The sequence below is a fragment of the Mustelus asterias genome, chromosome 28 (assembly GCF_964213995.1).
Source record: "Mustelus asterias chromosome 28, sMusAst1.hap1.1, whole genome shotgun sequence".
In the NCBI taxonomy this organism is placed as follows: Eukaryota; Metazoa; Chordata; class Chondrichthyes; order Carcharhiniformes; family Triakidae; genus Mustelus; species Mustelus asterias.
In genome coordinates this window covers 17,233,365-17,305,453 of record NC_135828.1, presented here as the reverse complement: position 1 = coordinate 17,305,453, position 72,089 = coordinate 17,233,365, and the positions used below count along the sequence as shown (strand labels likewise).

The 72,089-nt window shown below is 46.8% G+C and overlaps 1 protein-coding gene across 1 annotated transcript; it reads left to right on the top strand.

Moving 5' to 3' along the window:
• The first annotated feature begins 35,494 nt into the window (after positions 1–35,494).
• caly (calcyon neuron-specific vesicular protein) lies at positions 35,495–62,172 on the top strand. The gene is made up of 4 exons (XM_078199628.1): positions 35,495–35,623; positions 46,868–46,987; positions 47,140–47,253; positions 61,969–62,172. Exons 1-4 carry the CDS (start codon positions 35,495–35,497, stop codon positions 62,170–62,172), a joined length of 567 nt encoding a protein of 188 aa, XP_078055754.1.
• Positions 62,173–72,089: the final 9,917 nt, after the last annotated feature.

Here is a 72,089-nt window from a genome sequence, read left to right as displayed (position 1 = left end):
GCGTGCATTTGGATAGAATATCTTTAACCTTGCCTTTTTAACATCACTCTCTCTGCACTATGATCCTATTTGATGCCTGCCTTTGCTTCGCCTGCCTTCTAATTTTGCTTACTACTTCCTATCATCAGTTTTGCTTCCCTCCAATCTAAGCTCCCCCTCAGGTTCCCACCACCCGCTGCCAATCTAGTGTAAACCCTCCCAAACAGCACTAGCAAATCTGCCCGCAAGGATGGTAGTCCTGGTCCAACCAAGGTGCAACCTGTCCATTTATGCAGATGCCTCCTACCCCAGGAATGGTCCCATTGCCTCAGAAATCTGATGCCATCGCTCCAACACCAAGTCTCAATCCACGTGCTCAATCACTCGACCATCCTATTCCTCTGCTCACTAGCATGTGGCACCACAAGTAATCCTGAGATTAGTGCTTTTAAGTTCATGCTTCTTAATCTCTTTCCTACCTCCCTAAACTCTGTTTTCACCGGGGCGGCACGGTGGCACAGTGGTTAGCACTGCTGCCTCACAGCGCCAGGGACCCGGGTTCAATTCCGGCCTCGGGTCACTGTCTGTGTGGAGTTTGCACATTCTCCCCGTGACTGTGGGGGTTTCCTCCGGGTGCTCCAGTTTTCTCCCACAGTCCAAAGATGTGTGGGTTAGGTTGACTGGCTATGCTGAATTGCCCCCTAATGTCAGGGGGATTAGTAAGGTAAGTATGAGGAGTTACAGGGATTGGGATTGTGGTCAGTTTGACTTGATGGGCTGTACGGCCTCCTTCTGCACTGTAGGGATTCTATGATTCTCATCCCTCTGACTATCAATGTTGTTGGTACCAATGTGGGCCACGTCCTTTGCCTTCCCCCAGCAGAACAACCTGCAGTTCCTCCATGACATTGTTGACCCTGGCACCAGGGAGGCAACATACCGTCCTGTCGTCGTGTCTATGACTGCAGAAACTTGTCTGTTCCCCTAACTAATGACCGCCCTATCGCTATTGCTCTTCCACTTTTGTTTCTCCCCTCCTGTGCACCTGAGCCACATGTGATGCCATGGAAATGGCTTTTGCCGCACTCCTCCGAGGAGCCATCACCCTCACCGGGATCAAAAATGGGAAGCTAGTGAGTGAGCGACATGGCCTCAGGGGTCTCCTGCACTACCTTATTGGGTCCCTTAGATTGCCTGGCAATTACACATTCCCTCTGTGCCTTCTTGTTCCTAATTTTTAGTGCGACCACCTCCCTAACCATGCTATCCGTGTAGTTCTCTGCCTCATGGATGCAATACAGTGACTCCTGCCACCGTTTGAGTTCCGAAACCCGGAGCCGGTGACACTTCCTACAGTTGTTTCAAACATTGTGGGTGGAATTCTACGGCCTTGCTCGAGCGAGACTGGAAATTCCTGCCCGAGGTCAACGTACATTTCTATTGTCCGCCTCTCGCCCGCTCTGAATCCGTGGCGGGCAAGGCGGTAGAATTCTGGCGGGTGTGTCCATGATTTCCCACATGCCACAGGATACGCATTCCACTGCTGCCCTGCCATACCCTAACTTTACAAACTATTTATTATAATTCGAGCAAGTAGAATAATTTACCAGTAAATCAGGTTGTTCCTCTGTACTGAAGTAAGGGCAAAGCATCCCATTTCATTGCTACGTCTTCCACCAACATTCAATCCCTCCACCACCCACGCAGAGTGGAGCCACGTCTACCATCTACAAGATGTACTGCAGGAACTCACCAAGGCTCCTTAGACAGCACATTCCAAACCCATGACCACTTCCATCTAGAAGGACAAGGGCAGCAGCTACATGGGAACACCACCACCTACAAGTTCCCTTTGAAGCCACTCACTGTCCTGACTTGGAAGTATATCGCTGTTCCTTCACTGTGGTGGTAAAATCCTGGAACTCCCTCAATAACAGCACTGTGGTGTACCTACACCACATTGACCGCAGCAGTTCAAGAATATAATTCACCACCACTTTCTCAGGATTAACTAGGGTTGGGCAATAAATTCTGGCCTCGCCAGCGATGCCCACATCCTGTAAATGAATTTAAAAAAACAACCTCAGGCAGTGCATTCCAGATCCTAATCCCTCGCTATGCGAAAAGTTTCTCCTCCTGTCGCCATTGCTTCTTTGGCGAATTACCTTAAATCTGTGTCCTCTCATTCCTCATGGGCGACACGGTGGCACAGTGGTTAGCACCGCTGCCTCACAGCTCCAGGGACCCGGCTTCAATTCCCGGCTTGGATCACTGTCTGTGCGGAGTCTGCACGTTCTCCCCGTGTCTGCATGGAACTGAATGGAATATTCCAGTTGAGGCCAACATGAGCTCCTTGCCCTTGTATACTAAGCGGCTATTTAACAAGCCTGGAATACTGTATGCTTTATAAACCATGTTCTCAACCTGCCCTGCCACCTCCAATGACTTATGTACACATATAGCCAGGTCCCCTCTGCCCCTGTACCCGTTTTAGAATTGTACCCCTTATTTTGCATTGGAGCAGCACGGTGGCACAGCGGTTAGTACTGCTGCCTCACAGCGCCAGGGACCCGGGTTCGATTCCCGGCTTGGGTCACTGCCTGTGTGGAGTGTGCATGTTCTCCCCATGTTGGCGTGGGTTTCCTCCGGGTGCTCTGATTTCCTCTCACAGTCCAAAGATGTGAGGGTTAGGTGGATTGGCCATGCTAAAATGCCACTGAGGGTCGGGGGGACTAGCTAGGGTAAATGTATGGGGATAGGGCCTGGGTGGGACTGTGGTCAGTGCAGACTCGATGGGCCGAATGGCCTCCTTCTGCACTGTAGGGATTCTATGATTCTCCATGTACGTCCTACCAAAATCAACCATGCACATTTCTCTGCATCGAAGTTCATCTTAAGTTCTTCCTTAAACATGTTGAACTGTCATTTCTTTTGTCTCAAGTTACGTTTGATCAATTCTGGATTTGGTCAAATTGAATTAATTGACAGGCTGCATCTGTTTTCTCTTGGGTTGAAGGGTGAGATTTTTAAAATTATGCAAGGCTTTGTTGGAGGGATTACAGACAGTGCATTTCCTGTTGTGGGGGGAAGACCTTATCTAGAGGCCGTTAATATAAGACAGTCACCAAGGGATCCAATTGGGAATTCCGAAGAAACTTTTTTACATTGAGAATGTGAGGATGTGGCATTCCTAACACAAGGGGTGGTTGAAGCAAATAATGCAGATCATAGAATCATGGAATCCCACCATGCTGAAGAAAGCCATTCGGCCCATTGAGTCTGCACCAACAGCAATCCCACCCAGGCCCTTCCCCCGTAACCCCATGCATTTACCCTAGCTAATCCCCCCGACACTAAGTGGCAATTTAGCATGGCCAATGCACCTAACCCGCACATCTTTGGACTGTGGGAGAAAACTGGAGCACCCGGAGGAAACCCACGCAGACACGGGGAGAATGTGCAAACTGGAGGGAGTTATACAATAAATGGCATCAAGAGTATAGAAACACAGAGGGACCTAGGGGTGCAAGTCCACAAATCCTTGAAGGTGGCAGCACAGATGGAGAAGGTGGTGAAGAAGGCATATGGTATGCTTGCCTTTATAGGACGGGGTATAGAGTATAAAAGCTGGAGTCTGATGTTGCAGCTGTATAGAACACTGGTTAGGCCACATTTGGAGTACTGCGTCCAGTTCTGGTCGCCGCACTACCAGAAGGACGTGGAGGCTTTAGAGAGAGTGCAGAGAAGGTTTACCAGGATGTTGCCTGGTATTGAGGGTCTTAGCTATGAGGAGAGATTGGGTAAACTGGGCTTGTTCTCCCTGGAAAGACGGAGAATGAGGGGAGTCCTAATAGAGGTGTACAAAATTATGAAGGGTATAGATAGGGTGAACAGTGGGAAGCTTTTTCCCAGGTCGGAGGTGACGATCACGAGGGGTCACGGGCTCAAGGTAAGAGGGGCGAGGTATAACTCAGAAATCAGAGGGACGTTTTTTACACAGAGAGTGGTGGGGGCCTGGAATGCGCTACCAAGTAGGGTGGTGGAGGCAGACACGCTGGCATTGTTTAAGACTTACCTGGATAGTCACATGAGCAGTCTGGGAATGGAGGGATACAAACGAATGGTCTAGTTGGACCAATGAGCAGCACAGGCTTGGAGGGCCGAAGGGCTTGTTTCCTGTGCTGTACTGTTCTTTGTTCTTTTGTTCTTTGTTCCACACAGACATTGACCCGAGGCTGGAATTGAACCCGGGTCCCTGATGCTGTGAGGCAGCAGTGCTAACCACTGTGCCACCGTGCCACCCCGCCTTTAAGAAGAAGCTAGACAACCATCTGAGGGAGAAGAGAATGGGGGTTAGGATGATAAAAGAAGATGAGGAAATATTTGAAGAGGCTCAAGTGAAGCATGGACTTGTTGGGCTGAATGGCCTGTTATTGAGCCATATACCCATTATTGTCCCTTTTAAAATTCAGTTACAGGATGTCGGTGTCGCTAGCATTTATTGCTCTTCCCTAGTTGCCCTTGAGAAGGTGGTGGCAAGCTGTCTTCTTGAATCGCTGCAATCCATGTGATACAGGTAACCCCACAGTGCTGTTAGGGACCAGTTCCAGAATATTCTCCCAGCAACAGTGAAGGAATGGTGATATATTTCCAAGACAGGATGGTGAGTGGCTCGGAGAGGAACTTGAAGGTGGTGGTGTTACCAGGCATCTGCTGCCCTTGTCCTTCTTGATGGTAATGGTGATAGGTTTGGTAGGTGCTGCCGAAGGAACCTTGGTGAATTCCTGCACTGCATCTTAAATGATACACACTGCTGCCACTCTATGTCAGTGGTGGAGGGATTGAATGTTTCTGGAAGGGGTGCCTATCAAGGAGGCTGCTTTGCCTGGATGGTATCAAGCTTCTTTAGTGCTGTTGGAACTGCACTCATCCTGACTTGTGCCTTCCAGATGCTGGACAGGTTTTGGGGAGTCAGGGGGTGAGTTACTCGCTGCAGGATTCCTAGCCTCTGGCCTGCTCTTGTAGCCACAGTAACCACTGGTTAGCACTGCTGCCTCACAGCGCCAGGGACCCAGGTTCGATTCCCAGCTTGGGCCACTGTCTGTGTGGAGTTTGCACATTCTCCACGTGTCTGTGTGGGTTTCCTCCAGGTGCTCCGGTTTCCTCCTACAGCCCAAAGATGTGTGGGTTAGGTGGATTGGCTAAATTGCCCCTTAGTATCAGGAGGACTAGCCAGGGTAAATGCATGGGGTTATGGGGATAGGGCCTAGGTGGGATTGTGGTCAGTGCAGACTCGATGGGCAAAATGGCCTCCTTCTGCACTGTAGGATTCTATGACTCTATGATATGGCTAGCCCTGTTCAGTTCCTGGTCAATGGAAACTCCCAGGATGTTGATAGTGGGGGAATTCCACAATGGTAATGCTATTGAATATCAAGGGGCAGTAGTTGGATCGCCTCTTGTTGGAGATGGTCATTGCCTGGTGTGAATGTTCCTTGCCACTTGTCAGTCAAGATATTGTCCAGATCTTGCTGTATTTGGACGTGGACCGCTTCGATAGTTGAGAAATTGCGAATGGTGCTAAACATTATACAATCATCATTGAACTTCTGACCTTATGTAAACCAAGGGTGCACATTTGTTTTTGAGATGTATTTGCTTGTGAAATATATCTAGTTCAGCTTCGGATTGGAGGTCATAAGGCAATGTGAAATCACGGATGATGAAATTAACTTTGTAATCCCACATTTCCCAATCCATCTGGGATTTTTGGAATGTCATCAATAGAATTTAATTGAACCTGGTTGAATAACGCTAATGTCCTGCAGCATTTGTTCTAGCCTTTGGGGGAGTCAGAGAGATATTTCACAGGCGTGGTATCTGGCTACTGCGTCTGAAGAAGTTAAATAAATTGCAATAAAAATGCTGGAAAGACTTAGCAGATCAGGCAGCATCTGTGGAGAGAGAAACAGGGTTAATCTCAATGACCTTTCATCAGAAGAATGTTAAGAGGTGTGAGAGATGTTGACCAAGCATGAATAGTGTAGAAGGTTAGAAAGTCTGTGATAGGTTAGGAGATAAGAGTTTACATTGCAAACAGGAAAACGGTGTAAGATAAATGGAGATGATAATATAGCAAGCGAAGAAACAAAGGAAGGCTATGGAAAATACCTGCTCCTTTTATGCTGCAGGAAGGGATGTCCCGAGGCATGGTTCATCGGCGAGACCATGCAGATGCTACGACAATGGATGAGTGGACACCGCTCGACAATCACCAGGCAGGAGTGTTCTCTTCCTGTCGGGGAGCACTTCAGCAGTCAAGGTCATTCAGCCTCCGATCTTCGGGTAAGCGTTCTCCAAGGCGGCCTTCACGACACACGACAACGCAGAATCGCCCAACAGAAACTGAGAGCCAAGTTCCGCACACATGAGGATGGCCTCAACCGGGATCTTAGATTCATGTCACCCCCATCATTTGGCCTGGGCTTACAAAGTCCTATTAACTGTCCTGGCTTGAGACAATGCACACCTCTCTAACCTGTGATTATCCCTCACTCCACTCACACTGTCTGTATCTGTAAAGACTTGATTACCTGCAAAGACTCACATTTCAACTATTATCTTAAGTCTGTGTCTATATATGCCCTGCTTGTGAACCCAACTCTCCACTCACCTGATGAAGGAGCAGCGCTCCAAAAGCTCGTGCTACCAAATAAACCTGTTGGACTTTAACCTGGTGTTGTGAGACTTCTAACTTTTATGACTATTACAGTATATTTTGAAGTCTCAATGTATGAATTTACACACAGCAAAAGCCCGCACACTGCCACATGATAATGACCAGATAATCAGTTTATTTATAATGTTGACTGAGGGTTTGAAATATCGACCAGGACACCAGGGTACCGCCTTCCCACTTCTCCAAAAGAGTGCTGTGTAAAATGGAACAGGGTTGGATATATAGGTAATGCCCTCCAGGTATCTGCGTGACTCTCCAGGAACCAAGGCTATTCTACCGGGCACTGTTACAAGTAACCCATCAGACAAAAGACATGGCATGCTTTGACAAAGGGTCATCAGAGCTCGGAACGTCAGCTCTTTTCTCTCCTTACAGATGCTGCCAGACCTGCTGAGATTTTCCAGCGTTTTCTCTTTTGGTTTCAGATTCCAGCATCTGCAGTAATTTGATTTTATAAAAGAAATGGGGTGCTTTTTCTCATCTTCTTTGAGCAGTTTTGTTAATTGTAAACACTGGGAAAAGAGGTGGATGGAGGTGGGGCATCAAGGGGTGAATACCCACGTTCAACCAGAGCTTACGACCTTCATTGGAGTACATGGGGTAAAACATCCAAAGACAGTGTTAGTTGTAATTGATCAGAGTCTGTTCTTGGTCATTGATATTGTTTCTCTCTCTAGTTCTGTAGACCTTAAAGCAGAGAGTCATGGAATGGCATGCTGTTTTATTGAGGCCAAACTAATCCTGGACATGATTTTTCATTATTCATTCATGGGACATGGGCATCGCTGACTGGCCAGCATTTATTGCCCATCCCTAATTGCCCTCGTTCAGGGAGCAGTTGAGAGTCCACCACATTGCTGTGACTCTGGAGTCACATGTAGGCCAGACCAGGTAACGACAGCAGATTTCCTTCCCAAAAGGACATTGGTAAACCAGATGGGTTTTACCGACAATGCTTTCATGGTCATTGGTAGATTCTTAATTCCAGATATTTTTTATTGAATTCAAATTCCACCATCTGCCGTGGCGGGATTCGAACCCGGGTCCCCAGAACATTAGCTGAGTTTCTGGATTAATAATCTAGCGATAATACCACTGGACCATCGCCTCCCCACTTTCAACAATGGTAGCTCCTGTCTCAAAATCCTACAGTGGGGAATGGTGGAAACTGGGATTTGCCATTTGAGACCCATGTAACAGGTGAGCGGACTTGTTGATGTACTGGCAATGCTTCACAATGGCAATACCATGTCTTGCTGAACTTTGGCAACTATCATTGATGTATGGCAGGATTATTTTCTGTTGGTGCTGACCCTCAGTGGTTGGCCGGAATTCTCCCATCCTGCCTGCCATGGGAATTGTAGCAGGCGAGGCGGGGTGGGGGGGGGGGGGGGGGGGGGGGGAGGTGGTCCATTGACCTTGGGCAGGATGCTCCGGTTTTGAGACAAGCATGGTTAGCGAATCCCGCCCATTATCTGTAAACATGTATTGTTATTAACACCCAGCAACCTCCCAAGGAAATTAAGGTTTGACCTGGTTAACAAAACCTCTGCATCTTTAACCTCTGCAGGGTCCATGGTCACTATTCTGGTTGTTGCGGCACGGTGGCACAGTGGTTAGCACTGCTGCCTCACAGCGCCAGGGACCCGGGTTCAATTCCGGCCTCAGGTCACTATCTGTGTGGAGTTTGCACGTTCTCCCCGTGTTGACGTGGGTTTCCTCCGGGTGCTCTGGTTTCCTCCCACAGTCCAAAGATGTGTGAGTTATGTGGATTGGCCACGCTAAATTGCTCCTTAGGGTGCGGATTTTATGGCCTCGCTTGAGTGTGACCGGAAAATCCTACTCAATGTCAATGGATATATTTACGTTGTGCGCCCCTAGCCCGCTATGATTCCGTGGTGAGCATGGCAGCAGATACATGGGAACACCACCACCTGCAAGTTCCCCTCCAAGCCACTCACCGTCCTGACTTGGGAATATATCGCCGTTCCTTCACAGTCGCTGGGTCAAAATCCTGGAATTCCCTCCCTAACGGCATTGTGGGTCAACCCACAGCACGTGGACTGCAGCGATTCAAGAAGGTAGCTCACCACCACCTTCTCAAGGGCAACTAGGGATGGACAATAAAAGCTGGCCCAGCCAGCGACACCCATGAATGAATAAAAAAAATTCTGGCATTAGTGTCAGGGGGATTAGCTGGGTAAATACGTGGGGTTGCAGGGATAGGTGGCATTGTTGTCAGTGCAGACTCGATGGGCCAAATGGCCTCCTTCTGCATTGTAGGGATTCTGTGCTGGTTCTGTGATGCTTATAAAACGAATGCATCCCATGTACCCCATGATTCTTTGAAACAGAAAGAGAAAGGCGAAATGCATTATCATTCTAATACAAAGCTCTCACCTTTACGTTACCTGAATACTGAGTGGGCTTCAATTAGGGTGGCATTTGGACCTTCTGAAAGCCTTTGTGTTCTCGCTGACAGGGCATGCAGGTCAGATCCGAGTGGCCGACCTTTCATCTCAGAGACGTCAGTGGTTTTCTGAAGCTACCAGGTACCTGAAATCTAGGGGAGAAAATAACGCTGACAACATCTCCTAGGCAACTAGCTCTCTCTCTCTCTCCCGTCTCTCGTCCTATTTCACACTCTCTCACTCTCTCACACAGTCTTGTTTCCTCTCGTTGACTCTCTCCTTTCCAGACCTAAGGAAGTCAAACAGCCAACCCTCCCCATCAAAGCCACAACAAGCAGCACACACCGCTCCTGGTAAGTACCCAGACCAGTGATGCTAAATGTAAAAGATAAAATGAATGGGAACCAGTTCCTATTGTACTGAATTGTTACTTTGTCAATTTCCTATACAGTGATGCCATTCCGAAGACAATGGGGGAAGAGGGGAAAAAAATATTGCAATTGATTTCTAAGTGCTATTTGAAGAGAAAAGGGGGGATCTGTCCGGATGTTAACGCAGGGGTGGACTGTGCTAAAGCTGTATTTGATTTTTAAATAGCAGAATTGATGAAGTGGTTTTATTTATTTGTTTGTTTTTTTGGGTGTGGGTGGGAGGAGACGTTTTATTGTTCACGAGGGGTTCCCTTCCCCGCTTTCGATTACAGCAATATCTGGAAAGAGAAAAGGTGCTTAATCTGTGCCCAGGTCTCATTCAGGCGGGTGGGAAAATCTCAGGACAAGATTTAGCCCGAGAGCTGCCTTTGCCAGTAGCATCCGCCCATGCGGCTGTTGTGGGTAACAAAGAAGGATGTTAAACCCTCAACAGGCGCGTCCTTCTTTTTTTTCACTTTGACACAAAAGAGTGGGGCTGCAGAACACACTGGTGTCCTTCTGGGAGGAGGCGGGTGGATCTCACCTATTTTGTTTTAAGAAAGAGAGTTCCTTCCCCCCCCCTCCCCCCTTCCCTTTTCTTTTCAGGGGTGGTATGTCATTCTAACCTAGGAAATGCAGCATTCAGAATCCCCCCTCCCCAGCAGAGAGGAGAATAATGCAGATCTGCATGTGAAAATTATTGTTAAGGCAAAATAAGTAAATCTCTGTCCCATATGGAATAAGGCTCCTCCCTCCCTCCAGTAAAGATCCCCCCACCATTTCCACACTTGCAGACTTGAAACATAGAAACTAGAAGCAGGATAGGCCATTCAGCCCTTGGAGCCTGCTCTGCCATTCATTGTAAAGTTTATTTTTATTAGTGTCACAAGTAGGCTGACGTCAACACTGCAATGAAGTCACTGTGAAAATCCCCTATTCGCCACACTCTGGCACCTGTTCGGGTAACACTGAGGGAGAATTTAGCATGGCCAATGCATCTAACCGGCACATCTTTCGGACTGTGGGAGGAAACCGGAGCACCCGGAGGAAACCCACGCAGACACGGGGAGAACGTGCAGATTCCACACAGACAGTGACCCAAGCCGGGAATCGAACCCGGGTCCCTGGCGCTGTGAGGCAGCAGTGCTAACCACTGTGCCACCGGCATTTTGATCATGGCTGATCATCAAATTCAATATCCCGATTCCCCTTCCCCCTCCCCCCCCCCCCCCCCTGATCTCTTTAGCCTCAAGAGCTATATCTATAGAGTGTGAGTGAGATAATTTGATGGTTCTTTCTGAATTCCACACAAATAAAGAATAAAAACCTTTCTGTGTAATTCAGGAAGACTCTCAGATTGTGAGAAACAGGATATTATCAAATGTGGGATGAATATATCTCATGGACTGGGTGAAATATATAGAAAGTGGGCTGTTTTTTAAACTCAATTAAACATTCAGCCTTTTGCAATGACTTTTAAACTGCTTCTTCTTTCGAAGGAAAATAGATCTGCTTTACTTATTTAATTTTCCACTTTAAATCTGTCTTTTACTGGTGTCTTCAGGAGCAGCATTAGTGGCAGCCCACACTTCACAACACCGGCTGCACTCATCATCATCTGTTACTTCCCCGAGCGAGGTGTGGGGGAACTTTTGGCACATATGTGTTTACATGAATTGCCCGAGTGATTAAGCCTCGAGGATTGTGGGCTCCCTGCTTATCTTAAACTTCACAAAGTTCCCAAGATGTCCAAACATCGCAAAGTGGCTTTGCCCCAAAGCCGGAATCACACTGCAGTGTTCCCAAGGCCGGGAATCGAACCCAAGTCCCTGGCGCTGTGAGGCAGTAATGCTAACCACCGTGCCACCGTGCCACTGTGCCACGTGCCACCGTGCCGCATGCCACCGTGCCGCCCATTTAAAGGCTGGATTCAAAACAATCCAACCTTTGACGGTGCATTTTCTTGCCAATAGCCAAGCTAGCACACAATTTTCTATTTAATCGAATAACTGGGTGAATTTTATGTTTGCTCTTGGTCTGTAGCTGATGATGTCTACTGGTCTTGGGAACCTACTGGTGACTATTATTTATACACGCGCATTTTTCATAATTAGACATAATGGATTTTGGCAGTTTATTCAGTCAAAGGGGCAGTGTGGGACTGACTGACTTCCTGTTGCAGGTAATCCCTTATTTGATTTGGTCAACTTTCTCTTGAATCTTCAAATGACATTAGCGCACACACACACACACACAGCCACACAGCCACTGTCCAAACTGTTGTGCAGTCTTACTGATTAGGAATTCGGCCAGTCTGGAACATGTCCATCAGATATTTCATTAATTTGCTTCCTGGGAGCAAGGTGCACTATTCAGGATGGATTCTGGTATGTGAGATTGTTAGTGCTGGCTGGGCCCTTTTATACAGGGAAAATGGACATCAATTTGGAACAGATTCTAATCGAGTGGATCTCCCTGCCCCCACTTCCACCTCCTCCACGTTTAAAACAGTGTCATAATGAGATCCCATGATTGGATTTTATAGAATCGTCAAATCCCTGTAGTGCAGAAGGAGGCTATTCGGCCCATCGAGTTTGCACTCTGACAGAGTATCGTACCCAAGCCCACCCACCATTGGCCATGCTAAATTCTCCCTCAGTGTACCCAAACAGGTGCCGGAGTGTGGCGACCAGGGGATTTTCACAGTAACTTCATTGCAGTGTTAATATAAGCGTACTTGTGACACTAATAAACTTTTAAACCACTCTAAGTCCACGCATTTACCCCACAAAATCCCCCTAATCTATACATCTTTGGACACAAGGGGCAATTTAACATGGCCAATCCACCTAACCCACAATCTTTGGATAGTAAGGGGTAATTTAGCATGGCCTATCCACCCAACCTGCACATCTTTGGACTGTGGGAAGAAACCGGAACACCCGGAGGAAACCCACACAGACACGGGGAGAACGTGCAAACTCCACATCGATAGTGACCCAAGCCCGGAATCGAACCCAGGTCCTTGGCACTATGAGGTAGTAATGCTAACCTCTGTGCCACCGTGCCGCCCGTTTAAACGCTGGATTCAGAACAATCCAACCTTTGATGGTGCATTTTGGTGCATATAATGCAATAGCCAACCTCGTATGGTACGATAGCCAACCTCGACACACTTTTCTGCTTAACTGGATGAGTATCTATTTTATGTTTGCTTTTGGTCTGTAGCTGATGATGTCTGCTGGGCTTGGGAACCTACTGGTAACTCTCTGTTATTTATTCATGTGCATACTTCATAATTAGACATAGATGGTAAATTTTGGCAGCTTATTCAGTCAAACAGACAGTCATCAACTGAGATCACGCTGCCCTCATTTGACGTTCACACTTTCCAGCAGGGGTCACTAGATGGTGATTGATTATTTTTTACTGGCTAGCCCAAGCGTGGCAAAGTCAATTATTCTGTACTGAACTTCAGATCTTGATGACGTTAAGTCAGCACGGAAGAGGAACAAATTGTACCTGTAACCTTTCCATCATAAAGACTGCTTGTTTCCACTTCTGTAACATCCTTCATCTCCTGGCCCTGCCGCAGCTGAAACCCTTGCCAATGCCCTTGCTATCTCCAGATATGACGATTCCAATGCTCCCTGGGTTAGCCTCACATATTCCATCCAACATCGTTACAAGCCCATCCAGAGCTCTGCTATCTGCATCCTAATGTGTGGCAAGTTTTGCTCACCCATTATTCTTTTACTCCCTAAAGTAGATTGGCTTCTAGTTCACCAATGCCTCGATTATCAAATTCTTACTCTTCAAATCCCACAATTGGCCTTGCCCCTCACTATTCCTGTAAGCTCTCACAACTTCCCAACCCACCAAGAATCATAGAATCATAGAATCCCTTAAGTGTAGGAGGCCATTCAGCCCATTGAGTCGGCACCCACAACAATCCCACCTAGGCCCCACCCCCACAACCCCACATATTTACCCCGCTAATCCGTCTACGCATCCCCGGATATTAAGAGGCAATTTAGCATGGCCAATCCACTTAACCTACACATATTTGGACCCCAATTCCAACTCTCATGCATCTCCCCCCGATCCCTTCAGCCCACCATTGGTGGCCAATGATCTGTATGTCATCTGAGGGGCGGTGATAGCCTAGTGGTACTATCACTAGACTATTGATTCAGAAACTCAGCTAATGTTCTGGGGACCCGGGTTCGAATCCTGCCACGGCAGATGGTGGAACTTGAATTCAATAAAAAATATCTGGAATTAAGAATCTACTGATGACCATGAAACCATTGCCGGAAAAACCCATCTGGTTCACTAATGTCCTTTAGGGAAGGAAATCTGCCCCCCTTACCTGGTCTGGCCTACATGTGACTCCAGAGCCACAGCAATGTGGTTACGTTTGCACCTTCTCCCCGTGACTGCGTGGGTTTCCTCTGGGTGCTCTGGTTTCGTCCCACAGTCCAAAGATGGGTGGATTAGGTCGATTGGCCATGCTAAATTGACCCTAATGTCAGGGGGATTAGCAGGGTAAATGTGTGGGTTGATGGGAATAGAGCTTTGATGGGATTGCAGTCGGTACAGACTCGATGGGCTGAATGGCTTCCTGCTGTATGGTAGGAATTCTCAACTGCCCTCTGAAATGGCCAGTCAAGGGCAACTAGGGATGGGCAATGAATGAAGGATTTTTAAAAAATGCCTTCAGCTATCTAGGTGTTAAACTCTGGAATTCCCCCCCCCCCCCTTTCAAATTCTTCACGTCTCCTCCTTTCAGACTCTCCCTACCTGTTTAACTAAGGTTTTGCACATCTGGGATAATACCTCCTCTTTGATACAGTCTTTGTCAGATAACAGTCCAATGGAAGTGCCTTGGGATGTCCTCCCACATCAAAGATGCTATATGAATACAGATCATTGTTGCTGCTGCTCTTGATGCATGACTCATTATCACGCTGGGCAATGCATTACCAAACCTACCAAAAAGGAGGCTAATGTGGGCTTACGTTTCAGAGCTCCTGATTTTCCAATACATGCCTTCCGGCTGCAACTCAGGGAAAGCCACGAGTTCGCATTATTTCCAAATCTCTGAACTCAAGTGTCTCCACTGAGCTATAGATTTTAAAAAGCGGGAGAGGTCTCCTCGGAAGGAGACGGGAATCTCAAAGAAAACAGCTGATGGAGCAGCCAAGGAATCACGCTGAGTTCTTCAATGATTTCAATTGAACCAGTACAATGATATCGGGATTAAGCCTGTCTTATTAACGCTGGCTGCCTTGTCCTGCTGAAATTATACGTTATAAGAATGGGCAGGGGAATAACATCCCCTATGAGGGAACACCAGTCATTCCATCATATCTTACCCTCCCAGTGGGATTCCTATACATGGCACATGTGGTCAAAACATGTTGAACATAACATTCCAACATGTAAAGGCAGGCTAGAATCCTACATTCTAATATTCGCAATTATAATATTGGCGAATTAGAACATATTGCTATACACTAGAACGTAACAGAAAACTAGAATGTAACATTCTATCATTGTATGTAGTACAACAGCAGGCTAGAATGCCACGTTATAATACTTCACAATTTCAGGCAGGCAATGGCATACTGGTATTGTCACTGGACTAGTAATCCAAAGACCTAAGGGGACCAGGGTTCGAATCCCACCACAGCGGATGGTGAAATTTGAATTCAATAAAAATCTGGACTTAAAAGCCTACTAATGAGCATAAAACCATTGTCGATTGTGGTAAAAGCCCATCTGGTTCACTAGCGTCCCTTTAGGGAAGGAAATCTACCGTCCTTCCCTGATCTGGCCTTCATGTGACCCCAGACCCACAGCATTGGGTTTGAGTATAGGGATAGGGATGTTTTGCTGCAATTGTACTGGGTGTTGGTGAGCCCACATCTGGAGTATTGTGTGCAGTTTTGATGAGCTTATCTGAGGAAGGATGTCCTTGCGATAGAGGGAGTACAGCGAAGGTTTACCAGGCTGGTTCCTGGGATGGCAGGTCTGTCATATGAGGAGAGACTAAGTCAGTTAGGATTATATTCATTGATGTTTAGAAGAGTGAGAGGGAATCTCGTAGAAACTTATACAATTCTAACAGGGTTAGGAGGGTAGATTCAGAAAGAATGCTCCTGGTGGTGGAGGAGTCCAGAACTAGGGGTCTTAGTTTGAGGATAAGGGACAAACCTTTTAGAACTGAGGTGAGCAGAAATTTCTCCACCCGATGAGTGGTGAATGTGTGGAATTCACTACCGCAGAAAGTTGCTGAGCTGTGTGATTTCAAGAAGAAATTAGATATAGCTCTTGGGGCTAAAGGGATCAAGGGATATGGGGGGAAGGGAGAATCAGGTTATTGAATTTAATGATCAGCCATGATCAAAATGAATGACGGAGCAGGCTCGAAGGGCCGAATGGCCTACTCCTGCTTCTAGTTTCTATGTTTCAATAATTCTTAACTGCCCCTCTGAAGTGGCCAAGCAAGCCATTCAATTCAAGGGCAATTAGGGATGAACAATAAATGCCAGTGGGCAATTAATCCAGCCAGTGATACCCAGATCCCATGAATGAATTAAAAAAGACAATCTGCATTAATTTAGCACCATTAACATAGCAAAGTGCCCCGAGATGCTGCACTAGCGTGTTGTCAGACATAATTCGACACAGAGTCAAATAAAGAGAGATGAGAATAGGTGACCAATAGTTTGCTGGAAGAGATGGGAGTTAAGAAGGTCAAGAGACAGGAGGGGTGGCATCTAGTAGACAGCTGAAGGAAGTGGGATGTGCAAGAGAACCCAACTGGAGGGCACAGAAATTCCCGAGAGATGTAGGTTTGGAGGAGACGATAGAGGCAGGGGGAAAGATCTGAACACGAGGAGGGTGTGTTTTGTTTTATAATCAAAGCATTGGCTTTAACTGCCAATGTATGTCAGCGATCACGGGTTGATCTGTAAATGGGCCACAGCGCGGCACCAGCAATAAATCCCAATATTCTGGGACATAACGGAAGGATGTGCAAAATAAAATGATATTCCAATTCACAGCTGCTGACTCACGTAAGGAGAAAAGATTTACTGCAGTCGTCAGAGGATTCAAGAGGGAGAGCTGACAGGATCACAAGGGCAGATAGGAAATTTATGATAATGAGTTTAAGAGCATGCAATGTGTGGACAGTTATTAGGGCAACGTCGACTCGGTGCAGGATAGCAATGGGAGTGGGTATCAGATAGAATACCCTGTTGAGAAGGTCAGCCACTCTCTCCAGCACACCCGGGGAACTTGTTTCTCATTAGTGTCTCTGGCCTGCATAATTTGGTGAGACAATATTCACCCCTTTGTGGCCTGGGGCCATAGCTTCATAGCCATAAACCTCTGTTGTCAGATCAAACAGAAAACTAATTAGAAGAACGTACAAAGCAATGGAATTTTAAGAATCTCATGGTGCGGGGATTGGTCATGGTTCTGCTGTGAGTGACTTCAGGCATTGCGTAATAAACGCTTTGCATTCAGGGTCTCCATCCTATTGCTTCCTTCTCAAGGCTCCCCCCTCCCTCCCCGTAGTGCAAATCCTGTGTCATCTGTGCATTGAACAAATAAGACAACAGGTTCCAAGCCCGGTATAAAAACGTCAATATTGCATATTTTCTTGCAGCATCTCATTTTCAAGGGCAGTATATCTTGCCTTCAATTCCACCAGCTTAATTACCATACTTCCCTGGTTTCGATCGTTGAATGATGTTGTTCTCTAACTGGATCAGGGATCATCCTGGCGAAACAATAGAATCTTACTGCAGTCACGGTCATACCTGTACTCTACTGCAGTGATATTATTGTGAGCTAAAGAATCATTACTTTTTCACGCAGTGCATATAAAGTGATAGGTAGTGTGAGCCAATTCTCGCACTGTTCCTGTCATCCTGTGGTGACCATCTTCAGGCTAAATGACTAACGGTAAAATATAACCTCCCCCCCGCCCAACCCGACCCCCTCCACCTCTGCATTTATTCCTGTTTAACAACACAAAGCAGTTTTTTTCCCCCAAGTAATGTATTTTCATCTCATGCTTCGAATTTAAAAATGGGGAGAGGTGTTGGGCTGCTGGGTTCGGAATACAAATGGGGCTTGAAAAATAAAACAGAAGCCTCGTTCCTTGCAACCATTAGCATCTGATTTGAATTGAGTGCATCCAATCTCAAACCAATCTCAGAGTGGAGTTAGGTCTGATGACTAGAAATACTCAGAAATTGGTCTTACATTGAGGTACTGGGAATGGTTGTCGGTGGCGCAGTGGTTAGCACTGCTGCCTCACAGTGCCGGGGACCCGGGTTCGATTCCCGGCATGGGTCACTGCCCGTGTGGAGTCTGCACGTTCTCCCCGTGTCTGCGTGGGTTTCCTCCGGGCGCTCCGGTTTCCTCCCTCAGTCCGAAAGACGTGCTGGTTAGGTGCATTGGCCGTGCTAAATTCTCCCTCAGTGTCCCCGAACAGGCGCCGGAGTGTGGCGACTGGGGAATTTTCACAGTAACTTCATTGCGGTGTTGATGTAAGCCTACTTGTGACACTTTAAACTGTTGGGGGTGGAGTTTTAAAGATTCTGTCTGATACCCAACCCGGGACTGCCTAATGCTGACACTGGGTGGAAAGGCAGAGAGATAGAGAGAGATGGAACTTGCATTCATCTATCATCTTTCACAAGCCCAGGATATCCCAGCATGCTGTACTGCCATCTAAGGCTGAAATTCTCTGGCCGTTCATGCCCCGTTGCCACTGCCAGTGAGGGTGGTGAATTTGGCGCTCATCTGAATCCCATTCACTGCAGTGGATGGGAGAATCCCAGCTGCGGGTGAGGTCGGAGAATCCGGCCCTATGTGTTTATTTGAAGTGTAGTCACTGTTGAAAAGTAGGCAAATAGTACATCGTTCGTCAATTTTGATTTGATTTGGTTTATTATTGTCACGTGTATTAACATACGGTGAAAAGTATCGTTTCTTGTGCGCTACACAAAGCATACCGTTCATAGAGAAGGAAACGAGAGAGTGCAGAATGTAGTGTTACAGTCATAGCTAGGGTGTAGGGAAAGGTCAACTTAATGTGAGGTAGGTCCATTCAAAAGTCTGATGTCAGCAGGGAAGAAGCTGTTCTTGAGTCGGTTGGTACGTGACCACAGACGTTTGCATCTTTTTCCCGATGGAAGAAGGTGGAAGAGAGAATGTCTGGGGTGCGTAGGGTCCTTAATTATGCTGGCTGCTTTTCTGAGGCAGCTGGAAGGATACACGTACAAAACTACATTGTAAAATGCATCAAAACAAAAGTAAATTAAAGCACCTGCCATAGCATGTTGGAGCCCCATTGCTATGTGTGCCGTGGTGCGTAACAATGTAGTTTTATACACAGCGGGTTGCTGATCTCAGTTAGGTCATAGTGAGTGTACAATCAGCAAATCACTCACAGAAACTAGAAGCAAAAGTCCAGGATGAGTCACCCCACACTGTTTCGATGTAGCTCAGTGTCCCACTCTCTTTTGCATTGCTCCTATGAAGCACCTCGGGACATTGCATTACATTCAAGGTGCTATCCAAATGTAGCTTGTTGTTGTTCGCACTGGCCAGTATCGGGATGCTCAGGAGCAATTAGTTTGCTCAGCCTCCTTATCGCGGATTATCTAGGAATAAGGCAAAAGAAGCAAAAATAGCAAGTGGCTGCCCGTGCTAAGCCAGGCCATTCTGTCCATGGGGTAGAATTCCCGCCAGGATTCTGTAAACCCCCCACTTCCTCCTCAATGAAAGATCAGCTAAGAACCCAAAGTAATGGTGCGAAAAAGTTCTTTGCGGCATTTCTCCCGTGTTGCTGCAAATCTGTCTCCGCAGTTACAGCGGGAGAGTTGCTGCTGCAATTCTTCCCTCTAGTTTTGTGTAATATTTTGAGGGCGGCACAGTGGTTAACACTGCTACCTCACAGCGCCATGGCCTCGGGTTCAATTCCGGCCTCAGGTCACTGTCTGTGCGGAATTTGCATGTTCCCCCCCGTGTCTGTGTGGGTTTCCTCCGGGTGCTCCGGTTTCCTCCCACAGTCCAAAGATGTACGGGTTAGGTGGATTGGCCAGGGTGTCAGGGGGATTAGCAGGGTAAATGTGTGGGGTTAAAGGAATAGGGCCTGGTTAGGATTGTGAATTGGCCATGCTAAATTGCCCCTTAGTGTCCAAAGATGTGCAGGTTAGGTGGATTGGCCGTGCTAAATTGCCCCTTAGTGTCCAAAGATGTGCAGGTAAGGTGGATTGACCATGCTAAATTGCCCCTTAGTGTCCAAAGATGTTCAGGTTAGGTGGATTGGCCGTGCTAAATTGCCCCTTAGTGTCCAAAGATGTACAGGTTAGGTGGATTGGCCGTACTAAATTGCCCCTTAGTGTCCAAAGGTGTGCAGGTTAGGTGGATTGACCATGCTAAATTGCCCCTTAGTGTCCAAAGATGTGCAGGTTAGGTGGATTGGCCATGCTAAATTGCTCTTTAGTGTCAGGGGGATTGGCAGGATGAATATGCGGGGTTATGGGGATATGGCCTGGGTGGGATTCTTGTCAGTGCAGGCTCGATGGGCTGAATGGCCTCCTTCTGCACTGTAGGGATTCTATGAATGTTCTATGAACATTTTCACGTAATATTGTTAATAGTCAGTTGGAAAATGGAGGAGTGGGATTGATTGGGGGATAGGAGTTTCCCTGCAACCTTGACCAAAAGGTCAGGAGACCCAAAGCAGAGGCACGAGAGAGCAACCACTGGTAGGATGATCTGATTAGCGCAGAACAAGTTTGCACAGGCAGTTTTCATCATGGGTGCAGACGCAGGAATTTCTAGCAGGAAAGTTCACACACAAAGATGAGGTTCCGTAGACAGGAAGGCAGAACCTTGGAGATGAAATTGTTAATATTATAGACTATGAGGTGTACCTCAAATAACTGAAAAAAGCCCTTTAGCTCAAACCTTGGCTCTGTGCAATCCTTTTGCAGGCTTCTTTTTGAGATATAAAAAAGTATCATTGACCCAGATAACATCTGAAGGTAATAGAAGCAGATTGCAAAGGTGCACATTGTATAATCTTTGACTTGATTCTGTGCAAGTTCAAGGCTTTCAAACCTATGATTTGATTTCCTAAATTAGCAGTTTCTCTGATAAAACTTGTATTTATATGTGCCACATTGAGAGAAATAGTAGGGAGATATATATATGTATAGAATGTGAATATCATATATATATTATAACAATCTACATTTATATCACACCTTTAATAGAAAAAACCCTCAGAAGTGTTGCAAATTGGTGTGATGAAAATGAGCTAGAATGTTTAAAATCTATTTATTAGTGTTCAAAGATGTGCGCATTAGGTGGATTAGCCATGCTAAATTGCCCCTCAGTGTGAGGGGGACTAGCTAGGGTAAATGCATAGGGTTATGGGGATAGGGCCTGGATGGGATTGTGGTCGGTGCAGACTCATGGCCTCTTTCTGCACTGTAGGGATTCTATGATCTATGATTCTAAGTGTCATAAATAGGCTTACATTAACATTGCAATGAAGTTACTGTGAAAATTCCCCAGTCGCCATACGCCGGCGCCCGTTCGGGTACACTGAGGGAGAATTTAGCATGGCCAATGCAGCGCGTCTTGCGGACTCTGGCAGGAAGCCGGAGCACCTGAAGGAAACCCACGCAGACACGGGGAGAATGTGCAGACTCCACACACACACACACACACACACACACAGTAACCCAAGCCAGAAATCGAATCTGGGTCCCTTATTGGTGCGAGGCAGCAGCGCTAACCACTGTGCCACCGGAAAGGATGAGGGTTTACAAACTCAGTGAAACAGATGCGTTTTGAAAGTCATTGAGAAGTGGCGAGGTCAACAAGTTTTAGTGATTGAGTTATACAGAGAAGAATTAAAAGCTGAAGATCAGCACAGCTGATGAATGTGAAAGAAGTGTAGAGTCAAGGACATATAATATTCAGGAGGAGACACAGGGCTGGAGGAGGTCGCAGAGATAGCTTGGGGATGTGTGGGGGGACGGGAGCAAAGACATGAGAAGCATTTCCCAACAAGGAAGATGATTTTGCACAGAATGTACTGAAGTATGCAGAAGACACTGGCGATATGGGTTGATGGGTGAGTGAACTTGACTGCAGAATCATAGCATAAAGAAGCAACAAAGCATGGAAGTTGTGAATAGCAATGAACTTTTCTTTTATGCTTGCACTGTGAGATCAGCAGGGACGATTTCATCCCTGCTCTATATGTGGCGAGATTGCAAATGTGTTATTTAGAAAGAAACTTACAATTTCAATGGACACAGCATGCAGAGACGTTCTTCCCTGCTGAATGGGTAGGAAACAGAATGTGTCATTATAGATCCATTGCTTATCCAATGATACCTGGAAATGGTCTATTTTATTGATGCCAAGCTGACGGTGTTTGGACTGGTGTGGCTGTTCTAGCTGGTGTCAACTGAGCTTCATAGCAAATCTCTCACAGAACCCCTTCCAGTGGGTCCGGTTTCTCCTGAAGGTGCATTCCCAGCACTTCACCCTAACAAGGTGTATGCTGCTGAATGTCAGCAGGCTGTTTTGCCGCAGAGTCATTCAGCCCAGGGGCATGCCATTCGGCCCATCGTGCACTGGGAAGGACCATCCTACTTTCCCGCTCTGCTGCTGAGATGCAAGTCAGACATTTGGATCTAGAGGAAGCCTCATTTGATCGTGACCCCAACTTTACCCAGGGTCTACATATACTCATATTCCACTGGCATCATGATCAGAATCATAGAATGCTTACCATGCAGGAGGAGCCCATTCAGCCCATCGAGTCTGCACCGACTCTCCAACAGAGCATCTTACCCAGGCCCATCCCCTGCCCTATCCCCACTACGCCCTACATTTATCCCTTTAATCCCCTGACCTACACATCTTTGGACACTAAGGACAACATACCATGGCCAATCCACCTAGCCTGCACATCTTTGGACACTAAGGGCAATTCAGCATGGCTAATCCACCTAACCTGCACAGTTTTGCACTGTGGGAGGAAACCGGAACACCCGAATGAAACCCATGCAGACACGGGGAGAATGTACAAACTCCACACAACCAGTGACCCAAAGCTGGAATCGAACCTGGTCCCTGGTGCAGTGAGGCAGCAGTGCTAACCACTGTGCCACCGTGAGGTGTGTCACTTTACTGGGAAACAGCTAACTCAACAAGAGCCGAGGACAGAACAGAGGCCTTCATACCTTGTTTGGCCTAATATGTAGTCATATATGGAATCATTGGAAAAGTTATCCCTTCAGGGTATCAATATATGTTGTGTGAAACCTGACTGTTTGGGCTGGAAAACATTTGATTCAAGGAGGCAGCAACAAAAGTCAATTAATTGAATCCATTAATGGGCAACAGACAACCTATTAAAGAAATCATTTATATTATTACCTGCTTTAATTGAATTTTTAATTCATCAAGATGAAGTAAAAATTTGTGGCACGGTGGCACAGTGGTTAGCACTGCTCCCTCACAGCGCCAGGGACCTGGGTTCAATTCCGGCCTCAGGTGTAGAATGTGCACGTTCTCCCCGTGTCTGTGTGGGTTTCCTCTGGGTGTTCCGGTTTCCTCCCACAGTCCAAAGATGTGTGGATTAGGTTAATTGGCCATGGTAAATTGAGCCTTAGTGTAAGGGGGATTAGCAGAGTAAATATGTGGGGTTACGGGGATAAGGTCTGGATGGGATTGTGGTCGGTGGAGGACCGATGGGCCGAATGGCCTCCTTCAGCACTGTAGGGACTCGAGGAATCAATTTGTAATAAGTCTGCGCAGGCAGAAGTCCCTTCACCAAAATCTCTTTCTTTACAAACTCTAACAGCAGTACACAGAGTGCTAGCAGTCAGCAGTCTACCCCCGGGGGGTGCCAGAGGAACTGACACTCCCGGTTAAGTACAGGGCAAAGACTCCCTGATTGGCCCATCAATTGGGTCCTTAGTCAGGGAGTTCATACTCCAATAGGCCAACCTCAATGGCCTGATTGAAGTCATTACACTAGTCTATGCTACCATATTTGGAATGAGATTGAAATTCCCAAATGCAATCCACCTGAGCTTCAGTACAATAGGAATCTTGAAACTGGAGTAAAATTATATCTCTTCTTTTGCCCGACTTGTTAAATCCACACACAATGGACAAGTGGGGTCGAGACATAATGCACAGCTTTAAGATCTTGATGTCAATGTGCTTTCCTTGCATTCTTTAATTTTGAGATACAAAGGAAAGGTGTGGAGGAGACACCTCGGAAAAGCAGCCATCATAATCAAGGACCCACGCACATTCTCTCTTCCACCTTCTTCCATTGGGAAAAAGATACAAAAGTCTGAGGACACATACTGACTCAAGAACAGCTTCTTCCTTGCTGCCATCAGACCTTTGAATGGACCAACCTTGTATTAAGTTGATCTTTCTCTACACCCTAGCTACGACTGTAACACTACATTCTGCACCCTCTCCTTTCTTTCTCTATGAACCGTATGCTTTTACAGTATCATAGAATCATGGAATCCCTCCAGTGCAGAAGGAGGTCATTCGGCCCATCGAGTCTGCACCGACCACAAACCTACCCAGGCCCTATTTCCGTAACCCCACATATTTACCCTGCTAATCCCCCTGGCACTAGGGTCAATTAAGCATGGCCAATCAACCTAACCCACACATCTTTGGACTGTGGGAAGAAAGCAGATGTGTCTGTATAGCGCGCAAGAAACAATGCTTTTCACTGTATATTAATACATGTGACAATAATAAATCAAATCAAATCAAAAATGTATAATGAGTTCTATATGTATTCTTCATAAAGATGTTCTGTACTCACTGCACACAGTTAACTGGGCGTCAGGTTGCATAGTCCTTACTCCAATTTTACTCAGATGATTTCCTTTCTGTTGCTAAGCCGATGTGCCTAATTACAACACATTGACCACGATGATCTGTCGGAGTGTAGCTACTCCCGTCTTTATGTTAATTATCCAATCACCTTGTTCCATTTTCATTCACCTTGTTCCCTTCTTTGACGCTACTAGAATGTGAGCAGAGGTAGTGGAGTGTCTATCTGGATCTGTGCTAATTTTAGTAGTGTCAACTCGTTCACAGGTTCCATCAATTTAGGGTTTATTTTTAAAGGGCGCACACTGTTTGCGAGTCATATATTCTCCTGTCAGCTGCTTTTACAATGAAACGCCGGTGACAATGTGCTAAACCTCTGTGTTCCCCTCTTCTCAGATTACTTCTAATTGGATTGGCCAAACGAGCACTAAATTCATCAGCAGAGCAATCAGAACTCAATCAAGCAACTGTTACAAGTTCCAAAGTCACGAGTAAATTCCATTAATTGAACATTCCAACAATATATATATGTACAATTAAAAAGAGTAATCCCCAGGGGTGTAGGAGGTTTTGCGATGAATGGGTTGACGTCAGTTTCATTGAATCCCGACAGTACAGAATGAGATCATTCAGCCCATCAAGCCAGCACTAACAAAAATCCCACCCCAGCCCCCGTAACCCCACGTATTTACCCTGCTAGTCCCTAAGGATCAATTTAGCATGACCAATCAACCTAACCCGCACATCTCTGGACTGTGGGAGGAAACCGGAGCACCCGGAGGAAACCCATGCAGACACGGGGAGAATGTGCAAACTCCACACAGACCGTGACCCAATGCCAAGAATCGAATCCAGGTCCCTGGTGCTGTGGGGTAACAGTGCTAACCACTGTGCCACCCTGCCGCCGTAGTGCCCTACCTCTGAGCCAGAAGCTCTGGGTTCAAGTCTCACCCCAGAAGGTCCAGAAAGATGTGTCTGTATCATGCCTAAAATGCAACCTGTAAATCCTTGTAATGTGCCTATGACAGGTCGTAAAAGTGGGAGAACTTCCTGGTCAGTCATCTGCATAAGATTGTGGCAAACCACTGCAACACCTTACCAAATGTAAGCATGGACCAGCATGGGCATCCATGGTTGCTAACACCTTTTCTGGGCATGGAGTCTCAAGAGAGAAGGGAAGGTTAATCTTAACAATGAACAACGTTTCAGAAATAAATAGAAATGTATGAAATTCTTTCTGTCGTGGAACAATAAGGGGAGGTCTATGGTGAAATGAGAATCCTAAAGGACACATCAATGAGAATCATAGAATCATAGAATCCCTACAGTGCAGAAGGAGGCAATTCGATCCATCGAGTCTGCATCGACCACAATCCCACCCATGCCCTATCCCCATAACCCCATGTATTTACCCTGCTATTCCCCCTGACACTAAGGGGCAATTTAGCATGGCCAATCTACCTAACTGCACATCTTTGGACTGTGGAAGGAAACCGGAGCACCCGGAGGAAACCCACGCAGACACAGGGAGAACGTGCAGACTCCATGCAGACAGTAACCCAAGCTGGGAATCGAACCCGGGTCCCTGGCGCTGTGAGGCAGCAGTGCAAACCACTGCGCTACCATGATGGATGAAGATAAAAAATAGTTAACCAACCTAATGATTACTTCCTCCAAGCAGTCATGAAGAATGATGCAAGTGAAATACCATTGTTAATCAGTCTTAGTCCTAATAAATGAGATGGATAACAGACAAACTGAAGGGGCTAAAAGTCATATTAACCCATAGGGATGGATAGTGATTATCCCCAAGTATTAGGAGAGAAAAGCTGAGATTTGTGAAATGCTAAATGCCTTTTGTAAGGGAGTTACTGAACAGTGAGGAGTTCGCTAGATCAGAAACGTGGGTCATTTTGGGATGAGTTGATAAAACAGAACCAGACGACTGTCGATCTGCCATTCTCACCACAATCTGTTGCAGATCTGGATCGCTACCAAGTTAAATAGTAGAAAGGGTGATCCAAGAGTAAACTTGAGGATTACCTGTTTAACATTAGCCTAATAAACTGCGGACGATTTGGATTGAGAAGGGAAAGGTTCTTCCTGACCCAACCTGCTTATATTTTTTTGATTGGATTTGATTTATTATTGTCACATGTATTGGGATACAATGAAAAGTATTATTTCTTGTGCAATACAGACAAAGCACACCATTCATAGAGTACATAAGAGAGAAGGAAAGGAGGGGGTGCAGAATATAGTGTTACAGTCATGGCTAGGGTGTAGAGAAAGATTAACTTAATATAAGGTAGGCCCATTCAAATGTCTGATGGCAACAGGGAAGAAACTGTTCTTGAGTCGGTTGGTATGTGTCCTCAGGCTTTTGTATCTTTTTCCCGATGGAAGAAGGTGGAAGAGAGAATGTCCGGGGTGCGTGGGGTCCCCATTTATGCTGGCTCTTTTCCGAGGCAATGGGAAGTGTAGATGGAGTCAATGGATGGAAGGTTGGCTTGCGTAATGGACTGGGCTACATTCACGACCCTTTGTAGTTTCTTGTGGTCTTGGTCAGAGCAGGAGCCATACCAAGCTGTGATACATCCGGACAGGATGCTTTCTATGGTGCATCTGTAAAAATTGATGAGAGTCATAGTGGGCATGCCGAATTTCCTTAGCCTCCTGAGAAAGTAGAGGCATTGGTGGGCTTTCTTAACCGTAGCATCGGCATGGGGGGACCAGGACAGGTTGTTGGTGATCTGGACATCTAGAAACATGCAACTCTCAATCATTTCCATTTCATCTCCGTTGATGTAGACAGGGCCATGTCCTCTACAAGTTTTTTACACAGAGGGTGGGGAATGTCTGGAACGCGCTGGCTGGGGAGGTGATGGGAGCAGGTACGATAGCAGCATTTAAGGGGCATCTACACGAATAAATGAATAGGATGGGAATGGAAGGATACGAACTCCGTAAGTTCATACAGTTTTAGTTTAGGCAGGCATCATGATCGGCGTGGACACGGCTTCCTGAAGTCGATGACTATCTCCTTCATTTTACTGACATTGAGGGAGAGATTATTGTTGTCGGACCATTCCACCAGATTCTCTATCTCTAACTTTGTGAAGAAATGAGATACCTTAAGCAGATAGTAAAAAGCCCTACAATCTAATGGCTAGCACTGCTGCTTCACAGCTCCAGGGTCCCGGGTTCGATTCCCGGCTCGGGTCACTGTCTGTGTGGAGTTTGCACATTCTCCTCGTGTCTGCGTGGGTTTCCTCCGGGTGCTCCGGTTTCCTCCCACAGTCCAAAGATGTGCGGGTTAGGTTGATTGGCCAGGTTAATAAAATTGCCCCTTAGAGTCCTGGGATGCGTAGGTTAGAGGGATTAGTGGGTAAAATATGTGGGGGTAGGGCCTGGGTGGGATTGTGGTCGGTGCAGACTCGATGGGCCGAATGGCCTCCTTCTGCATTGTAGGGTTTCTATGATTCTATAATTCTATGATTCTATGACATGAAACATTGACATTCCATATGATAAAGGACACAGACTTCGACTTAAATCCTCAGGTCAATGGGCAGCAAGATTCCATCACCAGCCCAGCTGGTGTCACGTTCTTCTGCTGTCCAAAACACTCAAACATGCTGAACCACAGCAACTGTCTATTCCGATGAACTTCTCGCTGGGTACCATCCTCAATAAACTTAAATTCACCCAAATCTTTGCATCATAACTTGCGGCCAGTCTCATTCACCCATCACCTCTCTTTTTGCAGACCTCCATTTGCTATTGACTGAACAATGGTTGAAATTGTTAAATTTGTTTCCAAGTCTCTCCAGGGCCCCTTGCCTTTCCCTACCTCTCTAGCCTTCTGAGATATCGAGGCTGGTCCAATGCGGGTCTCTTGCATGTCCCCAGTTTGAGTGCCTTCAGCTGCTGAGGTTGTAAATTCTGAAATTCCCTTATTGAACCTCCCTGTCCTTCTATCTCTCTTTCCAACTTTAAGACTGCAGTGACTTCAATCAGGCCATTGAGGTTGGCCTATTGGAATATGAACTCCCTGATTAAGGAATCAATTGATTCCAATCAGGGAGTCTTTTCCTTGTATTTAACCGGGAGTGTCAGTTCCTCTGGCACTCCCAAAGATAGACTGCTGACTGCGAGCACTCTGTGTACTGCTGTTGGAATTGTAAATAAAGGGATTCTGGTGAAGGACTTTGCCTCTGAAAACTTATTACAAAGACAATACTTAAAAGCAGCCTCGTTGGCCAAGTCTTTGGTCATCTGATTTTGTTACGTAGCTCGAGCAGTGTCAATTATTCTTTGATAATATTTCTCAGAATTGCATTTTTACCATATTAAAGGGGATACAAAAAGGCAAGTCACTATTGTAGATCAATTCACCATGATCAATTGTACATAGCAATCGACAACTTTATTGAATTAGTTTAACTAGTTACACACAGTATCCAGACAATAAGTCCAAAGAATGGATATATCCAAATCCTTTAGAGAGGCAGTGACCATACGTTCAATCTGTCCGAATCTGTTTTTGTTTGCTCCTGGTCTGCTCTCCTTATGTAACCTCAGCTCCATGTGATACATAACCAGTCCACCTTCAGCCAATCAGTGGCACTGCAGCCAATTGTACCCATACTTTCACATGTTTCCATTTTGTCAAACTGCCAGAAGGATGTGGATGCTTTGGAGAGGGTACAGAACAGGTTTACCAGGATGTTGCCTGGTCTGGAGGGTATTAGCTATGAGAAGGAGTTGAATAAACTCGGTTTGTTCTCACTGGAACGATGGAGGTTGAGGGGCAACCTGATAGAGGTCTACAAGATTATGAGTGGCACGGACAGAGTGGAGAGTCAGATGCTCTTTCCTAGGGTAGAAAAGTCAAGTACTGGGGGACATAGATTTAAGGTGTGTGGGGAAAAGTTTAGAGGAGATGTGCGAGGTAAGTTTTTTACTCAGAGGGTTGTGAATGTCTAGAATACGCTGCCCGGGGAGGTGGTGGGAGCAGGTACAATAGCGGCATTTAAGGGGCATCTAGACAAATACATGAATAGGATGGGAATAGAAGGATACAGACTCCGTTAGTGCATATAGTTTTAGTTTAGGCAGGCATCATGATCGGCGCAGGCTTGGAGAGCCGAAGGCCTGTTCCTGTGCTGCACTGTTCTTTGTTCTTTGTTTCTACCCGATCCCTTTAGCAGATTTTAACAGGCACTTTATCTGATTTTGGTCGCACATTAAAACCAATAAATTTGTTTCAGAGGATAATGTGATACCATTACCAAATCATCCTGCACCTCACTCTGTAAACCTAGTCTACATTTATCCATATTGCCACCTCTTCTTTAAGGCTGTCTAATTCCAATAAATAACCCTACTTACTGTTAATTAGGAGGAAAAGTTTAGGAGGGAAACTCTTTTACTTCTTTAAGAAGAAAGCCTGAGGACCAATTTCTGGGGCTTGGATGGTGCCACTGAGACTTTCCAGGTTGGTAATTGCCACATCTCTGTTTTGCTGATTTTTTATAGAACATTTCAGGAATCAATCCCACTCTCCAACCTGCTTTTTTTTAAATTGATAGTCAATTGAAGATTTCTTCAGAGGAGAATTCCCCTCCATATAATGGGAACAAAACTACTCCCTTTAGACTCTCCTTCTCCTTTCAGACCAATCTACAATCTCCTGAAGGACTGAATAGCCCTATATTTTCTCAAAAGTGCAAACTGCTGCAGGTTGTTAAATCAGAATGTGTTTTCTATCATGTCTTACCTCCGACCAGAGGGCCATTGGGATGTTGCAGTATCTTGAGGTAATGTCAGAAATTTCAGAAATGCAAAAAGGTAAATATAGAAAAACCTCCTTGTTGCACAATCTACAGAAATGCACAGTCATTATAGAGGTTCGTGGAAATTATTCGTAGCGTTCCTGCTTACATGTACACAAGTTGAAAAGCTAAATGCAATCACATTGATCGTATAATTGGCCATATAGTCTTCTTCTTTACCATAGTTTGATAAACAACATTAAATGTCAATGTACATCTTGGCCACCTATGGTAATACAGAGTGATTAGAAATCATTACTCCAGGGGACTGCTCAGCAAGCAATGGCTCCTAAGATGTTTCATGCTTTGGGTAGCATCTCCACAGGGGCATACCAGGCAGTCCATTCGTCATAGAATCATCATAGAATCCCGACAGTGCAGAAGAGGCCATTTGGCCCATTGAGTCTGCACCGACTCTCTGAATGAGTCTTACCCAGATCCTCTCCCCCGCCCTATCCCTGTAAACCCCACATATTTACCACGGCTAATCCATCTAACCTACACATCTTTGGATAATTTAGCACAGCCAATCCACCTGACCTACCCATCTTGGGGCACTAAGGGGCAATTTGATATGAATTATTATTGTCACATGTGTTAGCATATAGTGAAAAGTATTGTTTCTTGCGCGCTGTTCAGACGAAGCATACCGTTCATAGAGACGGAAACGAGAGAGTGTAGAATGTAGTGTTACAGTCACAGCTAGGGTGAAGAGAAAGATCAACTTAGTGCGAGATATGTCAATTCCAAAGTCTGACAGCAGCAGGGAAGAAGCTGTTCTTGAGTCGGTTGGTGCGTGACCTCAGACGTTTGCATCTTTTTCCCGATGGAAGAAGGTGGAAGAGAGAATGTCCGGGGTGTGTGGGATCCTTAATTATGCTGGCTGCTTTTCCGAGGCAGCGGGAAGTATAGACAGAGTCAATGGATGGGAGGCTGGTTTGCGTGATGGATTGGGCTTCATTCACGACCCTTTGTAGTTTCTCGCAGTCTTGGTCAGAGCAGGAGCCATACCGAGCTGTGATACAACCAGAAAGAATGCTTTCTATGGTGCATCTGTAAAAGTTGGTGAGAGTCGTAGCTGACATGCCAAATTTCCTTAGTCTTCTGACAAAGTAGAGGCGTTGGTGAGCTTTCTTAACTATAGTGTCAGCATGGGGGGGACCAGGACAGGTTGTTGGTGATCTGGACACCTAAAAACTTGAAGCTCTTGGCCATTTCTACTTCGCCCCCATTGATGTAGACAGGGGCATGTTCTCCTTTATCCTTCCTGAAGTCGATGACTATCTCCTTCGTTTTGTTGACATTGAGGGAGAGATTATTGTCGTTGTGCAGGTTAGGTGGATTTAGCATGGCTAATCCACCTAACCTGCACATCTTTGCACTGTGGGAGAGAACCGGAGCACCCAGGGGAAACCCACGCAGACACGGGAAGAATGTGCAGACTACGCACAGACAGTCACCCAAGGCTGGAATCAAACCAGGGTCCCTGGTGCGGTGAGGCAGCAGTGCTAACCATCTGGATCAATCAATCCAGATTGTCGGTGTTCTGCACCTTTCCCAGTCATGCTGGCATGCAGTATTCAACTACTAATGAAATAGGGATCAAGGTGGATGTCTGATGTTTGTCTTTGGACCCAGATGTTCTGGGGATTCAGTTGAATTTGGTTATTTTGTGTAGCTGTGCTTTTTGTTAGATGTTGACTGTATGGGAGACTGTCATTCGGAGCCACCCCTGGGAAAATGGGGACACCAGTGAGTCTGGCGTCAGTCACAGAGAAAGGAGCAATCAGGATTGCTGGGTGCTTCAATAAAACACTTTCTTAGGAATCAGACAAAGCTGCCGTCATGTTCAATAATATCGGTCTATAAATGGTGTAATATTGACCCCCCGAAGAGTCGCATGGTTGGCCACTTCTGATTACTCATGTTATGTCACGATTGGGCAAGGTTGCACAGTTAGGACATTGTCCTTTAACCCTGCATTCTATATCAAGTCCAGAGCAACCTCGTGGGATTAAAGAGCCAGTGTTTTATTTGAGTGTCTGCAGGGGTCATTTGTGAAATGTCTTTGTGCAAACCGGACCATGTTGTTCGTTGAGGGCAGTTCCTGTCGGTGATTTAGGAAGCAGGGCAACTGATTTGTGCACAGCAAGCTTCCACAGACAACAATGTGATCGTGACCAGATAATCTGTTTCTTTTGTGAGGCTAACTGCAGCATGAAGATTGGCCAGGCCACGCAGGAGAAGCCCCTCCTTTTCTTCGAGATTTGGGCGGCACGGTGGCACAGTGGGTAGCACTGCTGCCTCACAGCTCCAGGGACCCGGGTTCGATTCCCGGCTTGGGTCGCTGTCTGTGCAGAGTTTGCACATTCTCTTCGTGTCTGCGTGGGTTTCCTCCGGGTGCTCCGGTTTCCTCTCACACTCCAAAGATGTGTGGGTTGGCCATGCTAAATTGTCGCTTCCTGTCCCAGGATGCATAAATTAGAGGGATTAGCGGGGTAGATATGTGGGGTGACGGGGATAGGGCCTGGGTGGCATTGTTGTTGGTGCAGACTCGATGGGCTGAATGGCCTCCTTCTGCACTGCAGGGATGCTATGGTTCTATGAAATGGTGCCTTGAGATCTTTGGGGTGGAATTTTCCCATTCCTCATGGATAGGACGTGGGCAGGACACGGACCATGCAATGGTCCATTGACCTCAGGTGGGATTTTCCAGCATTGGGGTGAGTGTGGCTGGAAAATCCCACCCTTAATGGCTTGCTGATGTTCTGCCCCAGAATGCCAGGCAATCAAGGACGTGACTCCTTCACGAACACACTTTGTACACTCTTCAGTGTAAAGAAACATCAGGCACTTGAATGCCCTGCCTTTGATTTGATTTATTATTGGCACATGTATTAGTACACAGTGAAAAGTATTGTTTCTTGCGCACTATACAGACAAAGCATACCGTTCATAGAGAAGGAAATGAGAGAGTGCAGAATGTGGTTTTACAGTCATAGCTAGGGTGTAGAGAAAGATCAACTTAATGTGAGGTAGGTCCATTCAAAAGCCTGATGGCAGCAGGGAAGAAGCTGTTCTTGAGTTGGTTGGTACCTGACCTTAGACTTTTGTATCTTTTTCCCGACGGAAGAAGGTGCAAGAGAGAATGTCCGGGATGTGTGGGGTCCTTGATTATGCTGGCTGCTTTTCCAAGGCAGCGGGAAGTGTAAACAGTCAATAGATGGACTGGGCTACGTTCACAACCCTCTGTAGTTCCTTGCGGTCTTGGGCAGAACAGGAGCCATACCAAGCTGTGATACAACCAGAAAGAATGCTTTCCCTGGCGCATCTGTAAAAGTTGGTGAGAGTCGTGATTGACATGCCAAATATCCTTAGCCACCTGAGAGAGTAGAGGCGTTGATGGGCTTTCTTAACTATAGCGTCAGCATGGGGAGAGCAAACCCGACAAAGGTTGCGTTTTGGGCTTCCTACATGGTAATGCCCTTGCCCACCACTGTTTGAATGCCAGGCACAGCAGGCTGAGGCCCTCAAGACATTATTTTGCCCGCTTAAGGGCCTCAATCCACATGGGAAGCTGTTCCCTACCTCATATTAAGTTAATCTTTCTCTGCACCCTAGCTATGATTGTAACACTACATTCTGCACTCTCTCCTTTCCTTCTCTATGAACGGTATGCTTTGTCTGTATCGCGCGCAAGAAACAATACTTTTCACTGTATCCCAATACACGTGACAATAAATCAAATCAAATCAAATCAAATCAGTCTTGTCCAGGGTTAACCAGGTGGAGGTGCAAAGGCAGCGACCTCCCATCCCACCTCCACCCTCCCCTGCCTCCAAACTCATGCCAATTCTGCCTGACATCTGCTCCAGAGATCCTAACTCAACATGGCGGGATTTCAGAATAACAATTCAGAGCAGATTTTACTAAGTCGGAAATAGAAAATGCCAGAAATACTCGGAAAATCAGGTAGGATCTGCGGGGAGGGAAACGTTGCTAATGTTTCAAATTCCTGGTACCTGCTATATTTTGCTTTGCAGTGACCCTGACTGAACCCTCTCTAAAAATACTCCTCCATATATTGGAGCCAGAAATGGGGTTTTTAGAACTTAGGCTGGCAACTGTGGCACAGTGGTTAGCACTGCTGCCTCACAGCACCTGGGACCCAGGTTGAATTCCGGCCTTGGGTGACTGTGCGGAGTCTGCACATTCTCCTCGTGTCTACGTGGGTTTCCACCGGGTGCTCTGGTTTCCTCCCACAGTCCAAAGATGTGCGGGTTAGGTAGATTGGCCATGCTAAATTGCCCCTTAGTGTTCCAAGATGGGGAGGTCAGGTGGATTGGCCATGCTAAATTATCCAAAGATGTCTAGGTTACATGGATTAGCCATGGTAAATATGTGGGGTTACGGGGATAGGACAGGGGAGAGGGTTTGGGTAAGATACTCATTCAGAGAGTCGGTGCAGACTTAATGGGCTGAATGGCCTCTTCTGCACTATAGGGATTCTATTCTAAATTGGAACTTAACTAAAACACAAGTTTCTTTATCAGAATAATTTCCTGACTGTAATGACTTCAATCAGGCAATTGAGGTGGGCCTGTTAGAATATGAACTCCCTGATTCAGGGCCAAATTGATGGGCCAATCAGGGAGCCTTTTGCTTTGTATTTAACCAGGCGTGTCAGTTCCTCTGGCACTCCTAGTGTAGGTTGTTAACTGAAAGCACTCTGTATGCTGTTGTCAGACTTGTAAATAAAGGGATTTTGGTGAAGGGACTTCGGTGTAGGGTGGCATGGTGGCACACTGGTTAGCACTGCTGCCTCACAGCGCCAGGAACCCGGGGTTCAACTCTGGCCTCAGGTCACTGTCTGTGTGGAGTTTGCACGTTCTCCCCGTGTCTGCGTGGGTTTCCTCCGGGTGATCCAGTTTCCTCCCACAGTCCAAAAATGTGCGTGTTAGGTGGATCGGCCATGCTAAATTGACCCTAGTGTCAGGGGGATCAGCAGGGTAAATATGTGGGGTTACGGGAATAAGGGCTGGGTGGATGCAGACTCGATGGGCCGAATGGCCTCCTTCTGCACTGTAGAGATTCTATGGATTCTATAGACCTCTGCCTCTGAGGACTTATTACACTCGCTAACTTTCTTTAATCTCCTTCTTCAGGCGAGGTTCGTAATTCCAACCAGACATGGTGAAGCCTGGATGCAACCTCTCTGAGAAGACAGAGAAAGAGCACGGAGCTGATGATGGCTTTGACAACATCCCGCTGATAACCCCACTGGATGTCAACCAGCTTCAGCAGCCGATCCCTGAGAAGGTACGCAGAAACACTGGGCATCGGTGCTGGGGTTTGAGGGAAAGAGGTTGTGTGGGCTTGAGTCACATCCTGAGGCAGTAAACACAGCCGTCACTGTGGCTGTCCAGCATCACTCAAACAGATAACTGGGACAGAATGTTCATGCGCACATGAATATAGAGTTTAAAAAGGAATTAAATTAGGTCTTCAAGCAACTTGACCGCACCAATTTATATTAATGGCACACAGCAAAATGATTTTATTCATATTAAAGTAAAATGAAGAAGTTAAGAACTGGCCTTGGAGGTTAGGATTCAAACCTCTGACTCACCATAGAATGGCCCTGATTTTGCCAGCATGCCCGCCCTGGGTGGGCGAGGCTCACAGAAAGGCATTCTCCATTGGCCCCGGGTGCGATCTTACGAGCCTCGGGCAGGCGTGCCGGGAAAGTTCCGGCAATGAGTTCATTCCCTATTTATTATTTATTTATTAGTCACAAGTAGGTTTACATTTACAGTGCAATGAAGTTACTTTGAAAATCCCCTAGTTGCCACACTCCAGCGCCTGTTCGGGTAACACTGAGGGAGAATTTAGCATGGCCAGTCCACCTAACCAGCATGTCTTTCCGACTGTGGGAGGAAACCGGAGCACCCGGAGGAAACCCACGCAGACACGGGGAGAAGGTGCAGACTCTGCACCAGACAGTGACCCAAGCCTGGAATCGAACCCGGGTCCCTGGAACTGTGAGGCAGCAGTGCTAACCACTGTGCCACCGTGCCGCCCCTATGAGGATGATTAGGGCGGGAAATTTGCCCTCTGGTGAATTTTCCCCACACTGAATGAAATGGAAATTGGGAATTGAGTGTCCTCAGACATTCCTGGGAATGTTTAGCTCGCAACTGAGTCTGGTCCTCTTCAGGTTAGCCACTCACCCTGTCTCTGGTTTAGAGATGAGAACAGTGATGGGCAACCTAGGCTAGTGAGTGGGCCGCAAGTGTGGCCCTCTTTCATCCTAGATTGAAATCGGGCTTGTTCACTAACCATGACCCCATGAATAAGATTAAATACATTTAATGCACGCCGAATATTTCATAACGAGTTGTAGAAAATGCTTCATCATTCACAGAATCACAGAATCATAGAATACTACAGTGCAGAAGAGGCCCTTCGGCCCATCGAGGCTGCATGAAAGGCCCTGACCCGCCCACCTAATCCCACTTGCCAGCACTTGGCCCACAGCCCTGAATGTTATGGCGTGCCAAGTGCTCAACCAGGTACTTTTTAAATGATGTGAGGCACTCTGACTCCACCCCACTCCCAGGCAGCGCATTCCAGACCCTCACCGCCCTCTGGGTAAAAACACTTTTCCTCAAATTCATACATAATAGAACTGTCATCAATTCCAAATGGTAAAAACAAAACGAACTATTGACACTTTGGACGCAGAGGGAGCGCACGGCTCTCACAGTCAATGTTGTGAGCAATCGACAGGCACCTCACAAACTTCACTTGCCCTTGTTTTATGCGCGAATCACTTCAGTCAGACTGGTTGGAAAAAAAAAGCCACATGGAGAGGAATCAGCGGAATGTGGCGACCCCACACGTGGGCAACGGTCAACACAATATCTCGCGGGGGGCGAGGGGGGCGCACTCAGAACCCAGATGGGCCGCATGTGGCGGGTTACCCATCCCTGGACTAGAATGTGACCAAAATGAAATGGGAGAAAAAGGCCCTTAAAATGGCAAAAGCAGCACCCCGCATGCGAGCCAAGATATTGAAAGCTGACAGTGGCCATTGAATGAGAAATCAATCACACCATGGGGCACTGACGTGCAAATACACAACATATCGGCATGAATTCCCCCGCTATTTTAGTGGAGAGATAAACCCATTTACCTTAAACAAGTTAGTATCACTGCTGAAATTGTGGAGGTTGCAATGTCAGGTGAATGTGTTAAGCCTGGACACAGTGGAATCCATTTTGTATCCAGTTCAGGGGTCCAGGTAAATGAATACTTCAGAGCAGAACAGCATGAGTTAAAGTTAAAATTTATTTATTAGTCACAAGTAGGCTTACATTAACACTGCAATGAAGTTACTGTGAAAATCCCCTTGTCGCCCACACTCCGGCGCCTGTTCGGGGAACACTGAAGAAGAATTTAGCACGGACCAATCCACCTAACCAGCACATCTTTGGACTGTGGGAGGAAACCGGAGCACCCGGAGGAAACCCACGCAGACACGGGGAGAACATTCAGACTCCGCACAGACAGTGACCCGAGTCGGGAATTGAACCCGGGTCCCTAGTTCTGTGAGGCAGCAGTGCTAACCACTGTGCTGCCCAGCTGGTTAGACCAGAATAAGATTAGGGCTTTGTATGACATAACATGTTTGTTTTTGCTTATACTGCGATCAATCTAATTGATGACTAAAGACATTATAGTGATTTATGTTAATTGCAGGCTGTAAATAATTTAGAATTCAGAAAAACATATTAATTAAAGTCATCATAATGAATCTGACAGATATTTACCTCCCAGTAGATAATGAACATTAATAAACGTCAGATTATCAATCGACTTCGATCTACTCTACAACACAACTAGAGCCAATGTCCAACCCGATATCTTTCATCATTTCAGCTGTGGGATTTACACCTGAACAGTAATGTGTGTAAAGTGGGATATTTTTTATTTCAAAGGACAATGTGGTGAGGAACGAGGCCTAAGTCTGAATGGGCTCAGTCATCTTAATCCCAATTCTTACTTATGCCAGTGAAAAAAATGTGAATTCAATCGACGTAGACAGAATCAGTAGACAATGAGTCAAAGAACTGCCTTTGGGCAGTGCACTCATGGAATGGAAGGGAACATAGATACTGCGAAACTATTCTCCATCGAAGCTTTCTCTTTCCTCTCCCGAGGGCGCTGACTGTTCCGACAGTACAATTCTCTCAACCCAAATGGCCCTGTTGGTACTTTGCTGAAGTGACCATTCTTACGGGTGGAATTTGGCCGGTTCGCTCACCCATCGATGGGAGGAGCCAACCAGCAAAACCACCGGGAGAGCCGAGAAATCGGCATCACGCCCGATTTCCCAGCCCTCGCGACCTTACGAGAGCTGGAAATGGGCAAGAGGCTGAATAAATTATGGTAATATATCATAATGTTTATTAGCGTATCTTTAGCGAGCCTGGAGCTCAGTCCTCTGGGCTTGCTTGCCTTTATGGCCTCGCCGGGAGAGGTTCTCTTTGGTGGCGAAAACACCTGCTCCCCATGAATGGGGAACAGCTGTGTTGGCCTTGTCGGTGGAACTGGAGGCCATCGAGGCCCCCCTGGGAGGCCGAAGCCAAGGAGGGATGCTCCTGGGGCAGTGCCAGCCTGGAACCTCGGCAGTGCCAGTCTGGCACCTCGGTAATGCCCAGTGGGCAGTGCCAGGGGATGGAGCCTCTGGGGACAGTGTCTATGGGGGGGGCTGGGTCTATGGGGGCGGGACCAGGAGGGGCAGAACCTATGGGAGTGGGGCCTGAAGGAGCGGGTCAATCAGGGAGGGAAAGGGGCTGCTGCGCAATCTGCCTGCGATCAGATCGGGGGAAGGGGGGCACATTGCTGCTCTGCAGGCGATCGGTGTGGGGGGGAGGGATCACCATAGATGGGGGGGGGGGCATGATCAGTCTGGGTGGTGGGGGAGGGTGGCAGTGGGGATTGCATTTCGGACGGTGTTGTGCTCGCGATCGGCCATGTTGCAAGGGGGGAAGTTTGTTGAGGCTGCCTGCAGCAGCACGGGCCTGACAACTCTTTGTCTGTCAGACCTCTGCTGCTGCTGTTGCGCATGTGAACATGTGCACTAGCTCCCTCCCTGGAAGAGTAGGGGGTTTTAGTTCAGACAGTTGCTATTACGCATGTGCAGACACAGGTGACTGCACTTGCGCAATAGCTCCCTCTGTAGGCTAGCTGGCGAATTAAGCCCAGCCCACTGTCTGCAGCAGCTAGTAATGGTCTCTAGACCATTTTTCCGTATGCCCACAAGATTGGGTGTCAAATCTTGTGGGCATACAAAAAACGGATCTGCAATTCTCCCATTTCCACGCTAGCCAGACACTTAGAATCATTCTCATAAAATTCCGCCCATAGTCTAGTCAGGAACTAACAGCAGGTTATTTAAGCAAGCAGCTCCACCAAACTAAATTTGATTCTCTACCATGTTCTCTGTCCAAAATTACCAGCAACGAGAGGCAGAAATTGTGCCTGATCCCCCCACCTCCCACTGAATGCCTATCGCACTGAGGCCAATTGCAATATTCTATTGTTATCTGGGCTGAGATAAAGTCACGGACCATAAGATTAATGCTGGAGTCTTTCTGATCCATATAGCTCAGTAATAAATCACTCAATCCAGTTCCGTTGACAGCTGGCTGTGAAATATTTGGCATGTGACTCCCAGAAAGCGAAATGCGTGGTGGCAACATTTGTTTCCGAAGAATTTGCAGCTTAAAATAGACCCTTCAGGGCCGCAGTTCCAGTCACAAGATGTCCCAGACAGCACCTTCAGCAGTTACTGAGAGTCCAATGGTGAGAAAGGAGTGGAGTAAATAGGCACAGCTAAAGATGGACTGCTTCTGGTTAAAGACCTGCGCTGCCTTGATGGTACGCAGCTTCTTTGCGCTATTAAAGTCTCTTATTAAATTATAGCACTTGTACAAGACCTGGTTATGAAAAGACAATCACATACGCTGGTCAGACAAATTAACAGACAGGTCGTCCAAATTACCATCTGCCACCCACTTATCGATTCCTTAGAATAGGATCCTGACAGTGCAGAAGGAGGCCATTTGGCCCATCGAGTCTGCACCGACTCATACCCAGGTTTACCCCGTAACTCCAAGTATTTACCCCACTAATCCCCCTAAGGGATGAATGGATAGTCAGAAGCTTTTTCCCAGGGTGGAAGAGCCAATTACTAGGGGGCATAGGTTTAAGGTGTGAGGAGCAAGGTTTAAAGGAGATGTACGAGGCAAGTCTTTTACACAGAGGGTGCCTGGAATTCACTGCCGGGATAGGTAGTGGAAGCAGATACGATACTGACTTTTAAGGAGTGTCTTGACAAATACATGAATAGGATGGGAAAAGAAGGATAAGGTCCCCGGGAGGGTAGGGGGTTTTAGTTCAGAGGGGCAGCATGGTCAGTGCAGGCTTGGAGGGCCTGTTCCTGTGCTGTAATTTTCTTTGTTCTAAGGGGCCAGTCCACCTAACCAGCTCGTCCTTTGGACTGCAGGAGGAAAAGGGAGCACCCGGAGGAAACCCACGCAGACACGGGGAAGAATGTGCAAACTCCACACAGACAGTGACTCAAGCCAGGAATCGAACCCTGGCGCTGTGAGGCAGCAGTGCGAACCACTGTGTCACCATGCCGCCCAATATAATTTAGTCAGGGTACCTTATCCTGATGATATCCTCTACGCTCGCTAATCCATCTGAATTGGAAAGGAAATCAATTTAACCAAAAATTAGGCATAATGCTGCTGAAGTGATGTATCATTTTCTGTAAATGTTTCCATTTTGAAAGGATCTTGGTACCAATGGCTGGTCTGTGTTGCATCCATTTTTGGGGGGTATAAAAAGGATGCAAAATAAGCCAAGTGAGCAGTGGGCCAACTTGCTCCCTCTGGGATTGTGGTCGGTACAGACTCGATGAGCCAAATGGCCTTCTCCTTTACTGTAGGGATTCAATGATCAGTGTAGGTGTTGGCTCCACTGCTGAACTGAGATGACCCATTTGTTTAGACACCCAGCAGGCCTTAGATTCAGATATGTCAAAGAGGGGCCCATTGAAGTTCGTTATTGGGAAATGAATTATCCACCAGCAGAGCAGAAATTTTATTCTGACCATTAAAGCATTGCAGTTGTCCCACCACCGCCCCCCTCCCCACACGCCAGTAATCCATTCCGCCGTCACAACTTCCATCAACACAACTTCCTGGAGCATTTCTGAAGACTCTGCCCTGTAGACGGGCTGAAATTGTTTCTTTTCTCAGCTGGCCATCTCTCTGTGGAGATGCAACCAATTCTGGATAGCCATCTCAATGACGCACATGAAAACACAAGGACCAATTTCTATAGATCCTCGGGCATTTTGGTTTTGGGTGCATGCCTGTCACGCAATGCTGAGTCTGTGCTCAAAAACAGCCCCTCACAGTCAGAATGAACAGTGCTGATCACTGTAATCTAATTTGGTTTCTAAGTTCCAATTCGTTTGACTGCAAGGAAGGATATATTAAAATAAATCTCAAAGAAGTCCATATAGTACAAATGTAAGACAATTAAAAAAACACAGCGGCACGGTGGCACAGTGGTTAGCACTGCTGCCTCACAGCACCAGGGACCCGGGTTCAATTCCAGCCTTGAGTCACTGTCTGTGCGGAGTTTGTACATTCTCCCCGTGTCTGCATGTCTTTCCTTCAGGTGCTCCAGTTTCCTCCCACAGTCCAAAGATGTGCGGATTAGGTTGATTGGCCATGCTAAATTGACCCTAGTGTCAGGGGATTAGCAGGGTGAATATGTGGGGTTACAGGAATAGGGCCTGGGTGGGATTGTGGTCGGTGCAGACTCGATGGGCCGAATGGCCTCCTTCTGCACTGTCGGAATTCTATGATTCTAATAGCCCTGAAGCCAATGATGTTATTCGGCTTTTAATTTAAACACCTTCCAAGCATTCCAGTTTAATGAAACAAGCAAGGACAGGAATCGACTCTTAATTAATCCAACAATCTCTCTTTGTTTAACATTTAGATACCAACTCAAACTTGAGCACTTGCAACTCTTTAACTCCTTTACTAATTTAACTCTTAACTGAACATTAACTTTAATTATTTAACTGAAATAGACACTACCGGGTGTAGGGAAGAATTGACCAAATGTTTTCCTTTCTAGAATCTATCTTTGTATTCTTCTCTGAGGAAAATTCCTTCAGAGCATGCTTCTGTTATGGGTAGTCTCTCGAAGTATCGCTGGAGACAAAGGACTACTTGTGTCTTTCTCTACAAATTCTTCCAAATGCTTCCAGAAGATTCTCTGTCATCCAGTCAACTGTGTAACCACAGATCGCCTGGCTCGAACAGCCAGTGAAATTACTTGTGAACGACACCGTTACGTTTAGCTCAGATTGCATGTCCTTTACACAACAGCAATAAAATTCGATGCCACCATGTCTGCTAGAAAATAAACAACTTCCTTTATTTAGTCAACAGAAAGCTTCAGGTCATAGTTTACAGACCAGAACCCTGCTTCGGAGGAACTTTATGATCTGCAGCTGGTTTTAATTATAAGTTGACCAAAAATCCCAGCATGCTTAACTCTCAGCCAGAATATCCATCTTAAAGTCAATATTACCATTATTGTTGTTAACTCATTGTTGTAGTTGTTCTTACTCCATCTACAACCCCATTGCCAATGACCCCACTGCCAATGACCCCACTGCCAATGACCCCACTGCCAATGACCCCATTGCCAATGACCCCACTGCCAATGACCCCACTGCCAATGACCCCATTGCCAATGACCCCACTGCCAATGACCCCACTGCCAATGACCCCACTGCCAATGACCCCACTACCAATGACCCCACTGCCAATGACCCCACTGCCAATGACCCCATTGCCAATGACCCCACTGCCAATGACCCCACTGCCAATGACCCCACTACCAATGACCCCACTGCCAATGACCCCACTGCCAATGACCCCACTGCCAATGACCCCATTGCCAATGACCCCACTGCCAATGACCCCACTACCAATGACCCCACTGCCAATGACCCCACTGCCAATGACCCCACTACCAATGACCCCACTGCCAATGACCCCACTGCCAATGACCCCATTGCCAATGACCCCATTGCCAATGACCCCATTGCCAATGACCCCATTACCAATGACCCATTACCAATGACCCCATTGCCAATGACCCCATTATTAATGGCCCCATTACCAATGACCCATTACCAATGACCCCATTGCCAATGACCCCATTGCCAATGATCCCACTGCCAATGACCCCAGTATTAATGGCCCCATTACCAATGACCCCATTACCAATGACCCCATTGCCAATGATCCCATTGCCAATGACCCCATTGCTAATGACCCCATTATTAATGACCCCATTGCCAATGACCCCACTGCCAATGACCCCATTGCCAATGATCCCATTATTAATGGCCCCATTACCAATGACCCCCATTGCCAATGATCCCATTGCCAATGACCCCATTGCTAATGACCCCATTTCAGATGTGAAACTAGGTTTGGTTTAGACACACACTAATATAGGATGGTGTTATGAACAAAGGGTCATAAAAGTGGTGGAAAAATCATAGCAATCTATTATCTTTGAGTTTGACTGAATTTACAATTAATGGATTTATCAGCATAATCTCTGTTGCACAAATCATAACACAGCTTCGCGCACTGATGACCTTTCACACTCAATGTATACTTTTGGAACTTGACCCCTTTCCACAGTTCCAACGTTATTATACTGTTATTATAATTTCCACTGAATCTTGGATCAGGTGATGCAGGAACTTTCCAGTTGTGTCCTGGATGAGTTTGATTCTGCTGCTGTAATCTGTTACTGATCCGTTATGCCAGGGCGAGTTGACAGCATTGTACAGACATGCCTGTGAAGCTGTGGTCCCAGTGGAGGGCGGTGCTGGAAAGCAGCTAAGATTGGAGTATCGATGCTTCAGTATTTGTACCCTTACCTCCAATTCTCAGTTTCTTTGAGAACAGCCCTTCGCTGGGAGTGTGGGACTGTGTCTGCACTGATGGCAAGAAACAGATTACGTGGGGAAGTTTAGAGAGCAGCATTGTGGAGCAGAACTCTGGTATGAGGGTAGAATCTGCACACTACACACAGCCTCACATTAATCTGAAGGTCATCGCATATAAGATGGATAGTGCACAGTGAGGCTGCAGAGAATTACCGGAGCACCCGGAGGAAACCCACGCAGACATGGGGAGGACGTGCAAACTCCACACAGACAGTGACCCAGTTGGAGTCTGCGAGTAGTGTAATTGGCATGTCTTTATCATGTCCATTTACATAGCCACATCCCTAGAAGGCATGCTTGCCTTCTTCAGCCGGGGCATCTAGTATCATAGCACCATAGAATCCCTACAGTGCAGAAGGAGGCCATTCGGCCCATCGAGTCTGCACCGACCACAATCCCACCCAGCCCCTATCCCCACATCCCCATGCATTTACCCTAACTAGTCCTCCTGACACTAAGGGGCAATTTAGCATGGCCAATCCACCTAACCCGCACATCTTTGGACTGTGGGAGGAAACCGGAGCACCCGGAGGAAACCCATGCAGACACGGGGAGAACTTGCAGACTCCACACAGACAGTGACCCAAGCCAGGTATTGAACCTGGGTCCCTGGCGCTGTGAGGCAGCGGTGCTAACCACTGTGCCACCGTGCCGCCCAGCTGGCAAAAGTTTTCCGTGGCTCAGTTGTGCCACCGTTACCCAGTTGACAACTTATGTTCCAGTTATTTAAAACATTGGTCAGGCCACATTTGGAATACTGTGTCCAATCCTGGTCGCCACACTACAGAAGGACGTGGAGGTTTTGGAGGGAGTACAGAAAAGTTTACCAGGATGTTGCCTGGTATGGAGGGTATTAGCTATGAATAAACTGTGCTTATTCTCCCTGGAAAGACAGAGACTGAGGGGCTGACCTGATAGACATTTATAAAATTATGAGAGGCATAGATAAGTGAACAGTTGGAAGCTTTTTCCCAGGCCAGAAATGACAATTACAAGGAGGCACAAGTTCAAGATAAGGGGGGAAAGGTTCAGTGGAGATGTGCGGGGGGTGGTTTTTACACTGAGTGTGCTGGGGGCCTGGAATGCACTGCCAAGTGAGGTGGTTGAGGCAGATACATTAGCCACATTTAAGACTTATCTGGATCGGCACATGAACACCGGGGAATAGAGGGATACAGGCGGTTGGTCTAGATAGGAGAACGTGATTGGTACAGGCTTGGTGGGCCGAAGGACCTGTTCCTGTGCTGTACTGTTCTTTGTTCTTTGTTTCCTTGTTAAAATAATCTTACCGATTGACTTTGCTGTGTCTGTCCCAGGATAGCGGTTGTATCATAGTTGAAGGGAATTTGCAGATGCTGGGCCCTGGACTAGTCCCCTACTCGGCTGTCGTGGTGTGGTCTCCTGTATTTTGCTCGCTAGGGTTCTTGGAACAGATGAGCATATTGCTGCCACAAATAATTTGATGAACGAAGCTGTCAGTCTCATGATTGTAAGTTGCAGCTTGAATATTTGCCGTGTTGGGGGATGGATAATGAAACAGGAGCAGGAAAGGTTGTGTGAGAAAAGGGATAGACAAGTGTGGTTGAAGAATAGGGTCTGGCTGATAAACTCTCCTAAAGCACCCTGGTCATATGAGGTAATCGCTCATCAAAAAACAACTTATTTCAGGCTCTCCATCTTATTATGATTTGTTTTCCTTAGGGAATGGCTTTAGATGATAACTGGTGATGGGTGGCACAGTGGTTAACACTGCTGCCTCACAGCGCCAGGGACCTGGGTTCGATTCCCGGCTTGGGTCACTGTCTGTGTGGAGTTTGCACGTCCTCCCCATGTCTGCGTGGGTTTCCTCCGGGTGCTCCGGTTTCCTCCCACAGTCCAAAGATGTGCGGGTTAGGTGCATTGGCCATGCTAAATTGCCCCTTAGTGTCCCAGGATGCATAGGTTAGAGGGATTTGTGAGGTAACTATGTGGGGTTACGGGGATAGGGCCTGCATGGGATTGTTGTCGGTGCAGACTCAATGGGCTGAATGGCCTTCCTCTGCACTGTAGGATTCAATGATCCTATAATATCTGCCTACTATAGTGTCCTGTATTCCACTAAATGGTGAGCTAACTTGAAAGTCAATTAAGTCAGCAAATGAACATGCCCTTCCAATGAAATTGGGATAGGACAGAGTTTGATTGCTTTGCAGTTAAATCATAGAATGGCACAGCCCAGAAGGAGACCATTCGGCCCATCAATTGTGTGCTAACTCTTTCAGTTAGTTGGATCAGAAAGGACATTTTTAAAAATATGAACCTAAACACCAGCAAAATCCTGAGGGGTGGTTGGGGGAGGGGGGGGGAAGCAGATTTTGGTGAAGTACTCATTTCACATTGACATGTTCCCGGCAAGCTTTTGTCCAGAGATTAACTTCCACCCCAATGACCCACAGGTGGTGGTGAAGACCAGGACGGAATATCAGTTGCAACAGAAGAAAAAGAAAAAACTCCACATCCCTGGAATAAAGAAACTCAACATTAACCTTTACGATGAAGTCTCAGAAAAAGTCAAGGTAACGCAGTTCCAGTCCATCACACACAGAGCTTGCTCGCACCTTCTATAATGTTCATTTTTCATCATCAAACATCCGTGTGGAATAACAATCAGTGCGTATTGAATATATACTGTCAGCTCCTCACTCTCAATGTGATTTGATTCCTTTAGCTTACTGGATTGATTCTCATTACGATGGCATTTCTGGCCTGCCTGTTAATGCTGGTCATGTACAAGGCATTCTGGTATGATCAGTTAAGCTGCCCGGAGGGTTTCGTATTTAAGGTAAGCAGACACTCAATGCTCCTCTTATTATTTCCAGGTTTTGCACGGCAGATTACGGGCAATGAAAGGAATATCATCCGGGAGGATTTACTCATTTGTTGTTGCGCTGACGACCTTCAGATCCTTAACGCTCAGCTCAATGTGACAAACTGTCACAGGAACCTTTCTTAAAGTTTGTGCGATTGGCATTAACGCTCAATCGCTTCAATGTGTCGCGATTCCTGTTCGCTGCCAACTATGCAGTTGGGTACGTATTTTTACCGGTGGCACAGTGGGTTAGCGCTGATGCCTCACGGCGCCAGGGACCCCCCGGTTCGATTCCCGGCCCCGGGTCACTGTCTGTGCAGAGTCTGCACATTCTCCCAGTGTCTGCGTGGGTTTCCTCCGGGTGCTCCGGTTTCCTCCCACAGTCTGAAAGATGTCCGGGTTAGGTGGATTGCCCATGCTAAATTGACCCTTAGTGCCCAAAGATGTGCGGGTTAGGTGGATTGCCCATGCTAAATTGACCCTTAGTGTCCAAAGATGTGCGGGTTAGGTGGATTGCCCATGCTAAATTGACCCTTAGTGTCAGGGGGACGAGCAGGGTAAATATGTGGGGTTACGGGGATGGGGCCTGGGTGAATGCAGGCTTGATGGTCTGAATGCTCTCCTTCTGCACTGTAGGAATTCAATGATTCTTCTATGTTCAAAAGAGTTCAACTAAAATGCTGCAACACTATTACATCATAATCTATTGATGTACTTTATAAAACCACAGTGTACTGGCAGACTGTACAACATGCTATATAATCCCTTAGTGTATTGACACTCTGAACAGTACATCATGCAATACCATTGTAAATTGGCATATAGTGTGCAATTTCATAGTATATAGTACAGCATTATAGTGTATGGACACTGCACAATACTATAGTGTACATAACCACAGCACTATGTCCCATAACACTGTTCTTTCTGCATTCCCCTGGCACCTGTCCTCCATTTGCCTTTGCCCAGCCGAATGTTCTGATACACTGAGACCCCAGTCGATGCTGGAAAGTTATTGGGTTTCAGTGTGGAATACTACAGACGGCCAAGGAACACCACCACCTCAAGCAGGTCTGGGTCTATTGAGCCCAGCTGTGGACTGCCCCATCCCAGTTAACAGGTACTGGCAGAGCAGGAAGTGGTGGGAGTATGAATATTGTCTTCCCGTAAGAAGATAATGGGTTAACACGCTCCAGGGAGCCACTGCCTCCCCCCGGGCTGGGCTCTCTGTTGGGGAGAGCTCGTTGCAATCCTGTGAATTGTGTAGTCCACAGGCATGATGGCAGCAAGTTGACCTCACATGATGGCAGTGTGAGCTCCCACTGCAGCTACCAGATACTGGATAACATCTGCCAACAGCTGCAATGAAAGCCACAACATTGACTATGCTGGTTGTATCCACAAGGTATGAATGGAGTTGGCCTTCACCCCTACACTGGGTAAGACGGGCTCCACGCTCTGTGTAAAGCCCTGTGCCAGCTTGGTGCTGGTTTTGCCCATGCTCAGGTTTTCTGGCAGGCTTCATTCTGTACCAAACATTGCAATGTGCATCTCCGTCAGAGTGGCTCTGTGGGTGGCCCCATCAAACTGCTCATCTCGCTTCTGTATCGCCAATCGCGAGTGTGGATTCACTCTCCGGAGAGCTGGCCACTGCGTTATTCCTCCCCTCTGTCCCCACTGCAGCCCACTGTGTCACTGCCTCACATTTCCTGCTTCCCTGCTACTCTCTAGATTACACTGTGTCCACCTTGGAGAAGGTGGCCGCCAACATTCTCTTCCCCATCGCTGTCTTTATTGCTTTTGCTGTAGTGTCAGGCCGGACCACACACCCTGGGTATCTGAAAGGTCCAAAGGGATGGCACGGTGGCACAGTGGTTAGCACTGATGCCTCACAGCGCCAGGGACCCAGGTTCAATTCCCGGCTTGGGTCACTATCTGTGTGGAGTCTGCACGTTCTCCCTGCGTCTGCGTGGGTTTCCTCCGGTTTCCTCCCACAGTCCGAAAGACGTGCTGGTTAGGTGCATTGGCCGTGCTAAATTCTCCCTCAGTGTACCCGAACAGGCGCCGAGGTGTGGCAACTAGGGGATTTTCACAGTAACTTCATTGCGGTGTTAATGTAAGCCTACTTGTGACTAATAAATAAACTTTAAAACTTTGTGTGGGGAGATGGAGTTCATGCTTACACCTTCTGCAGCTTGGAAATCGGAAGAGAGTTGAGGGGAGGTGGGATGTGAGACGGAGGATTGGCCAAGAGGATTTCAGTCTCCTCAATACCTTCGGCCCCGTTGCTGGCCACAACTTCAGTAATGGCCATCCCCGGAGCGGTCAGCCACTGTTTCCTTCACACGTGCAATCTGATAGTCTCCCACCTCCCCAAGTTGCCCCCTCCACGCCCCAGGTTAGCTCCCGCTGCCTTCAGCTGTGCATCCCCTTGTCCTTCAGGAGAGAGGGGATTGTAATTGATGTGGTTGATATGAAGTTTAAAGTTTATTTATCAGTGTCACAAGGAGACGTACATTAACACTGCAATGAAGTTACTGTGAAAATCCCCCGGATGTAGATGATGTGGCTGTTGGAGTCAGATTGCTGATAGTGTGTGCAGGTCCAGAGATGTGAGTGCGAGTGTGGTGGGTCATCTGAAAATGTCAGTCCTGATTGATAGAGATAGGCTAGCGTTGGGCTGAATGGAGAAAAGACTGAGGCTGGTGGCATTCGAAGCTACATTAACTTATCTTGGCCACTCATGTGAGGTCATTGAACTTCTTACGCACTGCGTCTAATCCTCACTGTTTGACTTCTTTTGATTTGATTTGATTTATTATTGTCACATGTATTATTGTACAGTGAAAAGTATTGTTTCTTGCGCACTATACAGACAAAGCATACCATTCATAGAGAAGGAAAGGAGAGGGTGCAGAATGTAGTGTTACAGTCATAGCTAGGGTGTAGAGAAAAATCAGCTCAATACAAGGTAGGTCCACTCAAAAGTCTGACGGCAGCAGGGAAGAAGCTGTTCTTGAGTCGGTTGGTACGTGACCTCAGACCTTTGCATCTTTTTCCCGATGGAAGAAGGTGGAAGAGAGAATGTCCGGGGTGCGAGGGGTCCTTAATTATTATCTTGGTATTGACTTCCAAGACTGCTAGCTCCCAATGCCTTCGGAGTGTTTGTCTGGCCAGCCTTCTGTCCCAATGCAGAACACACTCTCAAATGTTGAACTCCCCAGGTCAGATTCACTTCCTGAAGAACTCTGACCGGGCTGAACAGACTGGACACAGGGATGCTGTTTCCTCTGGTTGGAAGGTCTAGAACAAGGGGTCAGAGTCTCAGGATATGGGGTAAGGCCATTCAGGATAGAGATGCGGAGAAACTCCTCCATTCAGAGAGTGGTAGACCTGTGGAATTCTCTACCACAGAAAGCTGTGGAGGTCAATGTTACTGAATGTACTTAAGAAGGAAATAGATTGATTTCTAGACTCTAATGGCCTCAAAGGGTTTGGGGGAGAGGGTGTGAGTATGGCGTTGAGATAGAGAGAGGAGCAGCCATGATCATGTTGAATGGTGAAGCAGGCTCACAGGGCTGAATGGCCTGCTCCTCCGCCTAGCTTCTGGGTGGAACTTTCCCGTCCCGCCCACCACAGGGATGTATCAGGCGGGAAACGGACCATGAGGTCCGTTGACCTCAGATGGGATTTTCCGGTCTTGGGGCAAACATGGCCGTAAAAACCTGCCCTCTATCCTTCTCACTCCCAGGACCTGCTCCAGGCCGCAATGGATCTTCCCTTTAAGAGATGAAGGCTAGCTTCAAGCATCACGTGCTTGCCTCAAAACTGGAGAATCCTGCCGAGGTCAATGGACGTTTGCGTGGTTCCCCCCCCCCGTGCCCACTACAATCCCCGTGGCGGGCACACCAGGAGAATGCCAGCCCACTCATCACATTGACCCCCCATTGGCATATCCAGCCAATCAGCAATGTGGTGGGCAGCTCCGCGTTGGCACTTCACCCGAATCGCAGTTACCGAGCACCAATTAATCACAGCCCATTAACCTGCACCCATTTTTAGTCACCATTGGAATCAGCTCCCCCAAGTAATTCAATTAAAAATGCAAGCTGACTCAGAACGAACGCATCAATACATTTTATATTGTTTGGTTTCTTGCAATGCAACATATCCGACAGTAACGATTTGCAACATTTATTAGTTAAATTACAGCAATTATTTACAAAGGACTGACAAAACAAATACCATTCATCATATTAATTGGTAAATTATGGGCCTGACTTTGCTGTACAAAGTTGTGAGGATGATTTATAATTGCGGTGCCCATTATGCCACAGCATTTGAACACCTCGGGCAGAACATAAGGCCCACATCGATGTTAGTAACTATAGAAACAGTTTCTTATCAGCAACCGTTTGGAATGACAACTGCTTCTCCAGATTAATGGACTCCTCCTCAGATGTGTTTTTATTGGTGGTGTTCATAGATCATAGAATCATAGAATCCAGAAGCAGGCCATTCGGTCCACCGAGTCTGCACCGACCACAATCCCACCCAGGCCCTGTCCCCAAAACCCCACGCAGTTACCCTAACTAGTCCCCCTGATACTAAATGGCAATTTAGCACGGCCAATCCACCTAACCCGCACGGCTTTCGGACTGTGGGAGGAAACTGGAGCACCCAGAGGAAACCCAGGCAGACATGGGGAGACTGTGCAGACTCCACACAGACAGTGACCCAAGCCGGGAATCGAACCCGGGTCCCTGGCGCTGTGAGGCAGCAGTGCTAACCACTGTGCCACGGTGCTGCCCCGTGTTGGTACGGAGCCAAGGGTAACTCAGCAGAGCTGGTAACTCGGAGTGGGTTAAAGGGCTGGTTCACACTGCCCACAGTGGACAAGACAACAACACCACTATCAGCGAAGGCCAAACAGGCTGCAGCTCCTTTCTTTAGGAAAGAGTCAGATGAGAAGTGAGCGATTAAAGATCTTCACTGTTTTGAATGGTAGAGCAGATTTAGAGAGATGGGTGGAATTTTGTGAGATTTTTTTCCACATGTCCGGTTCCACCGGCGAAGCCAACACGACTGTTCCCTGTTCATGGGGAGCAGGTGTTCTCCTCCGGCGAGGCCATAAAGGCCTCGGACAATAGAGCGCCGGGCTCGCGAAACACATTGAAATAAACAAACACTTCAATTTAAATAAATTAAGCAGCCTTTCGCCCATTTCCGACGAGAGGCTGACCGCGCTGGAAATCGGGTGTCAGAAAATCGCGTCAGGCGCGAAAACCGGTGCCATTGGTGCTAGCCGCTTTACGCCCGATTTAACAACACTTTCCTGCCACAAAACAGGCATAAAGTGGCTGTAAAATTCCACCCAATGTTTCCACTTGTGGGAAAATCCAGAGCTGGGCAGCGGGGGGCGGGGGCGGGGGGGGGGGGTGGGGGGGGGGGGCTAATAAAGAAATAATAATGGCCAATAAATCTTCTCCAATCCAGAGTGTGTTGAGGATGTGGAACTTGATTTGATTTATTGTCACATGTATTGTTATACAGTGAAAAGTATTGTTTCTTGCGCGCTATACAGACAAAGCATACCGTTCGTAGAGAAGGAAAGGAGAGAGTGCAGAATGTAGTGTTACAGTCATAGCTAGGGTGTAGAGAAAGGTCAACTTAGTGCAAAGGAGGTCCATTCAAAAGCCTGATGGCAGCAGGGAAGAAGCTGTTCTTGAGTCAGTTGGTGCATGACCTCAGACTTTTGTATCGTTTTCCTAACGGAAGAAGGTGGAAGAGAGAATGTCCGGGGTGCGTGGGGTCTTTAATTATGCTGCCTGCTTTTCCGAGGCAGCAGGAAGTGTAGACGGAGTCAATGGATGGGAGGCTGGTTTGCGTGATGGATTGGGCTACATTCATGACCTTTTGTAGTTCCTTGCGGTCTTGGGCAGAGCAGGAGCCATACCAAGCTGTGATACAACCAGAAAGAATGCATTCCATGGTGCATCTGTAAAAGTTGGTGAGAGACTTGCTACCATATGGAGTGATTGCGTCAAATGGCATTGATGCATGTGAGGGGAAGTATATCAGCAAATGAGGGTGTTGAGGTAAGAAACTGGGATGCTAGGTTGAAATGAAGTGGTGAGAGGCTGAGGTGGAGCACGAACAATGGTGTGAACCTGTTGGGACCAAGTGGCCTGTTTCTGTGCTAGAAGGTTTTGTGTAATTCTAAAGAACTCCACGTTCTGACTCCTGAAATTCTCGCTGATTTGGGGTTTGCAGTTTTGACTGATTGATAAGTCACAGGGGGTCCGGTGGCACAGTGGTTAGCACTACTGCCTCACAGTGTCAGGGACCAGGGTTCAATTCACTGTCTGTGTGGAGTTTACACGTTCTCCCCATGTCTATGTGGGTTTCCTCCAGGTGCTCCGGTTTCCTCCCACAGTCCGAAAGATGTACGGGTTAGGTGGATTGGCCAAGCTAAATTACCCCTTAGTGTCAGAGGGACTAGCGAGGGTAAATGCATGGGGTTATGGGGATAGGGCCTGGGTGGGATTGTGGTCGTTGCATACTCGATGGGCTGAATGACCTCCTTCTGGATTCTATGATTCTATGATCTATGAACACCACTAGTAAAAACACAGCGAATGGTCACAGCTGATGAGCGAGACAATTAATCTGGAGAAGCAGTTGTCATTCCAAACGGTTGCTGAATGGCCTCCTTCTGGACTGTTGGATTCGAGGAAAGATGTCAGGTTAATGAATAAAAATTGGGAAGTGAACTTGGGACAGGAACAATGCTATTTTATAGGCTGTACTAAACAGTTCCTAGAATATCATCATTGCCTTTGGATGAGTCACAACTGCATGAGCTACACAAAAGTCCAAAGATGTGTTGTTGGTGGATTAGTCATGGTAAATACGTGGAATTAGGGGGATAGGGCAGGGGAGTGGGCCTGGCTAAGATGCACTTTCAGAATGCCAGTGCAGACTCGATGGGCCAAATGGCCTCCTTCTGCAGTGTAGGGATTCTATTATGAAAACCGAAGCCTTTGGTCCCTGCCTTTTCTCTCCTGCTTCCAGGCATCAGTATCATTCCCTGTTAGCTTGTTCTAATTGTGCAAGATTCTGTGCGACCCAGATCTGAGCCTCAGACCACAGAGATCCTCTCCACTCATAGAAACATAGAAACCCTACAGTGCAGAAGGAGGCCATTTGGCCCATCGAGTCTGCACCGACCACAATCCCACCCTGGCCCTACCCCCACATATTTACCCGCTAATCCCTCCAACCTACGCATCTCAGGACTCTAAGGGGCAATTTTTAACCTGGCCAATCAACCTAACCTGCACATCTTTGGACTGTGGGAGGAAACCGGAGCACCCGGAGGAAACCCACGCAGACACGAGGAGAATGTGCAAACTCCACACAGACAGTGACCCAAGCCGGGAATCGAACCCGGGACCCTGGAGCTGTGAAGCAGCAGTGCTAACCACTGTGCTACCGTGCCACCTCACTCCTGAGAATGCTGAAGAAAGCATCAATTCAGGACGCAATGTCTTGTCTCCCAAGGGTGCTACGCTGCCACCTCCAGACCTCCGTGCTCAGGATTGGCCTTCAGGTCACTGCCATGCAGCGAGGCAAACGACTTGAACATTATTCCTCCAAATGGCTGAGTAGCCTGCAGGAGGCACTACAGACACCGGCATCTTGCCTGGATAATGTTAATGAGGCCTTACCGCGGTTTCATCTTGAACCAGCCTCGGGCCTCCTGGCTGGATTGTCCACCACCAAAAATAGCCTCCCCTCCCAGCTTTATGTCTCCTGCAAAAATGGGTATGGTAAGGGAGTGGCTGTGCTTCTGTACTGTCACCCAGATATCGGACCCAATCCAGAGAACGTGAGTTCAAATCCCAGCATGGCAAATTCGAATAGAATAGAATCCCAGTGCAGATAGAGACCATTTGGCCCATCAAACCTGCACTGACAACAATCCCGCCCAGGCCCTATCCAATTAATGCCATGAATTTGCCCTGCGAATCTCCCTGATGCCAGCGCCAGAATTCTACCGCTCCCCCCGCCATGGGAATTGGAGCGGACAAGAGATGGACAATGGGAAGTGACCTTGGGTCGGATTTTCCAATCTCGGGTCGAGCGAGGCCGTAAAATCCCCCCTGAGGGTCAATTTAGCACGGCCAATCCACCTAACCCGCACAACTTTAGAATTTATGTTTTAAAAATTTGGAAATATAAAACTAACAACCGTAAAAGTGACCATGAAAACCATGTCATTAAATACCCAACTTGCGGACTAAAGTCCTTCAGTTTAGCTCAGTTGGCTAGTTAGCTGGTTTGTGATGAAGAGCAATGCCAACGCTGTGGGTTTAGTTCTTGTACCAGCTGAGGTTATTCACAAAGGCCTGCCATCTCAACCTTGCCCCTTGCCTAAGGTGTGGTGACCCTCAGGTTAAACCACCACCAGTCAACTCTCCCCCTCAAAGGGGAGAGCAACCTATGAGTCATCTGGGTCTATGGCGACTTTACCATTCTGATTAAAACGTAAATTGCTCGTGTCCTAGAAGTTCCCTCACCCGTCACATTGTAATTGTCATCGAGAATAAGTGCTGAGAATAAGAGGCACCAAAACTCTGAAAAAGATCTTAAGATTGGCTTTTTGAGATTAATTTGCTGTGCGTCTGGATACAGTTGAAGAATAAATAATTCCTGTTTTTCTGAAGTAACTGCCATGTCCCAAAGGCACCGAGCGAGGCTTTAACAATGGACTGGGTAAAAGACGGTGTTTTAATTGTGGTTGGCACATTTCAATTGGGAAAGGAGACAGTGGAAGGTGGGCTGGGCTAATATTGCGGCCTATATAAAATGGAGATGCATGTGTGCATGCGAGTGTGGAGCTTATCACTGATAGCCACGCATAGAGAAATGATGGCGTGAGTGATGTTAAACAACAACAGAAAATACTGGAAATTCTCAGCAGATCTGACAGCATCTGTTGGGAGAGAATAGAGTAAGAAGTCTCACAATACCAGGTTAAAGTCCAACAGGTTTATAATAGAGCCAATGTTTCGAGTCCAGATGACCCTTCGTCAGAGCTCTGATTAATTATTAATTCTATTCATAAATAGTGTCCATGGAACTATCATCAATTGTAAAAACCATCTGGTTCACCAATGTTTTTAGGGAAAGAAATCTGCCATCTTTACCTGGTCTGGCCTACATATGACTCCAGACCCATAAGACCATAAGATATAGGAGCAGAATTAGGCCATTCGGCCCATCGGGTCTGCTCCACCATTCAATCATAGTTGATATGCTCCTCATCTGCATTTTCCTGCCTTCTCCCCGTAACCCTTGATCTCCATATTGATGAAGAATCTATCTATCTCTCTCTTAAAGACACTCAATGACCTGGCCTCCAGAACCCTCTGTGGCAATGAGTTCCACAGATTCACCACCCTCTGGCTGAAGAAATTCCTCCTTATCTCAGTTTTAAAGGAGTGTCCCTTCACTCTGAGGTTGTGCCCTCGAGTTCTAGTCTCTCCCACTAGTGGAAACATCCTCTCCATGTCCACTCCACCTAGGCCTCTCAGCATTCTGTAAGTCTCAATTTGGTCCCCCCTCATCCTTCTAAACTCCACCGAGTATAGGCCCAGATTCCTCAACCGCTCCTCATATGACAAACCATTCATTCCTGGGATCATTCTTGTGAACTTCCTCTGGTCCCCCTCCAAGGCCAGCACATCCTTCCTTAGGTATGAGGCCCAAAACTGCTCACAATATTCCAAATGACCCACAGCGGCTTTTAACTGCCCTTGAAAAATGGCCCAGCAAAAAAGGGATGGGTCGTAAATGCTGGCCCTGTCAATAATGAGGGAGCAAAGAATTGTGCCCAATTCCGGCCACCATACCTGAGGAAGAATGTCAGGGGTTTGGAATGGGGGCGGAGGAGATTTATCTGAGTGGTCCAGAGATGAATGGATGTCGAGAGTCCAAAGATGTGCGGGTTAGGTTGATTGGCCATGCTAAATTGCCCCTTAGTGTCCCGGGATGTGTCGGTTAGCGGGATTAGCGGGGTAAATATGTGGGGTTACGGGGATAGGGCCTGGGTGGGATTGTTGTCGGTGCAGACTCGATGGGCCGAATGGCCTCCTTCTGCACTGTAGGGATTCTGTTCTATGAGAGAGTGGAGAAGCAGGGGTTACTCACCTTCCAGTAGGTGAAAAGTGAAATGAAGACGTTAATACAGGTGTTAAAAGTTTTGAAGTGTTTCGATAGCATCGAGAGAGATGTCGGAAAGTCGGGAGGGGGAAAGAGGGGGGCTGCTGATTGGTAAGAAGGACCAATAGATTTAAGATAATTGGTAAAAACATTCAGAGGGGGACATGAGGAGTCCTTTTTGTTTTGGTGTTCTGATCTGGAATGGAGCAGATTCAATAATGACTTTTGAAAGGAAATTGGAAATGTTATTGAATAGGAGGCGGCACGGTGGCACAGTGGTCAGCATTGCAGCTTCAGAGCGCCAGGGACCCGGGTTCGATTCCCGGCTTGGGTCACTGTCTGTGTGGAGTTTGCACATTCTCCCAGTGTTTGCGTGGGTTTCCTCCGGGTGCTCCGGTTTCCTCCCACAGTCCAACGATGTGCGGGTTAGGTGGATTGGCCATGCTAAATTGATCCTAGTGTCAGGGGGACTGGCTAGGGTAAATGCATGGGGTGATGGAGATAGGATCTGGACTGGATTGTGGTTGGTGTAGACTCGATGGGCCAAATGGCCTCCTTCTTCACTGTAGGACTCTATGGTTTATAGGGCTGTGGGGAGTGAGCAGCTGGGTGGAACTAACTGGATAGCTCTTTCGCTGATCAGACAGGCTGAATAGCCTCCTTCCATGCTGCATGTTTCTGATATTTGACTCTGCAGCCACTGCTCTGTGACGGGGCAGTTTGGAAATCCAGTCCTTCCTGCCAGGAACTGGAGCAGTTTAGTTAAAGAGGCAGCTGGACATGTGACTGGATAGTGCACTGTTCCAGCATTTAAAACCTACGATGTTTGAGAGTACAGGGCTGTTCCCCCATCCTCCTCCTTCCCCGCCACCCTACTCCAGAATTAGGTCATTAATTCCATGAATTAATTCCAAATTAGGCCGTCAAATTAGCCTCCGCGCAGAGCTGAAATCATTTTGTACCAGTGCTAATCTTGCAGTGTAAATGTGCTCTAGATTTCAGTGTACATCACTCGAGTGGCTTGTCATTAAACTCACACGCATTTTTTCCTAAAATCAACTCATGATTTGATCATTTGCTCTCTCTCTGTGCCTGGGGACAGAGAACAGAGCCACATCATATTCATGTGATCAGACAGAATCGATGCGATGACCCTTTATAGCACTGTGATCCAACTACTCATCCAAGACTGGGCTCCATCTAAGATTAGTTTTATTTAGTAAATTTATCATCGATTTCCCCAATGTAATTAGGCCAGGAAATTACCCCGTTCACCAGTAAGCAGGTATCCCTGGGTGGATTCATCGGCGAATGACGTGATGATGTGTTCTGAGGTAATTGCGTTCTAAGAATGCAGGGGAGAGATTGGGCCCCAGGAACCTTCACTGTGGAAGCGAAGCAGCCTCAGGGAATAATGGGGAGAGCAGCAGGAAGGGACTGCAGAGCATTCTATTCCTCACGGAATCCCCCAACTGCTATGCCCTTTTCCCGAACCATAAATAGTTAGGAACATAACAGCAAGAGTAGGCCATTCAGCCCCTTGAGCCTGCTCTGCCATTCAACTAGATCATGGCTGATCTACCTCAGCGCCATTTTCCCCCACTATCCCAATACCCCGTGATATCTTTAATATGTACGACTGTATTGGTCTCTGTTTTTTTTTAAAGTTTATTTATTAGTATCACAAGTAGGCTTACATTAACACTGCAATGAAGTTACTTTGAAAACCCCCGAGTCGCCACACTCCAGCGCCCGTTCGGGTACACTGAGGGAGAATTTTAGCATGGCCAATGCATCTAACCAGCACATCTTTCGGACCGTAGGAGGAAACCAGAGTACCCAGAGGAAACCCACGCAGACACGGGGAGAACGTGCAGACTCCGCACAGTGACTCAAGCCGGGAATTGAACCCGGGTCCGTTGCGCTGTGAGGCAGCAGTGCTAACCACTGCGCCACCGTGCCGCCCCTCTTTTGTTCATTCTTTGTTCATTCCGAGATCTTTGATCAGTTTGGATATAAATAGAGTAAGATCCACTTTGATCATTACACTCAGATTGCAGGCTTAGCTCCGTCTACCTGATTGGAAATTAATTAGAAGGGAAGCGATGGTCTAGTGGTATTATCGCTAGATTATTAATCCAGAAACTCAGCTACTGTTCTGTGGACCTGGGTTCGAATCCTGCCACGGCAGATGGTGGAGTTTGAATTCAGTAAAGAATATCTGGAATTAAGAATCTACTGATGGCCATGAAACAATTGTCTATTGTCGGAAAAAGCCATCTGGTTCACTAATGTCCTTTAGGGAAGGAAGTCTGCCGTCCTTACCTGATCTGGCCTATATGTGACTCCAGAGCAATGTGGTTGACTCTCGATTGCCCTCTGAAATGGCCTAGTGAGCCACTCAGCTGTTCAAGAAGACAGCTTCTCAAGGGCAACTAGGGATGGGCAATAAATACTGGCCAGCCAGTGACACCCATGTCCCACAAATGAATAAAAATAAAATGAATTTCCAAAGATTGTATAGAACTGAACCAATGGTAAACTTCTTGGAGATCCTCTCCACTTTGAGCTGGCAGTTTGCGGTGTCGGTGGTAGCCATGATGTGGAATGCATCTCCACATCATGGGGTTACGGGAATAGGGCCTGGATGGGATTGTGGCCATTACAGACTCGATGGGCCAAAAGTCCTCCTTCTGTACTGTAGGTATTCTATTCCAACTTTCCCAGCATCAGCAGTTGCATGGATACAGTTTATAAAGGGACATTTGGCGTCACAATAAAACCTGCAATAAAAGTTCTGATTTGTATCGAATTGCGCAACTTGGTGACACAAACTACCACAAGTGGAAGGGCAGTTAACGAAGGAGCAGAAATAGTAATTGTATTCCTGTGTCTGGAAACAAAAAGAGTCACGCGTAAGCCGTTATTATCCCATGTGAGAGATTCTGACTGCAGTGTCACCAGTGTGATATGTCATGTGGTGAGGCCATTTGAAAATTTGTGATTCACCATGGCAACGGCAGTGCGACAGGATGTATTGTCAGGCTGTGCCAGGCTCTCCAACACTCCTGTGCCAGTCTCGCTCCCGTCAGAATGTAAATTTGAAACATAAAGGGGAGGGGGAAAGCAAACGCAGTTGGGCTGGGTGAAAGAGCTGGGATTTTTCACACAACCAAAGGTGCAGCTTATTCCCAGTCGGTAGCGGTTAGGCACAATGAGGCTTCTCACATTTCGGTTCTATAGAGAGAGTGGCCCACGGGAAGCAGAACCTGAGACATTTGTTGTGTCGCCATCATGGGCAAAAGTGCCAGTCTCTTACAGTTACGCCACTGGCTTTGTCACCCAAGTCATACCCGATGATGTACTTGTCGATGTATTAGATATCACTTCTACTGAAGGAAATGAAAACCATAGAATCACTACAGTGCAGAAGGAGGCCATTCGGCCCATCAAGCTTGCACTGACAACAATCCCCCCTCAGGCTTTATCGCCATAACCCCAAATATTTACCCTGCTAATCCCTCTGACACTAAGGGGCAATTTACCATGGCCAATCCACCTAACCTTCACATCTTTGGACACTAAGGAGCAATTTAGTATGGCTAATCCACCTGACCTGCACATCTTTGGACACTAAGGGGCAATTTGGCATGGCCAATCCATCTAACCTGCACATCTTGGGACACGAAGGGGCAATTTAGCATGGCCAATCCACCTAACCCACACATCTTTGGACATTAAGGGCAATTTAGCATGGCCAACCCACCTAACCTGCACATCTTTGGACACCAAGGGGCAATTTAGCATGGCCAATCCACCTAATCGCACATCTTTGGACACTAAGGGCAGTTTAGCATGGCCAATCCACCTAACCGCACATCTTTGGACACTAAGGGGCAATTTAGCATGGCCAATCCACCTAACCCACACATCTTTGGACATTAAGGGCAATTTAGCATGGCCAACCCACCTAACCTGCACATCTTTGGACACTAAGGGGCAATTTAGCATGGCCAATTCACCTAACCGCACATCTTTGGACACTAAGGGCAATTTAGCATGGCCAATCCACCTAACCGCACATCTTTGGACACTAAGGGGCAATTTAGTATGGCCAATCCATCTAACCTGCACATCTTGGGACACGAAGGGGCAATTTAGCATGGCCAATCCACCTAACCAATGCATCTTTGGAGTGTGGGAGGAAACCGGAGCATCCGGAGGAAACCCACACAGACCCAGGGAGAACGCACAAACTCCACACAGACAATCACCCGTGGCTGGAAAGTGGGGAGCATCTTCATGTCTTCAGCCAAACGGCAGCCAGTTGAAGTCTCTTTGAGGCCCTCTTTCTCTGCATGATATATAGAGATAATTCCGAAGGGTTTTGGTTGGGGGTTGGGTGAGGATCCCTCTGGCGAGTTGTGCGATTCTCATGCTTTGTTCTGTTCTCCTTTGCAGCATAAGCACTGTACTCCTGCAGCTCTGGAGATGTATTACTCGGAGCAGGAAGCAGGTCCCCGCGGAAGTCTCTACACGGTCATTAGCCACTTAAGCCAGGCTAAGAGAACCATTCCCGATCTGTCATCGCCATGGCTACCGGTGCTTCCTGCCTTGAAAGGAGCAGCTAAGTCAAAAGAAGAACCGAATAGCTCCCATCAATAGAAGATTCAAGAAGGAACACAAATCCATCTCCTATTGTTTATCGAAGTTCTGAAGTACTCAAGCATTACATAATTCTCTTTTCAAAGAATAATTCTTTCCCTTAGGCATATGTATGTGCGTGTGTGTGCGTGTATATGGATGAGTGTCTGTGTGTGTGTGCGTGAGTGCGTGTGAGTGTCTATGTAGGTGTCTATGTCTGTGTGTGTGAACCTCAATCAACTCGTGTGACAGAATTATATTTGGTAGGTTTGGTTGAATCAATGTTCAGGTGAAAAGGGAAGCTAATAGAGTTAACTTTAAAGAAATCCAATAGGGAAAAGAGCAGAGGCAGGAGGTTTACTATCTACACATTATCATTGATATTAAGCTTCAGGCTCCAGTTTTGAAACCAGGCCTTCAAGGAATGAATCCTGGATTCATACAGCACAGAAGAGAGCCAATTGGTTTATCATGCCTGTACCTGTCCCTCGGAATGCTTACAAATATATTCCAGGCTGCATTTCGATTATTCCCATCATTTCACATCATCCAAATTCACAAATATTCCCCAGCCACCTAAATCTCAAACTCAGTGACGAAAGATTGTTGACGATTGCTCAAGGCATCTGGAATTAAAGTCATTGGTTGTGAGCTCAGGATTTAGAATTGAGGGAGGAAGAATGGGCGATTCCAAATCTGAGCCCCAACATTGGTGGCTTTAACTGCCTTTGGCTTAGCAAAGCCCTCTCGCTCTCCTCACACCTATGTCCCACCAGCTGAAAATAGTGTTCACGTTTCGGACCTGTGGGTTGCAGTCAACCTATGGAAAAGGCGAAGACAACTTGCATGGATGATGTAGATTGTAGATGAAGATAACAATGCTTTTGTCCTCTCTCCCCTTTTGTGCAATGATTAATGTTATTAGCTTTCCTTTTTCTCATTTTCCCAATGACCGGGCTAACCCATGCCTGGGAATCATTATCTGGTTTTGTGACTATGCCACCACCATTGAAGTTATTCTTTGGAATACTGCAATGACATGAAGGCAAAATCTCATGGCATCACCATGTTAAACAGCCTGACAAGCAGATGCGCAGTGGTTTATTTTGAAGGATTGTACAGCTGCACCTGACCTAACACTGTTCACGCCTGTTGTGAATAAATCCAAACAGAATCACAGAACTGTGGAATCCCTACAGTGCATAAGGAGACCATTCAGCCCATTGAGTCTGTACCATTGACTCTCCAAAAGAGCATCTTCCCCAGGCCCAAAACCCTGCCCTATCCCTGTAACCCCACCCACATACCATTGCTCACCCCCCCCCCTAATTTTTGGACACCAAGGGGCAATTTACCATGGCCAATCCACCTGACCTGCACATTTTTGGACACCAAGGGGCAATTTGCCATGGCCAATCCACCTAACCTGCACATCTTTGGGCACTAAGGGGCAATTTAGCATGGCCAATCCATCTAACCCGCACATCTTTGGACACTAAGGGGCAATTTAGCATGGCCAATCCACCTAACCTGCACATCTTTGGGGGCTAAGGGGCAATTTAGCATGGCCAATCCATCTAACCTGCACATCTTTGGGCACTAAGGGGCAATTTAGCACGGCCAATCCATCTAACCTGCACATCTTTGGGCACTAAGGGGCAATTTAGCATGGCCAATCCATCTAACCTGCACATCTTTGGGCACTAAGGGGCAATTTAGCATGGCCAATCCATCTAACCCGCACATCTTTGGACACTAAAGGGCAATTTAGCATGGCCAATCCATCTAACCCGCACATCTTTGGACACCAAGATGCAATTTACCAGGGCCAATCCACCTGACCTGCATTTCTCTGGACTGTGGGAGGAAACCGGAGCCCGCAGAGAAAACCCATGCAGACACGGGGAGAAGGTGCAAACTCCACACAGACAGTCATCCAAGGCCTATATCAAACCCGGGCCCCTGGTGCTGCCCTGGTGCAGTGCTAACCACTGTGCCGCCCTATTGTTACAACACAGAATGAGCCATTCAGCCCATCATGGTCTGCATTGGCTCTCACCTAGTGCCATTATCCCACTTTCCCGCTGGAAACATGCACATTCCTGCTTTTCGGAAAACAGTCTAATTCAGTTTTGAATGCTTCAGCTGAACCTGCCTCCACCACACTCTCGGGCAGTGCATTCCAGACTTTGACAACTCGCTGTCTGAGAAAGTCCTTCCGCACATCACTTTTGTTTTGTTTGCCAGTTATTGCGCCCTTTCATTCTCGGTCCTGTCACGAGCGGGAACAGTTTCTCCCTGTCTATTCTGTCCAGACTCCTCATGATTTTGAACACCTCGATCAAATCTCCTCTCAGCCTTCTTTTCCCCAAGGGAAACAGTCCCAATCTATCTACAATTTATCTTCGTGACTGAAATTCCTCATCCCTGGAACCATTCTCATGAATCTTTTCTGCGCTCTCTTCAATTTAGCTTTTAATTGGTTTTAATTTATGTTCATTCGTTCTCAACTAAGTATTGGGCTTGGTATTATTCCCGTGGCATGTCCAGGTGCATCTTTTTAGAATGCGGGCGGGATTTTACAGTCCCGAAACCGCAAAATCCCACCCGAGGTCAAGGACCTTTCCATGGTCCGCCCCTTGCCCGCTCTGATTCCCGTGGCGGGCAGGACGGTAAAATTCTGGTCACATTTAGTTTGTAAACTTGCTGCCCTTTTAGTTACCTGACGTGACATGTCAAGATGGAAGGATAGAAGATTCTAGACTGTTGCCACCTCAGTATATGTGGCCACTGCAGCTCCTTTACTGCCTCGTCCATATTGTGTGGGCAGCGGTTGGTGGAATGTCTCTGTGCCTACTCAAAGTTGGTACATTCCGTTCATTCCACTATGAGAGAACATTTCCCCAGTAAAGCTACATGGTGTTGCAATCTTCTCCTAAGGATATCATAGCTGAAGAGGTATTGTCTCCAAACTGTGAAGTTTCCAGACTATGTTACAGCAATGGCCTGTAAAAAGCTACGGCTCAAACATTGTGGCAATGGCTATTTTGGAGTGTGTGCTTCAGTAGATGTTCGCCGTATATTTGGTGCAAGCTTTTGCCTTCAGAGCAAGCCATAATATTTATCCTGGCAGACAGTAATGACTTGTTCGATTTACAGCCCTGGTTGAATTGATTCAACGCATGCCTTGCCAGGTTACACTCCCTTTAAAAATGAGTGACTGGAAGTTGAGTCACAAGGATCGAAAGAGGTAGCCTGAGATTCCAATAATGCACCCAGTCTAGAGAATGAATGATTGGCAATTGCATTAGATTCATAAAGACGGACTTTTTTTCAGTGTAACTAAATATTTATGGAGGAAATCTCTGGGGGAGCGATTGTGTAGGACAGATTACAAATGACAAGGTAAAGGAGAGCCATTTTGTGCCTCCTGTCAGTTTAGGAAGAGGATCCCCAAAGGGTGAGTAAATTCCGAGGCAGCTTTGTCTGGTGCCAAAACGTGTCAAGATTCTGAGCAGACCGAAAAGCTGTGTAGAGTTTTCAGAATTCCCAATGATTAGGCCCTTATAAAGTTTGGGTGAAAGTCGCCGTGTCACTTGGAGCGACTCCAAGTATTGACACTTTAAATTCGACTCCCGATCTTGCCGGAGTGCATGGCAGCGGGAATTCCAGGCACTCCCAAGCCCGTCGGAAATTCCGATTCTGCCTCTCCGCGGGTGCTCCAGGATTTGCAAGCAGATTTGCTGCCCCCCGGGGGAATCCCGAGAGGCAAAAAGCCAGGCTGAGCCTAATAGGGCAGGGGCTCCAAAGGAAAGAGGCCGAGCTTTGGAGGACGAGGGCACGTTCAATAAAAATCTGCTTCGATCTTCGTATTCGTTCTGCCGGCAGGTTAAGAGGGTGATTTTCACCTGATGAGTTGAGGCACAAAAGCTCTGTGCAAACTTGCGAAAGGGAACTTGCATCAGAAAGAACTGCCATTGCTTCATCATAGTTTAAATGTCAGTTTACCCTGCTGTGAAACTAATCCGTTCATTTATATACGTGGCATTCAGTTGCGAGTAGGAGTACTGGAGCTGACAGATTTTTAATTAAGTTTCTGCAGGTCGCCTTTGTTTGTCTAAAAATTTAACGAGACGCTGCTTCTAATAGGTATAATAAATGTTGTAATACTGTTGTGACACTTCTGTCAGCATTCGTCTTAGTATGGCTAATGTTCACTGTATGACACTCTGTTAATTTAGCAACACTTTGTACGTATTTATAGATCTTGTGACTTTCACATTGCTGCCAAGCACTTTGAAGTGTTTTAAGTGCCAAAATGGAAATAGTGATTACTTGCTTTGAGACTGATAAATAAATGGACAGTTTTCTCTTCCGCTCTGGGTCTCTCTGAGATTCTGTGCATTAGTGGCTCACGTGTTATCTTGTGTTATCCTCCAGCTAAAACAACCTAATTCTGACAGTAACACTACTGCACTCTCTCCTTTCCTTCCCTATGTTTTGTCTGTATAGCGTGCAAGAAACAATACTTTTCACTCTACACTAATACACGTGACAATAATAAATCAAATGGAATTAAATCACTCGCCTACCTCACACAAAGGGTGGGATTTTATGGCCTCGCTCATCCCCAAACCGTAAAACCCCACCCGAGGTCATAGAATCGTAGAATCATAGAATCTACAGTGCAGAAGGAGGCCATTTGGCCCATCGAGTCTGCACCGATCACACTCACACCCAGGTCCTATTCCCGTAACCCCCCATGCTTACCCTGCTAATCCCCCTGACACTAAGGGGCAATTTAGCATGGCCAATCCACCTAACTGGCACATCTTTGGACTGTGGGAGGAAACCGGAGTACCCGGAGGAAACCCACGCAGACACGGGGAGAACGTGCAAACTCCACACCCGAGGCAGGAATTGAACCCGGGTCTCTGACACCGTGAGGCAGCAGTGCTAACCACTGTGCCACTGTGCCATGCCCAAGATCAATGGGCCTTCAAGTGCTCCACACCGTGCCCGCTCCAATCACTGGTAAAATTCCGGCCTACAGTGCAAGGATAGGCAGTGGCAGATTTCCATCCATAATCCACAAGTCGCATGGAAAAGGGAACTAGTCAAGCACGCGAAGGAAGAGGGAATGGAAGGTAATGTGAGTAGATTGATTTGATTTGATTTATTATTGTCACACGTATTAGTGTGCGGTAAAAAGTATTGTTTCTTGCACGCGATACAGACAAAGCATACTGTTCATAGAGTACATAGGGGAGAAGGAAAGGAGAGGGTGCAGAATATAGTGTTGCAGTCATAGCTAGGGTGTAGAGAAAGATTAAATTAATATAAGGTTAGTGGTTCACGTTCAGTACTCCTTGTGCTATCCTCCAGCCGGGCGGCATGGTGGCACAGTGATTAGCACTGCTGCCTCACACTGCCAGCGACCCGGGTTCAACTCCAGCCTCGGGTCGCTGTCTGTGTGGAGTTTGCACATTCTCCCCGTGTCTGCATGGGTTTCCTCCGGGTGCTCCGGTTTCCTCCCATAGTCCAAAGATGTGCGGGTTAGGTGGGTTGGCCATGTTAAATTGCCCTTTAGTGCCAGGGAGTCTAGCAGGGTAAATATGTGGGGTTACGGGGATGGGGCCTGGGTGGGATTGTTGTCGGTGCAGGCTCGATGGGCCCAATGACCTTCTTCTGCACTGTAGGGATTCTATGGTTATATGGATATGGTAGGTCCATTCAAAAGTCTGATGGCAGCAGGGAAGAAGCTGTTCTTGAGTCGGTTGGTACGTGATGGTGAGATGAAGAGTGTTTGAGGAGGCTCACGTGGGGGGTGAACCCTGGTAGGGAGTAGGTTGGGCTGAATGGCCTGTTTCTGCCTCCGACAAGGCATTGACCTTCATATATTTAACCACTTTGCACCAATGGTACCAAGCATTATCCTCTGGCACTGTCCTGCATGCATTTCCAAGATGCTTTCTTCATCATTTACAATGCAGTATGTGGAAAGCGTTGCTCTGATTTCTTCACAGTGCTCTGACGAGAGTATAATTGTGCTTCCCATTCTAGTTTGAGACTAGTCTGAGAAAGAGTAGGCAAGAATTGCTGCACCAGTTGCAATGGGGAAAGGAAGAGAGTGGGCAGTTATGTCTTTGCTTTTTTGAAATACGTAGCAGTTTCCCAGATTACAAGTATCCCCATTGGTGTCATTCCAAATTAATGCATCTTTTATGTCCTTTTGTCCCTACTTCTCACTATTTTCTTGCACCTTTTCCAGTAATGGCTCATAGCTAGGGTTTGCCACCACATCTTGTAAGGTCCCAGGTACATTTTATGTTCTGCATCGATGCCGCTATCAGGAGTGTGCTCCACCTGGCCACCTTGCTGCTCTATTAAGGTGATGAAAGTTCTGCCAGATTACCCCTGCTGGAGCATTCACACCTATTCTATTTGGAAAGGGGTTTAAGAAGAGTTGCTCTGTGATCGAATTGGCTCCAAGGGGATGAACCCATTGGGAGATAGCGTTGGGTGCTCTGTGATTAGATATCAGCCAGGCCTGCACTAACTGAAGCACTGTGGGTGATGGAGCAATAAGCCATTCATGAAAGCTGAAGAAGCTCATGCCAATTACCCATGAGTGCCTTGGAGTATCCTAACATTCTGGAAACTGCTGCAAAGTGACTTGGGAGAAATATCTTGGGAACTAAACAACTTGTTCAATCTCTTTGTGCATGGTCAGTTATTACGTATAAAGCTCTTGAAGCTAGAGGAAAAGGCTTTTCCACTCAGCAGGGCAGTTGAAGGGAGGAGGTTGTGTGATGAGATCTTCAGGTATACAAGAGTTGTTTACTCTAGCAGGAGTAGACTTTTTTTATTCATTCATGCGGCATGGGCTCGGCCAGCATTTATTGCCCATCCTGAGTTGCCCTTGAGAAGGTGGTGGCGAGCTGCCTTCTTGAATCGCTGCAGCCCTCGTGCTGTGGGTTGACCCACAATGCTGTTAGGGAGGGAAGTCCAGGACTTTGGCCCAGCGGCTGCGAAGGAACGGCGATATATTTCCAAGTCAGGATGGTGAGTGGCTTGCCCTGGGTGGGTGAGAGGGACTTGCCCTGGGAACCTGGCTTTGGAAACGAGGATTCTTTTAATTGGTTCCTGATAACTGTAGAAACAAAATGGAGGCATAGTGGGTGGAATCTCAGAGAAATGTGTGAAGTGTTACTATGCCAACTGGTATAACTCCAAGGCCATTATTTGTTGGGACAACAACTGGAGCAGTTGGTAGGACTGTTAACTCTTAACCAGATTTCTTTGCGCTCCACCTCCATATCCAGCAATCTAATAGGAAGTAGGAAAGTAGTGCTGTGTTCCTTTCTGATGGCAAAGGGATCCTTTGGCAGTTTTCTTTCTTGCAATCTATACTCATGACATTAAAAATTGTCTGTAAAAGAAAGGCTACGAGTGAAATTGGAAAATGGAATTTGCTTCTTTGCGTTATGAAAGATAACCATTCATCACAATATCTGGATATCTCCCAGCATAATCCCTATTGCATTAAACCAGACATTACAACGTTAGCACAACAATACATCAACAAACTCTCTAATGAATTCAACTTCACCAGGTTCTCCAATAAATCAAATCCTCACAAGATAGAGTTAGCTGTTGCAGATTTATTGGATAGGAGGGAGTACTTCTGAACGACTCTTGGAAGCACTGGAGTGATATTGCTTGATAGTCTGAGGTAAGTTTTAGTCAGTTCTGAAGCCAGTCAAACTAGCAAAGCTTGGGACGTTGTGTACACCAAAAATTAAAAGAGAAACAGCAGACCCCGCAAGCTAAAAAGATAAATAAATGTCATTGGGGAGAAATTGGTCCACTTCAAATGCACGCCCGACACATGTCACAGTGCTGTTTGTGGGAGTTTGCTATGTGCAATTTGGCTGCTGGATTCCTTGGATAATGATGTGGAGATGCCGGCGTTGGACTGGGGTGGACACAGTAAGAGTTTTAACAACACCAGGTTAAAGTCCAACAGGTTTATTTGGTAGCAAATACCTTTAGCTTTCGGAGCGCTGCTCCTTCGTCAGATGGAGTGGAAATCTACTCTCAAACAGGGCACACAGAGACACAAAATCAAGTTACAGAATACCGATTAGAATGCGAATCTCTACAGCCAACCAGGTCTTAAAGATACAGACAATGTGAGTGGAGGGAGCATTAAAGCACAGGTTAAAGAGATGTGTCTTGTCTCCAGACAGGACAGCCAGCAAGTCCAGGAGGCAAGCTGTGGGGGTTAAGATGTTGGGTTTATGTCACACTATCAGTAACCCCCACAGCTTGCCTCCTGGACTTGCTGGCTGTCCTGTCTGGAGACAATACACATCTGTTTAACCTGTGCTTTAATGCTCCCTCCACACACATTGTCTGTATCTTTAAGACCTGGTTGGCTGTAGAGATTCGCATTCTAATCGGTATTCTGTAACTTGATTTTGTGTCTCTGTGTGCCCTGTCTGAGAGCAGATTTCCACTCCATCTGACGAAGGAGCAGCGCTCCGAAAGCTAATGGCATTTGCTGCCAAATAAACCTGTTGGATTTTAACCTGGTGTTGTTAAAACTCTTCTTTGGATTATAGCAGAGATTAGAAAATAATTGGTTCCAAAGCCTTTTGGGATATCCTGATGTCACGAAAGGTGCTATGTAAATGCAAAACTTTGGGCGGAATTTTACCAGCACGAGGTTTGTATGATCCCACCCAAGGCCAATGGAGAATGCCAGTCTCCAAGCCCCGCCAGCCCCCAGAACCGGGGCGGGCATGCCAATAAAATTCCAGCCTTTGTTGCTTCATGATTCAATTCATTTTAAGCCACACTCAACTTTCTTTTCCACAATGGTGGCAGATTCACGATGAACGCATAGTTAATTTTATTTTTATCAGGCACAAGTAGGCTTACATTAACACGGCAATGGAGTTACTGTGAAAATCCCCTAGTCACCACACTCCGGCACCTGTTAGGGTACACTGAGGGAGAATTTAGCACAGCCAATGCACCTAACCAACACGTCTTTCAGACTGTGGGAGGAAACTGGAGCACCCGGAGGAAACCCACGCAGACACGGGGAGAATGTGCAGATTCCGCACAGAGAGTGACCCAAAGCCAGGAATCGATTTTGTTGTCTCTGGCACTGTGAGGCAACAGTGCTAACCGCTACGCCACCGTGACGCAACTGATGTATGTATTTGGAATGCACTGATGTCATGACAGGTGCCATGTAAATGCAAAGCTTTGCTTCTTGAATCGGCAGTTCATTTTAAGGCAGACTCAACTTCCTTTTTCATAGTGGTGTCTGATTCGCAATGAACCGATTTTCCCCAGTGTCACTCCAATGTCTTTATCGATGACTAATCTCAGTTTATCCCCGCATATTTGAAAGACTATCCTTCGTCAGTAGCAGATAATAAATGCTGTTTATTTATCTCTGGAGATGGCATTGATGAGCTTTTGTTGCCAGTGATGGTGTGGCAGAGTTACATGCTGCTCTGATTTTAAACAGAAAATTCGATACTTTTTGTATCTTAATGATATTTTTCTCTCTTATCAACAAAGAGGGAACTGCTTTTCTGAGTAAACAGCAACCAAAAGGTTTTGAAACCTGCAAGCCTAATTTCAAAAGGCTTGACTCACTGGAAAAACATACAATTTATTTAATTGAGTTTTTGTTTTATATTTATATGTCGGAAGGAATTCAGTAACATCAAACAGAAATTGCTCATTAACCGATCTTGACATCTGCGTATTTTTTGATTTGAATTGATTTATTATTGCCACATATATACAGTGAAAAGTATTATTTCTTGCACGCTATACAGATAAAGCATACCATTCATAGAGAAGGAGGAGAGAGTGCAGAATGTAGTGTTACAATCATATCTAGAGTGTAGAGC

What these genes read in the sequence shown, in the direction of transcription:
- caly (XM_078199628.1), top strand. Translation starts at nt 35,495, where the DNA reads ATGGTGAAGCCTGGATGCAACCTCTCTGAGAAGACAGAGAAAGAGCAC. An exon ending in AGCAGCCGATCCCTGAGAAG is followed by an intron (nt 35,624 to 46,867) that starts GTACGCAGAAAC and finishes AATGACCCACAG; the next exon opens with GTGGTGGTGAAGACCAGGAC. An exon ending in AAGTCTCAGAAAAAGTCAAG is followed by an intron (nt 46,988 to 47,139) that starts GTAACGCAGTTC and finishes TGATTCCTTTAG; the next exon opens with CTTACTGGATTGATTCTCAT.